Genomic DNA, 72,089 nt, shown 5'->3' on the forward strand with positions numbered 1-72,089 from the left:
TAGTTTTTAGCTAAATGGCTTCTTCTCTCTTTTTGCATATCAATAAAAAGTTCTCCCCCTCTCTTGTGGAGATCTATTCGATGTAATCTTTTTTTGTGGTGTGTTTGTTGAGATGATGAATTGTGGGTTTATGATCAAGTTTATCTATGAACAATATTTGAATCTTCTCTGAATTCTTTTATGTATGATTGGTTATCTTTGAAGTCTCTTCGAATTATCAGTTTGGTTTGGCCTACTAGATTGATCTTTCTTGCAATGGGAGAAGTGCTTAGCTTTGGGTTCAATCTTGCGGTGTCCTTTCCCAGTGATAGTAGCGGTAGCAAGGCACGTATTGTATTGTTGCCATCGAGGATAACAAGATGGGTTTTTCATCATATTGCATGAGTTTATCCCTCTACATCATGTCATCTTGCTTAAGGCGTTACTCTGTTCTTATGAACTTAATACTCTAGATGCATGCTGGATAGCGGTCGATGTGTGGAGTAATAGTAGTAGATGCAGACAGGAGTCGGTCTACTTGTCTTGGACGTGATGCCTATATATACATGATCATACCTAGATATTCTCATAACTATGCTCAATTCTATCAATTGCTCAACAGTAATTCGTTCACCCACCGTAGAATACTTCTGCTCTCGAGAGAAGCCACTAGTGAAACCTATGGCCCCTGGGTCTATCTTCATCATATTAATCTTCCAACACTTTGTTATTTTCATTGCTTTTTATTTTACTTTGCATCTTTATTATAAAAATACCAAAATCTTATCTTATCATATCTATCAGATCTCACTCTCGTAAGTGACCGTGTAGGGATTGACAACCCCTATTGCGTTGGTTGCGAGGATTTATTTGTTTTGTGCAGGTGCGAGGGACTAGCGCGTAGCCTCCTACTGGATTGATACATTGGTTCTCAAAACTGAGGGAAATACTTACGCTACTCTGCTGCATCACCATTTCCTCTTTAAGGGAAAACCAACGCAAGTGCTCAAGAGGTAGCAAGAACCATGGGTTCAGAAACCCATGCCTTTTCCTCCTAAACCATCCAAGAAGAAGGATGATGAGGATTTTGAGCGCTGTGCTGAAATGATTAGACCTATCTTTTTGCATATGCGTTTGACTGATATGCTTAAAATGAATCCTTATGCTAAGTACATGAAGCATATTGTTACTAATAAAAGAAAAATACCGGAAGCTGAAATTTCCACCATGCTTGCTAGTTACACTTTTAAGGGTGGAATACCAAAGAAACTTGGAGATCCAGGAGTACCAACTATACCATGCTCCATTAAAAGAAACTATGTTGAAACTGCTTTATGTGATTTTGGAGCCGGTGTTAGTGTTATGCCTCTCTCTTTATATCATAGACTTGATTTGAATCAGTTGACACCTACTGAAATATCTTTGCAAATGGCTGATAAATCAACTGCTATACCTGTCGGTATTTGTGAGTATGTGCCTATTGTGGTTGCAAACGTTACTATTTTAACGGACTTTTTTATTCTTGATATTCCCGAGCATGATAGTATGTCGATTATCCTTGGTAGACCATTTTTGAATACTACAGGGGCTGTTATTGATTGTAACAAAGGCAATGTCACTTTTCATGTTAATGGTAATGAGCATACGGTACACTTTATGAGGAAACAACCTCAAGTCCATAGTATCAATTCTATTGGAAAAATTTCAACGATAACTATTGGAGGTTTTGAATTTCCTCTTCCTACTACCAAGAAGAAATATGATATTATTATTGTTGGGGATGTGCATATCCCAGTTGAGGTGACCTAGTGTTATTTGAAATTTCTCCGGTTTCATGCGATTCAGAATGAGTTTGTTAACAAGACTTGATCAACCTTGTTAGTGGATTCCTTTCGATGAGCATGAGATGGATGAAGTAAGAAAGCACAACTTTCTGTACCCTCCTTTTACTTTCTGTTATTTAGTTTAAATAAAGCAAAAATAGTATTTTTTTTGTCTGTTTTCTAAATTATCCTTGCAATAAAAAATATCCGAAAAATAAAAGTTCTCCAAATGCCCTGAAATTTTAATATGATTTTTTCTTGAATATTTAAGAATTATTGGCACTGAGAACACAACAGGGGGCCTCACCATGTGCCCACGAGGGTGGAGGGCGCGCCCCCTGCCTCGTGGACCCCATGTGGGTCCCCTCCACTTATTCTTGCACCCACACACTTCGTCTTCCTCCAGAAAAAATCATCCACCAGCTCAAACCCGTGTTCTAGCTCATCTTGCTGCCATTTTCAATCTCCTTGCTCAAAGCTCCATTCACAAAACTGCTTTGGGGGATTGTTCTTTGGTGTGTGACTCCTCCAATGGTCCAACTAGTTTTTGTTCTAGTGCTTTATTTATTGCAAATCTTTGCTGCTTAGGTGACCCTGTTCTTGAGCTTGCATGTCAAATGTATGTGGTCAAAAGTAGTTTTAATGCATGATATAGCCTCTAGGCACTTGTAGGAGTAGTTGATATCAATCTTGTTGAGTTTGGTTCACTTTTATTTTAAGTTACTGAAAATTTCAGAAAAAAGATGAAGAGACTTTTGAGGGGCTCATCGAGCCGAAGCTTGAAGGATAAGCAAAGTGAAGAAAATAAGAAGCCCAAATATAATCTCCCTCGCACTGCGGAGGTTTGGCTCTGTGAACGGCCTTGTGATGAGTTCCTGAGAGAAGCTGGGATTTATGAGGATTTTTATTATTTGGCTGAGAATCCAGGCCTCACCGACTTCCTCCATGACCAGCATGAACAGAACGTACCTTGTTTTGCCGGAGGCCGTTCAGGCATACCAGAGCTTGACATCAGCTCCAGAGCCAGAGCCACTATCTGATCCTCACATTCAGTCTGTTTATCAGTGGGATCCCGTGGAGATCGCTAACCAGTGGCACCCTGAGGACCCTCCTTAGTACACTGGAGGGGATCATTTCGATCCATGGGCATAGACCAACTTAGGCCAAAAGCCTAAGCTTGGGGGAGTACATATTTCTCACCTACATTACATTCATCTTCACACACTCATGCCAGTTGTCGGTGCTCATACTTTTTCATTGTATCATCCATGCTAGTTTATTTTCTGTTTTAAGCTTTGTTCTTGTGTGTTTGAAAAACCTTAAGAAAAAACAAAAAAAATAGTTGTACCTTTTAGCTAGTTTACTTTCCATGCTTGTAGTAGTAATAATTAAAATAAAACCCAAAAAGATTTCTCGTTCTTCTTTTGCTTGTTGGGAGCTTTCCCGTGTAAATAGTTTTATTTCCTTTCTTTTCCTTGGGGTCGAGAGGAGAAGACTACGATGAAAATGTTAAGTGGCTCTCATATGCATTATTGTTGATCTAACAAAGCGCCTATATTACCTTGTCTTCTCACTTGAATTGAATGCTTGCAGATTCCAGCTTAGTCCAATGCAAGTGCACTATTATTATTATCCACACCGTTTGGTTGTGCAAGTGAAAGGCAATAATGAGGATATATGATGGACTGGTTGAGATGAGAAAAGCTGGTATGAACTCGACCTCTCTTGTTTTTGTAAATATGATTAGTTCATCGTTCCTGATTCAGCCTATTATGAACGAAACATGTTTGCAATGACAATTAGAGATTATAGTTGCTCATGCCATGCTTAATTTGCTAGGAGTTTATAATGGTTTACCTTGCGTACCAACATGCTATTAAAATGGTTGTGATGTGGTATGATAGGGTGGTATCCTCCTTTGAACGATTCGAGTGGTTTGACTTGGCACATGTTCACACATGTAGTTGAAACAAAATCAACATAGCCTTCACGATATTTATGTTCATGGTGAATTATATCCTACTCATGCTTGCATTCGGTGTTGATTAATTTTAATGCATGTTCATGACTGTTGTCACTCTCTAGATGGTCGCTTCCCAGTCTTTTGCTAGCCTGCACCTATACTAAGAGGGAATACTGCTTGTGCATCCAAATCCATAAACCCCAAAGTCATTCCGTATGAGTCCACCATACCTACCTATATGCGGTATCTACCTGCCGTTCCAAGTAAATTTGTATGTGCCAACCTCTAAACCTTCAAATAAATATCCTGTTTTGTATGCTCGAATAGCTCATGTATCAACTAGGGCTGTCTGTACCTTCATGGTGAATTATATCCTACTCATGCTTGCATTCAGTGTTGATTAATTTTAATGCATGTTCATGACTGTTATCGCTCTCTAGTTGGTCGCTTCCCAGTCTCTTTCTAGCCTTCACTTGTACTAAGCGGGAATACTGCTTGTGCATCCAATTCCATAAACCCCAAAGTTGTTCCATATAAGTCCACAATACCTTCCTATATGCGGTATCTACCTGCCGTTCCAAGTAAATTTGTATGTGCCAAACTCTAAACCTTCAAATAAAAATTCTTTTTTGTATGCTTGAATAGCTCATGTATCAACTAGGCATGTATGTATATTCCATGCTAGGCGGGTAATTCTCAAGAGGAGTGGACTCTGCTCCTCACTCACGAGAAAATGGCTGGTCATCGGGATGCCCGGTCCCATGCTCAAATCAAAACAAAATAATTGCAAACAAAACTCCCCCAGGATTTTTGTTAGTTGGAGGCACCCGTTGTTTCGGGCAAGCCATAGATTGATGCTTCTTAGTGGTGGGGGAGTATAAACTTTACCATTCTGCTTGGGAACCGCCTATAATGTGTGTAGCATGGAAGATATGGAGATCTCTCGGTTGTTATGTTGACAATGAAAGTATACCGCTCAAAATATTATTCATCTCTATTTCAAAACCGAGCTCTAGCACGTCTACAAATCCCTGTTTCCCTCTGCGAAGGGCCTATCTATTTACTTTTATGTTGAGTCATCATCCTCTTATTAAAAAGCACTAGTTGGAGAGCACCGCTGTCATTTGCATGTATTATTGTTAGTTTACATTGAGTATGACTTGACTGGATCTCTTTTACCAGGAATTACAATTTCCAGTCAGTCCTTGATCTTCAGGGGTGCTCTACATTTATGTTTTGCGGTCTTAGGAAGGGCTAGCGAGATACCATCTTATTATATCATATTATGATTGTTTTGAGGAAGTGTTGTCATCCGAGATTTATTATTATTGTTCGCTAGTTGATTATGCCATTGGTATGAGTAAACATGAGACCTAAGTGTTACTATGGATATGGTTAGTTCATAATGTTTGCTGAAAACTTGAATGTTGGCTTTACATATTTACAACAAGAGAAAACAGAGTTTGTAAAAGTTTTTATTTATCACTTTCAGTTGGTCAACTGAATTGCTTGAGGACAAGCAAATGTTTAATCTTGGGGGAGTTGATACGTCTCCAACGTATCTACTTTTCCAAACACTTTTGACCTTGTTTTGGACTCTGACTTGCATGATTTGAATGGAACTAACCCGGACTGACGCTGTTTTCAACAGAATTGCCATGGTGTTATTTTTATGCAGAAATAAAAGTTCTCGGAATGACTGGAAAATCGACGGAGAATATTTTTGCAATATATAAAAAGTACTGGCGAAAGAATCAAGGCCAAGGGGCCCACTGTTGGGGAACGCAGTAATTTCAAAAAAAATCCTATGCACACGCAAGATCATGGTGATGCATGGCAACGAGAGGGGAGCGTATTGTCTACGTACCCTCGTAGACCGTAAGCAAAAGCGTTATGACAATGCGGTTGATGTAGTCGTATGTCTTCAGATCGACCGATCCTAGTACCGAAAGTACGGCACCTCCGTGATCTGCAAACCTTCAGCTCGGCGACTGATACGTCTCCGACGTATCTACTTTTCCAAACACTTTTGCCCTTGTTTTGGACTCTAACTTGTATGATTTGAATGGAACTAACCCGGACTCACACTGTTTTCAACAGAATTGCCATGATGTTGTTTTATGTGCAGAAAACAAAAGTTCTCGGAATAACCTGAAACTCCAAGGAATATCTTACAATAAATAATAAAAAAAATCCTTGCCAAAGATAAAGACCAGGAGGCCCACACCCTGTCCACGAGGGTGGGGGGCGCCCCCCCTAGGGCGCGCCCCCTACCTCGTGGGCCCCCTGGAGACCTCCCGACTCCAACTCCAACTCTATATAACTGCTTTCCGGGAGAAAAAAAATAGGAGAGAAGATTTCATCGCGTTTTACGATACGGAGCCGCCGCCAAGCCCTAAAACCTCTCGGGAGGTCTGATCTGGAGTCCGTTCGGGGCTCCAGAGAGGGGGATTCGTCGCCGTCATCATCATCAACCATCCTCCATCACCAATTTCATGATGTTCACCGCCGTGCGTGAGTAATTCCATTGTAGGCTTGCTAGACGGTGATGGGTTGGATGACATTTACCATGTAATCGAGTTAGTTTTGTTAGGGTTTGATCCCTAGTATCTGATACGTCTCCAACGTATCTATAATTTTTGATTGCTCCATGCTATATTATTTACTGTTTTGAATGTTTATGGGCTTTATTATACACTTTTATATCATTTTTGGGACTAACCTATTAACCCAGAGCCCAGTGCCAGTTTCTGTTTTACCCTATTTTAGGGTTTCGAAGAAAGGAAAATCAAACGGGGTCCAATTGACCTGAAACTTCACGGAACTCATTTTTGGAAGCAAAGAAGCCCGGAAGACTTGGAGTGCATGTGGGGGGGTCTGCGAGGAGGTCACGAGGCAGGGGGGGCGCGCCCTCCACCCTCGTTAACCCCTCGTGCCCCCCCTGACGTACTTCTTTCGCCTATATATCTCCATATACCCTAAAAACATCCGTGAGCACAATAGATCAGGAGTTCCGCCGCCAGAAGCCTCCGTAGCCACCGAAAGCCAATCTAGACCCATTCCGGCACCCTGCCGGCGGGGGAATCCTTCTCCGGTGGCCATCTTCATCATCCTGGTGCTCTCCATGACGAGGAGGGAGTAGTTCTCTCTCGGGGCTGAGGGTATGTACCAGTAGCTATGTGTTTGATCTCTCTCTCTCTCATGTTCTTGAGGTGATACGATCTTGATGTATCGCGAGCTTTGCTATTATAGTTGGATCTTATGTTTCTCCTCCCCCTGTACTCTCTTGTAATGAATTGAGTTTCCCCTTTGGAGTTATCTTATCAGATTGAGTCTTTAAAGATTTGAGAACACATGATGTATGTCTTGCCGTGCGTATCTGTGGTGACAATGGGATGCCACGTGATTCACTTGATGTATGTTTTGGTGATCAACTTGCGGGTTCCGCCCATGAACCTATGCATAGGGGTTGGCACACGTTTTGGTCGTGATTCTCCGGTAGGAACTTTGGGGCACTCTTTGAGGTTCTATGTGTTGGTTGAATAGATGAATCTGAGATTGTGTGATGCATATCGTATAATCATACCCACGGATACTTGAGGTGACATTGGAGTATCTAGGTGACATTAGGGTTTTGGTTGATTTGTGTCTTAAGGTGTTATTCTAGTACGAACTCTAGGGCTGTTTCTGACACTTATAGGAATAGCCCAACGGATTGATTGGAAAGAATAACTTTGAGGTGGTTTCGTACCCTACCATAATCTCTTTGTTCGTTCTCCGCTATTAGTAACTTTCGAGTGACTCTTTGTTGCATGTTGAGGGATAGTTATGTGATCCAATTATGTTAGTATTGTTGAGAGGACTTGCACTAGTGAAAGTATGAACCCTAGGCCTTGTTTCCTAGCATTGCAATACCGTTTACGCTCACTTTTATCATTAGTTACCTTGCTGTTTTTATAATTTCAGATTACAAATACCTTTATCTACCATCCATATACCACTTGTATCACCCTCTCTTCGCCGAACTAGTGCACCTATACAATTTACCATTGTATTGGGTGTGTTGGGGACACAAGAGACTCTTTGTTATTTGGTTGCAGGGTTGCTTGAGAGAGACCATCTTCATCCTACGCCTCCTACGGATTGATAAACCTTAGGTCATTCACTTGAGGGAAATTTGCTACTGTCCTACAAACCTCTGCACTTGGAGGCCCAACAACCTCTACAAGAAGAAGGTTGTGTAGTACACATCAAGCTCTTTTCTGGCGCCTTTGCCGGGGAGGTGAGTGCTTGAAGGTATATCTTTAGATCTTGCAATCGAGTCTTTTAGTTTCTTGTTTTTATCACTAGTTGGCGTGCTATTGTAAAAAGTGGAATTAAGTTTGTCTCATACGCTTCACCTTTTTAATATCTTGCGTGAGTATGATGGAAAGGATAACTGTACTCAAGTGCTAGAAGAAGAAATCTATAAAATGTTTGGCACTAAATATTTGAATGATGGGCATGATTTCAATGTTGTTAGTATGAATTCCTTGAATATCCATGATGCTAATGATATGCAAAGCCACAAGCTTGGGGAAGCTATGTTTGATGAAGATGATATTTTTTGTTCCCCAAGCTTTGATGAGAAAATTTACTATGATGAAAGCATGCCTTCTATCTATGATGATTATTGTGATGACACGTATGCTTTAAAGAATAATGATAACCATGAAACTTTTCATCTTGATTTCAATTTTCAATCACATGATAGTTATTTTGTTGAGTTTTCTCCCACTATTATTAATGAGAAGAATTTTGCTTATGTGGAGAGTAGTAAAATTTCTATGATTGTAGATGATGAAAAGAATGCTTTAGGTGTTGGTTATATTGTTAAATTCATTCATGATGCTACTGAAAATTATTATGAGGGAGGAACATATGCTTGTAGGAATTGCAATAATATCAAGTTTCCTCTCTATGTGCTTAAAATTTTGAAGTTATGCTTGTTTTACCTTCCTATGCAAGTTGATTCTTGTTCCCACAAGTTGTTTGCTCACAAAATCCCTATGAATAGGAAGTATGTTAGACTTAAATATGCTAGTCATATTCTTCATGATGCTCTCTTTATGTTTCAATTCTTATATTTTATGTGAGCATCGTTGAAATCATCATGCCTAGCTAGGGGCGTCAAACGATAGTGCTTGTTGGGAGGCAACCCAACTTTATTTTTGTTCCTTACTTTTTGCTCCTGTTTAGTAATAAATAAATCATATAGCCTCTGTTTATATGTGGTTTTATGCTTTTAATTAGTGTCTGTGCCAAGTAGAACCTTTGGGAGGACTTGGGGAAATTCTTTGTGATCATGTTGTAAAAAACAGAAACTCTAGCGCTCACGAGAATTGATGCCATTTTTATTTGGAGAGTGCTATTGTAACGCCCTCGATGCGGCTATATCTCCCACGTGTCGAAGCATGACTTAGAGGCATAACCGCATTGAAAGCAATGTCGCAAGTGAGGTAATCTTCACACAACCCATGTAATACATAAGGGAAAGAGATACATAGTTGGCTTACAATCGCCACTTCACACAATACATGAATAAAGCATTGCATCATCCAGATACAATCAAGGTCCGACTATGGAACCAAAATAAAAGAAGACTACCCCAAATGCTACACAGATCCCCGATCGTCCCGACTGGGCTCCAGTACTGATCAACTGGAAATGGAACAACACAAAGAACGAGATCTTCATCGAGCTCCTCCTTGAGCTTGGTTGCGTCATCTGCACGGTTCAACGGCACCTGCAAACTGGTTTTGGAAGTATCTGTGAGTCACAGGGACTCAGCAATCTCGCACCCTCGCGATCAAGAATATTTAAGCTTATAGGAAGGGTAAAAGGTATGAGGTGGAGCTGCAGCAAGCGACTAGCATATAAGGTGGCTAACATACGCAAATGAGAGCGGGAAGAGAAGGCAAAAGCACGGTCGAACAACTATGATCAAGAAGTGATCCTATAACAACCTACATCAAACATTACTCCAACACCGTGTTCACTTCCCGGACTCCACCGGAAAGAGACCATCACGGTTACACACGCGGTTGATGTATTTTAATTAAGGTCAACTTCAGGTTTTATACAACTAGACATTAACAAATTCCCATCTGCCCATAACCGCGGGCACAGCTTTCGAAAGTTCAAATCCCTGCAGGGGTGTCCCAACTTAGCCCATCACAAGCTCTCACGGTCAACGAAGGATAATCCTTCTCCCAAGACAATCCGATCAGGCTCGGCATCTAGGTTACAAGACATCCTCGACAATGGTAAAATAAGTCCAGCAACACCACCCGAATGTGCTGACAAATCCTGATAGGAGCTGCACATATCTCGTTCTCAGGGCACACTCAAATGAGACATCCTACGAGTAAAATCAACCCCCAAGTTGCCCCGAGGTGGCCCCGCAGTCTAGTCGGTTGGACCAACACTCAGAGGAGCACTGGCCCGGGGGTTTAAATAAAGATGACCCTTGAGTCTGCAGAACCCAAGGGAAAGAAAAGTCTAGGTGGTGAATGGTAAAACCAATGTTGGGCATTGCTGGAGGAGTTTTATTCAAGGCGAACTGTCAAGGGGTTCCCATTATAACCCAACCGCGTAAGGAACGCAAAATCCGTGAACATAACACCGATATGACAGAAACTAAGGCGGCAAGAGTGGAACAAAACACCAGGCATAAGGCCGAGCCTTCCACCCTTTACCAAATATATAGATGCATTAATTAAATAAGAGATATTGTGATATCCCAACAAAATATCCATGTTCCAACATGGAACAAGCTCCAATCTTCACCTGCAACTAACAACGCTATAAGAGGGGCTGAGCAAAGCGGTAACATAGCCATACAATGGTTTGCTAGGACAAGGTGGGTTAGAGGCTTGGCTTAACAATATGGGAGGCATGATAAAGCATGTGGTAGGTATCGCATCATAGGCATAGTAAAAGAGCGAGCAAGTAGCAAGAAAAGATAGAAGTGATTTTGAGGGTATCGTCATCTTGCCTGAGATCCCGCAAGGAAGAAGAACGAGTCCATGAAGAAGACAAACGGACGAAGTCGAACGGATCCTCACAAACGCGACATTATCGGAACTAACCCGAAGAAGTAACACCTGAAAGAAGCAAACAACATAGTAATCAACCATCACATAATCATGGCATGATGCACAACCAAGTATGATACATGTCCGTTTTAATGAAGCATGGCATGGCAAAAGTGCACAAGCAATCCTACAAATTAAGTGGAGCTCAATATGCAACTCCGTTGCATATTGACGAAACACCACGTGACTTATTTAGTTCGAACTTGCTTATGTACCCAACAATATTAAATGTTGTTAACCATGGCAAGGGGTGAAGCATGACAAAACTACCTATCTAGGCAAGTTTAATTGAGGCCGGAACAATCAAACAACAAGTCCAGAAAATCCTCATGTGCAATTTATGGATTTGGTATTGTTCTGCCCTAAACCATATTTTATAGTTGTTAAACATGCAAAGCAATGTCACCATGTTAAACTAGGCATTTTTCCACCCCATTTGCATATAAAGTTTATTAAATTTGGAGCTACGGTTATTTAGTTATGAATTAAAGCATTTTAACATGGCATTTAAGCAAATTTAAACAAACAGTATTTAAAGCATTTTAAAAATGGATGAAAATGACATATTATGAAACTAGATGAAAAACTAAGCATATTTCATATATAAATTGTTTTAATCCAATGCACGGTTGTGAAGTTATTAAATGAATGATCATGAAGGGGTTTTCTGCAAAACTGTTGTCTCAGGAATAAATGATAAAATCGCCAAAACGGAAAAAAGGCACAGGCTGAATCTGGTGGGCACTGGGAGCTCACCATGGGCCTCGGCCCAGGTTAGTGAAGAGGCCAGGCAGCGCTGGGGTTGGCCTCACCGTGGGCGCGGCCCAGCTGGTGGAGAGGCCTCGTAGGCCGGCTGGATGGAAGCGACCCAGACAAAAGGTCAACAGGAGCGAGGCAGGGTCGAGGCGCTCGCTGGAGCTCGATGCAGAGCACGACGCGACAGCGGCTGCAGGTGTGCTGGGCAGGGATGGTTCAACGCGGGCAGCTCCGGTCGGGATCCTCTGGATCGAACGTAGCAGAGGACGGAGGGGCCCTAGGGCAGCTCGATTTGGTCAGCGGCGGGGATCGGTCAGGGGAGCTGGTGTCCCGTGGCAGCGATGAGCGGTGGAGGAAAATCCATGGTGCTCGACGCAGGAATCGGCTTCAGACGCGGAGCTCGCCGGATCCGATAGCGGTGAAGGTCGTCGAGGCAGGGAATGGAGCTTCGGCGGCTTGGCCGCTCCGAGCGAGGCTCAAGGAGCTCGGGCACGTGTCATCCATGGCGCTGCTCCTATGGCACAACGAGGGAGGGAGAGGTTAGAGAAGGGAGAGACGAGAAAAAGAGGAGGACATGAAGAAGGAGCGGGTGGTCTGGCCTGGTTCGGTCCCTGGCGGCGGCGGCGGACGACGAGGTGAGGAGGAGGAGCACGGGGAGGATCTGGAACAAAGAAGAGCATGGGGTTTCATTCCTGGCGTCTTGCAGGAGTTCCTACTTTAACGAAGCTCGTCAGCGGCACGGAGATGAGGAGAGCTCAGGCGCTGCTCGCTGCTGCACGGGTATGGGGCGTGGAAGCTACAGGCGGCGGCATGTCCATGGCGTCAGGAAGGAGAGGGATCGAGCAGAGGCCGGTGAGGTTGGTCGGGGATGGATTGGATCGGCTTGGTGGTTGGTTGGGCACTGAAAACAAGAAGAGTGGCGGCGGGGATGGATTGGATGGATGGAAGGATGGGACAGGATCCTTAATTCCTAGGGTTGCCCATTATATACGCTGGTGGGTTAGGTTAGAGGCTAATGGAACCCTCCGATCATAAATGGACGGTCGGGAAAAATAGGCTAGGGAGCCCAAATAAGAAAACGGAGATGTTTTGTAGATGTTTGGGGATGATCCGGACACAACGGTAACGACAGTCCGGGTCGGGTCCGGGACAGCTTTCGGACACGCGTGTGAGGAGGTCCGCGGACTGACGAGAGAGCCTAGGTTGGGCGTGACGGTAGGTAGTGGGCTGTGCGGAAGTCCTCGGGCTGAGAGAAGAGAAGAGAGAGGCCCAGCGACTGTTTCTGAAGATCAAAAACGTCCGACGATAGACCGATTATAATGTCGCTATAGTTATCCGTTAGGGCATCACAGGAACTCCGATTACGATGAAACTTGGCAGGCGGTCTACCTACACTATAACAAGACCGCACGCCAACTCTCATCCCATTCTGAGAACATTTTTCAGCCACTTATAAAATAATATTTCGGACATGCCGCGGGCGCGTGCAAGGGTGATTGGGCTCAGAACGGACAACGGAGAGAACTCGGAGAAGCCGGACGAATGCAAGTTGTAAAACATGATGATGCAATGCACATGATGACATGATAAGATGCAACACGCGAGCAAATGACATGACAACGTCAGCGAATAACTGGAAGACACCTGGCACATCGGTCTCGGGGCGTTACAACACTCCACTACTATGAGAGGATCTTGTCCCGAGATCTAGAATGGCACCGGAGGGAAAACGGAAGAGAAAGAGAAGAGGTAAAACTAAGTTGCTCCTTTGACAAACGAGTGAAACCAAAGAACCTTGCAAAGGTTAAGGCATTTCGAGAAAAGAATACAACGGAGATGACGAAGCTGAAAACACTCAGTTAGAAAAGAGGAACAAGGGAGAACAACTTCAGGCAGCACTCCGATTGAAAAGAAAAGGAATTGAATAAGAACTTGATAAGATGAGGGAACTGGAATGAAAACACGACACTCTGGTTGAATGAATAAGCAAAGGAAAGAACATGATCTTTGACAAAACGAGATGAAGGTTTGAAGAGAGCAACATCACAATGCCTCCGAAAGGAGTGAGAGAATGGAATGGAATGAACGGAGGGGGAAAACAAGGTCTTGAGAGAGCACGCTTACAACAAAAACTAGAACGGAGTTGTTGGTTATCAACAACTAAAAGAACAGGCTTGTTGAGGGCTTATGGAAAACATCTCAAAAACTTGAGGTGAAAACCTGCCACAAACGAAAACAATTGGTTGCTTGAGAGCGATGGAGAGATGAAAACATCTTTCATCGCGAGAATAGGAGGAAACTTGGATCATTGATAAACACCATAAACAACAACATTCCTTAGGGAAGGTTTTAGGTGAAATATAACCCAAGATAACTCCAATGAAGAGATTGATGGATTTAAGATATCTCATTCTTGACAACATGTGAATCATGAAACATGAACTCAAATTATGAAGAATGACATAATACCACCTCCAATGATAGGGAAGGAAGAATTGCACTCCGGAATGCAAGATGAAGAATGCTTGAGCTCCTCTAAAAAGAATCTCAAAGAACACTTCAAGAAGGAATTAAATCTTTCATGGGCCACCATGTAGCGCCTCCATGAAGAACTCCGGTAAACAAAAGGATAACGCAAAGAAAGATGAAAAGAATAAGGTTGAAGCCTTGCAATGATTGAATGAAGCTTTGCGACGAGATAAATGAGAGATCTTGAAACTCCGGGAAAAGAAAAGATGAAACAAATGAAACCGAGAATTGGTGAGCCTCCGGAATAAGGAATTAATGCCTTGGATGAAACAATAATAAGAATTACATTATGCGTATCCTTCATCAATTAAATTGATGACAAATAATGGATTTGGCACACTACTTATTCTCGTAGCAAGGATTAAGAGAGATATAGCGCAAACTTGAGAAGGTCTTCAACGAATCACCGGTCGGGTTGAAACAACAAAAAAATTGATATGATAAACGAAGGAAGAAAAATCTTTGAAGCACCACCGTAAGAATAGAAAATGAATGAAGTAAAAGGGATGAATCACCGGTAAGAATAAGAGAACAAAAGAAGATACTTGAGGGGATTCAGATACATGAGAATGAAGAGAGCACGAGTTGATTAGAGGATATTTGAACGATGCACCGGTAGGATTTGGGGAACGAGAGCTGAAAGCTGAGAATGAATAATTCTGAGATGATGGGCTCCGAAGAATCAAACTGAAAAAGACTCCTGAATTACTCCGGATGGGTGAAAAGGATTCTCACAATCGAATACAATTACGAGAGGATGGCAACAAGCTGGAATCACGAATCTTTGGAAGAATGAATATGATTGCAGAGAAGCTCTTTTCCGGCCTTCAGATATTGAGAAAAAATGACGAGAACCACCACTAAGAATTGTTGAGACACTCCGGAAGAATCAAAAGCGATGAGGTAGAGTGTAGCGACCTGACCCGAATGGATCAAGTCTCTGTGCTTAAATGTCATCCCTGGATCGGTATGCTGACACACACAGTACTCGAGGATTTATAACAGAGGTAAATCACATGTGTAAAGTAACGTAAATACTATTACCTCAATCCAAAATAGTGGACGTAACAAGGTTGTGGATTCCCATCAACAGCAACGGCAAAGTTGAGTGTAGAAATCGTAACCCTAACGTATCACTTACTCGTCGTAAGATAATTCCTGCAACATGAGACGTTGCAGCCACAAAGGGTCAGTACATTGAATGTACTGGCAAATTCACACCATAGAGAATGATTAATAAAGGCTATCACTACATGCATATTTGGCTGGTGGAAAAGCTCTATGGTTATAAGGTTTTTTGCGAAAAGCCAATTTTTCCCTACTGCAAAGGAATAAATTTTATTTAACTATCATGGCGGTTGTTAATCATTGAGAATGGTTGACAGCATTCTCAATTCCCAATTAAGTAACATCATTAAACCCAACAAAATTATTTAAAGTCACATGATGAGATTCAGATGATAATCCAAGTACTAGATACTCAAGATGTCCATAACCGGGGACACGACTAATCATGGTTAGTTTATACACTCTGCAGAGGTTTGCGCACTTTTCCCCACAAGACTCGATCTCCTCCATTGGATTTCTCGCACTACATGGTGTTTGAGAAACGGATGACCGAGACATAGTCTTTCAGAAGCATTTGCAACTTACGATGGGTAGACCGTACCACCTACTACCCCTACATCTGCTAGTCTACCACTATAAGAGACTTAATCAACTATGCTAGAGCCCATAATAGCTTGTGGCTGCACACAGAAGTTTCTAGTATGAATAATCTCATGATCCCTTTGAGCCTGGGTGGCGGTCCATAAAAAAACAGGCAAATCCTGGAATACCCAGGTGCCTCAATCCACCCAGATGTGTGTTAAATTTGCCACCTTAAGTAAACCATTAATTAACAAACTCACATTTGTCATGAAATACTCTCAAACCCAATCCATGTCTACAAGCATAGCATGGCAATATAAGCATAACGTAATAGTAACTCCCAAGGTTTGAATGTAGGGCAATAGGTTCCTACCTCATCAACTACTTCCCAATACCCACATGTTATCAATCCTACTCATGCAATGTTTGAGGTTTGAAACTAATGCATAAAAACTGGGTATGAATGGGATATGATCAAAGTGTGAACTTCCCTGCAATGTTGATGAAGATGATTCACACTCAAAACTCTTGATAGTTCTACTCGTCACACTCCGGTCAATCTATCGTACGCAAGCAATAGAACCACACATAAGCAATCACTCAACAGATCAGAAAGATCGAAGAAGACAATTCAGAAAACATCAAAACCAAGCAAATAACTCCTGCAACATAAAACAATTTCTAACAGTACCAAAATTATTTGAATTTGGCCTTATCAGAAAGTTTAGGTCAAGAGCTTCGATTTGCAAAAAGAATTAACTCAAACAGAGCTACGAAACTCAAGTTATGATCAAACAAAGTTTGAATTCAAATCTGATCTAATTCAAATTTTAAAATTTTCAAAAAGAGGTTTAAGTTCTTTTACTGGATAGAGGGGATCATAACGAAGAAGTGGGCATTGGTTTCGTTGAATTGGACTAACGAGTAAAAAGTTGTAGCCGTTTGAAGTACACGGACTAATCTGTGAAGAAAATTTATCACGAATAGGTCCCTGGCCGAAAACTAAAATAAAAGAAAAAGAGAAACGCTACCGAACGAACGTTCGCTGCCGAACGTCAACTAATGAATATGTTCACTAGAACTACCTAAACAGAAAACGTTCGTGGTGGCGTTCTCCGGCGATGGCAACGGCGAGGCAGGACGGCGCTGCAGCGGCTCCGGCGGGGTGCAGCAACGACGGTGGCGGCGTGGGGCGGATGCGGCAGAGGGCCACGGCAGCGGCGGAGCGGCGCAAGGCGGCGGAGACGGCGGTACGAGGGTGCGGCGGCGGATCTCGCCGGGGCGGCGGCGGTTGCTGCGAGGAGCAGCGCGGGGCGAGGGGACGGGGTATTTAAGAGGAGGGGGAGGCGAGAGGCGTGGCCGAGGGGTAAAGAGAGGCGACGCGAGTAGTCCGAGGCGGGGTCGGCGGCCATGGCGGCACGGCGGCGTGCTGCGGGTAGAGTCCCGCCCGGGAGGTCAGGGCGCACGGTGTCGGGCTGGGCCATGGCCTGGCTTTGGCTGGGCCGGCCTAGTCGGGGAAGATTTTTTTAAAGCATTTCCAGAAAATTAAAATAATAAAAAGAGATAATTAAAAATATTATATAGGCATATAATATATCAACATTTTCAGAAAAATATTTTCTATAACATGAACATTTTTCTTGCATTAAATAAAATACAGATAAATTCTAATAATTCAAACAGTGCTCCTGCTCTAATAAAATCCAATAAAAATCATTTTAAAAATACCAAAATGATTTCAAATTAATTTTTCTCCAATTTTCTATTGTAGGGAATCATGTTACCCTATTTTCCATGTATTTTGTTTTTGGAGAAATATAATTTGAATAAAACTCAAATAACTCTAAATTGAAAAAATCCAAAAGGACTTTGAATTTGATCCTTTTAACTTCCAACTCATATTTCATATATTTTGAAGAAGTCATTTTATCTTTTCTCATGAAAATCATTGAGTTGCTTGAAGTTTATGAATTTCAAATACTTCCAAATGAAATTCAAATATTTTCAACAACCCTTTTCATTTAATTTATATGGAAGAAGTCATGTCATCTTCTCTCTAGGGTTTTGTGTTGAAAAGAATTTGAATTCATGGAGATCACGAATGAAAAATGAAAGTTTATGAAAGTCCTTTTATTCCCTCTCATTTAACGTTCAAAATGTTTCAAATTTCACTCAATCAATCACACAACAATCAATCAATCAATCAATCTATTTATTATAACATTCCAAAATTTAGAATTTTGGGATGTTACAAACCTACCACCCTTAAAATGAATCTCGTCCTCGAGATTCGGAGAGGCTAGAAAGAAAGAGGTTAGGGTCGGGTGAGGGAGTCCTGGATTAGGGGGTGTTCGGGTAGCCGGACTATACCTTCAGCCGGACTCTGGGACTATGAAGATACAAGATTGAAGACTTCGTCCCGTGTCCAGATGGGACTTACCTTGGCGTGAAAGGCAAGCTTGGCGATGCGGATATTCAAGATCTCCTACCATTGTAACCGACTCCATGTAACCCTAACCCTATCCGGTGTCTATATAAACCGGAGGGTTGTAGTCCATAGGCAATCAACTCCATACACAACAATCATACCATAGGCTAGCTTCTAGGGTTTAGCCTCCTTGATCTCGGGGTAGATCTACTCTTGTACTACCCATGTCATCAATATTAATCAAGCAGGACGTAGGGTTTTACCTCCATCAAGAGGGCCCGAACCTAGGTAAAACATCCTGTTCCCTGCCTCCTGTTACCATCCGGCCTAGACGCACAGTTCGGGACCCCCTACCCGAGATCCACCGGTTTTGACACCGACATTGGTGCTTTCATTGAGAGTTCCTCTGTGTCGTCGCCTTTAGGCCCGATGGCTCCTTTGATCATCAACAACGATGCGGTCCAGGGTGAGACTTTTCTCCCCGGACAGATCTTCGTCTTCGGCGGCTTCGCTCTGCGGGCAAATTCGCTCAGCCACCTGGAGCAGATCGAAAGCTACGCCCCTGGCCATCAAGTCAGGTTTGGAAGCTTAAACTACACGGCTGACATCCGCGGAGACTTGATCTTCGACGGGCCCGAGCCACGGCCAAGCGCCCCACACTATCTCGAGGGGCATGATCTAGCTCTGCCCCCGGACAGTGTCCTGGAGGCCGCACACGCCTCGGTTCCGACCTCTAACTCGGAGCCTATTGCGCCGATCGAGGATGAGCGGTTGGACGTCAGCTCGGGGGCTACGATCCTGAAAGCGATCGAGCTGAACGCTAGCCCCGCACTCTGCACGACCCGTGACTCCGAGGATCCGGAGTCCTTCCCGGACTCCGAACCCCCGCGCCCCTTCCAATCGAATCCGATTGGGCGCTGATAATGGAGTTCACCGCCGCAGACATCTTTCAGCATTCGCCTTTTATCAGGAGAGCCCTGGTCGGACTACGGTCAGCGAGGGTGGGATACGAACGATGAGGAAATTCAAAGCCCACCCACCACCCACTTTGTAGCCACTGTCGACGATCTAACCGACATGCTTGACTTCGGCTCCGAAGACATCGACGGCATGGACGACGATGTAGGAGACGAACAGGAACCAGCACCTGTAGGGCGCTGGAAGGCCACCTCGTCATATGTCATATATATGGTGGATACTCCAAAAGATGGAGATGGCGATGGAACAGTGGGGGATGACGCCCCCAAGAAATAGCCAAAGCGCCGGCGGCGCCGCTCTAAATCCCGCCAAAGCAAAAACGGTGATTCCGGCACAGGAGATAATACTACCCCGGATAACGTCGAAGAACACCCACCTCAGCAAGATTCGACACAGGAAGATGGAAAAGCCAGCCCTCATGAGAGAGCGGCAGACCGAGAGGTCGAGGATGATAACTATACGCCTCCCTCTGAAGACGAGGCAAGCCTCGATGACGACGAATTCGTCATACCATGAGACCTCGCCGAACAAGATCGTTTTAAACGCAGGCTTTTAGCCACGGCAAGCAGCCTCAAGAAAAAGCAGCAATAGCTTAGAGCCGCCCAAGATTTGCTAGCTGACAGATGGACTGAAGTCCTTGCGGCCGAAGAGTATGAACTCGAACGCCCCTCCAAGAGTTACCCGAAGCGCAGGCCGCTACCCCAATCAGAGGAGGAAGCACCTACATCACCAGCGCATGACATGGCAGACCGGCCACCTCGCCGCCGCGACAGAGAGGCCTCTCGGCCCTCCACCCAAGCCATCCCTCGACGCTGCTCAAATAAGGCACGGGAAAATGCGCCCGACCTGCGAGACATACTGGAGGATAAGGCAAGACAAACAAGATCGATCTATGGATCGCGCAGGAGCCCTACGGCATGTGACAATGATTTTCACTCCGGATACAACAAATCCGGCCGGGCCGAACACAACAGACATAGCTCTTCCGAGCTGCGTCGTGATATAGCCCAGTACAGAGGCGCCGCACACCCGCTATGCTTCACGAATGAAGTAATGGATCATAAAATCCCAGAGGGTTTCAAACCCGTAAACATTGAATCATACGATGGCACAACAGATCCGGCGGTATGGATCGAGGATTATCTCCTTCACATCCACATGGCACGCGGCGATGATCTATACGCCATCAAATACCTCCCGCTCAAACTTAAAGGACCGGCCCGGCATTGGCTTAACAGCTTGCCAGCAGACTCAATCGGTTCTTGGGAGGACCTGGAAGCCGCATTCCTCGACAACTTCCAGGGCACTTACGTGCGACCACCGGATGCCGACGACTTAAGCCACATAATTCAGCAGCCAGAGGAATCGGCCAGACAATTCTGGACACGGTTCCTAACAATAAAAAACCAGATAGTCGACTGTTCGGACGCAGAGGCCCTAGCAGCCTTCAAGCATAACATCCGCGACGAGTGGCTTGCCCGGCACCTGGGACAGGAAAAACCGAAATCCATGGCAGCCCTCACAACACTCATGACCCGCTTTTGCGCGGGAGAAGACAGCTGGCTAGCTCGCAGTAACAACTTATCCAAGAACCCTGGTTATTCGGATACCAAGGACAAAAGTGGTAGGACACGTCGGAATAAGCAAAAATGCCACGTTAGCAGCGACAGCAATGAAGACACGGCAGTCCATGCCGGATTCAAAGGCTATAAATCCGGTCAGCAGAAAAAGCCATTCAAAAAGAATACTCAGGGCCCGTCCAGTTTGGACCGAATACTCGATCGCTTGTGCCAGATACATGGCACCCCCGAAAGGCCAGCCAATTACACTAACAGGGATGGTTGGGTGTTCAAGCAGGCAGGCAAGTTAAGGGCCGAAAACAGAGACAAGGGGCTGCACAGCGACGACGAGGAGCCCAAGCCGCCGAACAACAATGGACAGAAGGGCTTTCCCCCACAAGTGCGGACGGTGAACATGATATACGCAACCCACATTCCCAACCGGGAGCGGAAGCGTGCGCTACGGGACGTATACGCGATGGAGCCAGTCGCCCCAAAGTTCAACCCATGGTCCTCCTGCCCGATCACTTTTGATTGAAGGGACCATCCCACTAGCATCCGTCATGGCGGCTTCGCCGCATTGGTTCTCGACCCAATCATCGACAGATTTCATCTCACAAGAGTCCTCATGGACGGCGGCAGTAGCCTGAACCTGCTTTATCAGGATACAGTGCGGAAAATGGGCATAGATCCCACAAGGATTAAGCCCACAAGAACGACCTTTAAAGGCATTATACCAGGTGTAGAAGCCAACTGTACAGGCTCAGTAACACTTGACGTGGTCTTCGGATCCCCGAACAATTTCCGAAGCGAAGAGTTAATCTTCGATATAGTCCCGTTTCGCAGTGGTTATCACGCCCTGCTCGGACGAACCGCATTCGCAAAGTTCAATGCGGTGCCGCACTACGCATATCTCAAGCTCAAGATGCCAGTCCCTCGAGGAGTAAGTACGGTCAACGGAAACACCGAACGCTCCCTCCGCACGGAGGAGCATACTGCAGCTCTCGCAGCGGAGGTACAAAGTAGCCTTCTCAGGCAATTCTCCAGTCCGGCCATTAAAAAGCCAGACACTGCCAAGAGCGCCTGGAGTAACCCACAGCAGGACCGCCTGGCACACTCTGAGCAAGCGTAGCAATGCGGCCCCAACCCCAGCTTTCGCGACATAGCGAAACCAGTACCTCGCGTACATAACTACGCCCTTGAAATACCATGGGCATAGGGGAAGGGGCACAATAATGGCACACCCAAAATACGGCTTAAAACGTACTAGGGGCTGCCGGATTCTTTTTTTAATTTTTTTCTTACTTTCAGGACTCCATACTTCGGACGACCTATTCGGCAATTCGACTGCCACACAAACGATGCAAGATCCAGGGAGGCAGACAAGCCATGCCGCATTATGGAACTCCCAGGTGGTCTCTGTTACGAGCGGTATACCTATTTTAAACACAATTCCGTGGCCTGCCCCTGGTCAGGACATACTAAATAGTCCAATATTTTTTGCTTACCGCACTATTTGTATCGTTCGGCTTTGATAAATAGCCTCTCTATAAGCAATGCATAGCTTTCTATCTATTTTTCGCATTATCACCTTTTCATATATATGTTTATGACATGTTACACCCGTACACTGTGGTACGGAAAAATACGTCAGGGGCTTTAGTACCCATAAATATGGCGTGAGAAGTCCGTACACTTTCACAAGTGCGGCACCCCGAACTTATAGCACTATATGCATCGGCTCCGAATCATGATTTGGGTCAATAGTTGGGTTTGCCCGGCTCCTATGTTTTGGTGCCTTACGTTACGCTATATCAGCTAAGGTAGCACTAGGAGAACCACTGCGATTGTGCCCCGGTTGAGCTGGGTTAAGCACCTCAGTGGAGAAAGCTAAAACTGACTGTCATGATATGGCGAGAGACCGGTCGCTGTTCGAGAGGTTTTTCGAGTCCCTAAAGACTTATGCCGCTTCGAGCGAGGAGCCGGCTTTGTCCGCCCAAGGCGTGGATAGCGCCCCGAACTCGGTCTTCCGAACTAGGGGCTTCGCCGAAATTTAAAATTATAGAGTTCTATGGCTAAGTGAGAGTGTTCAAGCATTATAGTCCGATTGCCTGGTTCGTTGTGCTGAGCGCCTCCCTCGAAGGACCCAACTATGGGAAAAAGAGCGCTCAGGTTTATCCCGAACACCCCAGCACTAGTGGCATTTGGGAAGAAGCCGACAACTGGCCATCTCTCAATTTTTGATAAACGACCGCATAGAAAGTAATATTTTAAATTCAACAAGCATTGCTTAGCGCATATGAACAAGTTTTCAGCGCACAGGATAAACACGAGCGAGTTCATTCAAAAATTACATCCTTGGTACATTCATCCGCCACAAGGCGGGCACCCGCTAGAACATCCTTATAGTAGTTCTCGGGCTTGCGATGCTCCTTCCCCGGCGGCGGCCCGTCCCTCACAAGCTTCTCACCGTCCAGCTTGCCCCAGTGCACCTTTGCACGGGCAAGGGCCCTACGAGCACCTTCGATGCAGACGGAGCGCTTGATGACCTCGAGCCTTGGACAGGCCTCCACCAGTCGCCACACCAGCCCGAAGTAGCTCCCAGGCAGGGCCTCTCCGGGCCACAGCCGAACTATGAAGCCCTTCATGGCCTGTTCGGCTGCCTTGTGGAGCTCGACCAGCTGTTTCAGCTGGTCGCTCAAGGGCACAGGGTGTCCGGCCTCAGCATACTGAGACCAGAACACCTTCTCCGTCGAGCTGCCCTCTTTGGCTCGGTAGAATGCGGCGGCATTGGATACGCTGCGGGGAAGATCTGCGAATGCCCCTGGAGAGCTCCGGATTCGGGTAAGTAACAAGTACTTCACTTTTATACTTCTGCTTTGCATAAAGAATGCCTTACCCGCCGCTATCTTTTTCATCTCCTCCAACTCTTGGAGGGCCTTTTGGGCTTCGGCCTTGGCAGACTTGGCAGTCTCAAGGGCCGCCGCGAGCTCGAAACTCCTGCTGCACCTGCTGCACCTCGCCGACCTGGGCCTGAAGCTCCAAACTCTCATGTTTTTTCATGAGAGCTTGAAGCTCCTGCTGCACCTCGCCGACCTGGGCCTCAAGTTTCTCTCGCTCGGTGCACTCCACGGCCGTTTTCTTTTCGGCCTCAGACAGCGCCTGCTTGAGGGTCGCCACCTCAGTCGTGGCCCCTACAATAAGCAGTACAATCCTGTTATTTTTTGCAATCATGTCTTTTTATAGGCACTTTTTTGTAAGGTATTTCTTACCATCTTTCTCCTCGAGCTGCCGTTTGGCAAGGTTGAGCTCTTGCTCGGTCCGCTCGAGGCCCTATTTCAGGGCACCCACCTCTGTAGTCAGTGCGGCGGTGGCCAGTAGCGAAGCCTGCATACGTATATTGACTCCTTTTTAGTTAGACTCCTGCGATATTTAATAGATCCTCTATTCGGCTTTTCTTTCCGAACGCCAAACAGAGCATCAGGGGTTACTGTCTATACGGTAATATTTTTACATATTTTTACTTATCTCGAAGCCTGTTAGAAGGCTAGCACAAGCTTCAGTCAGTCCGCTTTTGGCGGACCGAACCTTCTGGACCACCGTACTCATGATGGCACGGTGCTCCTCGTCGATGGAGGCGCCCTTAAGCTCCTCCAGTAGATTGTCCGGCGCCTCCGGCTGGACGGAGGACGCCGGCTCAGAAGGCTTACTCCTCTTGGAAGGAGTTCGCCTACCGCGGTCCGGAACTGTTGTAGATTCCGATGCGGTGTCCGGCTCAAAGCCGGACTTGGAGCCTTGGGGGGTCTTGTCCCCATCACTCCTGGAGTCCGGGAGGTTGCCTTGTGGCTCCTCCGGAACCACCTCCTCCTGCCCCGGGGCCTGTCGCGGTGCCACTTCGGTGTCGTCCGCAGTGCGGGGGGAGACAGCGGGCGGAACTGAGTTCACGTCCGATGAGTCCAGGGAGCCGCGCGACGATTCGTCGACTTCTGCCCGGGGCGGACTGCATAATTACATTCGACATTAGGGAAATCTATGCAACAAAGGAACATCATGAGTTACTCTGATATCCGAACTTACGATTTCACCGGACGCTTGGCCCTGTTCGGCCACTCCTCTTTGCCCTCTTCAGCGTCGGGAGCGTAGTTCGGCGGAGGGGTCTTCCTTTTCCTAGACCCCTCGGCCTCCCCCGTTGGGGCGGCCTTCCTCTTCTCTCCTCCCTCTGCTGGGGGGAGAGTTTTCTTCTTCCTCCTCCTCATTTTCATGGGAGGAGGGCATCTCGGACTCGTCAGATGACGAGTCCGACACCACCACATTGCGGGCACTCTTTCGAGTCCCTGTGGTCTTCTTCTTCTTGGCCTTCTTCTCCGGCACCACATAAGGCGTCGGAACCAGTAGCTTCACTAGTAGAGCTGGGGCTGGGTCTTCGGGCAGCGGAGCCGGACAGTTAATTGGTCCGGATATTGCCCGCCAAGCCTGTCAAAGGTAAGGGAGTTTAGATCCCGCATAGTGTCAAAATATGAAAAAAGCTTAAACATCCCGTAAAAGGTGTAGATGGCTTACCTCGCTAGCGTGACGCTTCGAGCTGTATCCGCGGTCCTCGGAAGCGGACGTGGGAGCCTCGGCGCCCTTGAATAGCATCTTCCAGGCGTCTTCGTACGTCGTGTCGAAGAGCCTGCTAAGGGTTTGATGTTGCGCCGGGTCAAACTCCCACAGATTAAAATCCCGTTGTTGGCACGGGAGGATCCGGCGGACGAGCATAACCTGGATTACATTAACAAGCCGGACTGGCTTGTTCACCAGGGACTGGATGCATGTTTGCAATCCGGTCACCTCTTTTTCGTCACCCCACGACAGGCTCATCTCTTTCCAGGACACAAGCCGCGTGGGGGGTCCGGATCGGAACTCGGGGGCTACGGTCCATTTCGGATCACGTGGCTCGGTGATGTAAAACCACCCGGATTGCCATCCCTTTAGGGTCTCCACGAAAGAGCCCTCAAACCATAGGACGTTGGCCATCTTGCCCGCCATGGTGCCTCCGCACTCTGCCTGGCTGCCACGCACCACCTTGCGCTTGACGTTGAAGGTCTTGAGCCAGAGGCTGAAATGAGGGCGGACGCAGAGAAAAGCCTCGCACACGACGATAAACACCGAGATGTTGAGGATGAAGTTCGGGGCCAGATCGTGGAAATCCAGGCTGTAGTAGAACATGAGCCCCCGGACAAATGGGTGGAGTGGAAAACCCAGTCCGTGGAGGAAGTGGGGGAGAAATACTACCCTCTCATGGGCCCTTGGGGTGGGGAGAAGCTGCCCCTCTTCAGGAAGCCAGTGTGCGATGTCCTTGGATAGGTATTCGGCCTTCCTTAGCTTCTTGATTTTGCCCTATGTGGAGTTAGAGACCATCCACTTGCCTCCCGCTCCGGACATTGCCGGAGAAGATTGAGGTGGGAAGTGCGGGCTTGGGCGCTGGAGCTCGGGTGCGCAGGAGATGGATAGGCAAAGGAGGAAGAAGGCGTAGGTAAAAAGGTGGATCCTTATCCCCTTATATGGGTGGATGCGGTTGTGCGTCCCCACCTGCCTAGTAAAACTCGCTTGCCTCCCAAGCGCCGTGATAAGTGGCGCGGTTGGGTTACCCACGTCCGTATTGATGAGAATCCCGTAAAGGGGGGGTACACGATCTCTGCTTTGACAAGACGTGCCAAGGAAACCGCCTCGCAAAACACGCTGAGGTGGAAAAGTGAAAACGATTCGAGTGAAGGACTTGGCCGTAGTGTGATGACGCACTGTGGAATACGTCAGCAGATTTGATTTGTGTTAATATTATTCTCTCTATGGCAATATGTGGAAGCTTATTTTGCAGAGCCGGACACTACTCTTGGTGTTTACAATCTTCTATGAAGGACTTGGAGGAGGAACCCGCCTTACAATGCCGAAGACAATTTGCGCGCCGGACTCGTCGTCATTGAAGCCTGGTTCAGGGGCTACTGAGGGAGTCCTGGATTAGGGGGTGTTCAGGTAGCCGGACTCCTAGACTATGAAGATACAAGATTGAAGACTTCATCCCATGTCCGGATGGGACTTACCTTGGCGTGAAAGGCAAGCTTGGCGATGCAGATATTCAAGATCTCCTACCATTGTAACCGACTCTGTGTAACCCTAACCCAATCCGGTGTCTATATAAACCGGAGGGTTGTAGTCCGTAGGCAATCAACTCCATACACAACAATCATACCATAGGCTAGCTTCTAGGGTTTAGCCTCCTTGATCTCGTGGTAGATCTACTCTTGTACTACCCATATCATCAATATTAATCAAGCAGGACGTAGGGTTTTACCTCCATCAAGAGGGCCCGAACCTGGGTAAAACATCGTGTTCCATGCCTCCTATTACCATCCGGCCTAGACGCACAGTTCGGGACCCCCTACCCGAGATCCGCCGGTTTTGACACCGACATCGGGGTCTTCTCAAAATCCATCGATCATCACAAGGGTCTGGGGTGCTACCACCCTTAGAAGCATGGTTACGGTTCCATCAAAACTCATACACTCCATCCTTATTGTTGACAGTGTCAGTCTTCTCAGATTCTCAAGATAATTCCTTCTGTGGCTCTTCCGGTAGTGGCATAACCTTTACCTCAATTCTTCTGTCCTTTCTTCTTGGTAAGGTTATTCTGAGATTGGGTCTTCTTAGCTGACAGGTCTGGCGCCAATACTAAATAACTATTGATATCTCATGGTGGTTAACAATTTAGGGTTTCTCCTGCACGAAATGGGTCTGGTTGATCCTCACCGTATAACCTACGGTTGGCAAAAGCTGCCTTGTACAAGGGGAAAAAATTCTTATACCATCCTAAGGTTTAAACAAGGTTTTGATCATCGTCTCTCTACTATAGGTAAGTCACTCAGATTTACCATCCCATATAGCAAGGCGAATAATAAGAGTAAGTCGGTATGGTGATCAATCCATCCCGCACCCAAATCATTACCTTGTACATGGTTTAGCGTATCTCGCATTCTAACACTCGGTCATCCTGACAAGCATTGCAGAATTTCTCTTGTCGACGAACTAGGTTCGGATAAACCCATTGATTCTGCAAGCCAAACAAACATCTATCGTTCCTTCACAACTCTTAGGTTTTGCGTTACTCCTATAAAATCGTTTGCCGATAAACGTCGTATCTTCCTCCGGGGTTTTTCCTTCAGCAAGAATGTGCTTGCTTCTTGGCAGGTCCAGGGGCCTGTGGGTTATGGCCCATCTCATCACTTGTAGTCCTTGAACTTATCATCGGGCAACTGATCATTATTTCAACTTCCAACTTCCTAGTATTCTTAAATCCATCCAATTGTACTGTCTTCCTTCCTTCTATTGGCACCAAACTAGGACATGATTACTAAGACTCATCATGGAGTTTCCGTTGATCCATATTTCCGACATCATACCTCTTTTATATCCAATAGTAATTTATCTCTTCATCCTCGTGGGATATCCCTCATACCGAGATAAAAACTTATACTTATGAAGTCCATATTCCACTTCATGGAACATCATTATCCTTTCCAGGGTCAAGCGTCCTTACAGGGGAATATTGGCCATCTCTGCATGGCACTTCTTCAACTGGGAAACGTGAAACACATCTTGAACTCCTGACAGTCCTTCGGGTGACTCCAACTTGTTGGCCACTTCTCCCATACGCTCCAAAACTCGGTATGGTCCTACAAATCTCAGGGCTAACCTTCCCTTAACTCCAATTCGTTCAACTCCTCGCAGAGGGGGCACACAAAGACATGCTCTATCTCCAATTTCATAGACTACCTCCTTGAGTTTTTGAGTCTACATAACTCTTCTGCCTGGACTGAGCTACCTTCAGTCTATCTCGAATCAACTTAACATTCTCTTCTGACTCCTTGATCACATTTGGTCCAACAACTGACGTTCTCCAACTTCATCCCACATACTCTTGGGGCATCACACATATCGAGACAAAACTCGTATTCATTTTGTCCGAAATCCACTCAGTGGAGTATCCTTATCTTTTCCAGGAGTCAAGGGTTCTTACAAGGTACTACCACCCTTAAAATGCACAAATCTTCCATAGACCATATTTCTCATATCCTCAAAAATGGTCAAAATTCTTATTCATAGGGTAACAACTCATAAAATCCATATCAGTACCAACGATGCTACTTTATTCATTCTCAAATGATTACTATCTCTTGCTCCTCCATTACATGTCTCAACTCAACACCTCAATATAAAAGAAAATGTTCTCACTTCTACTACTCCATTTCTTTTGTTGCAAACTCAACTATCTAGCAAAATTTTCCTTCTCCTTGGGGCATTCTCTGGCAAAGTGCCCTGCTCCATTACCACTAAAACATATTACTCCTAACAAGTATCGAGGTTTCCTTTTTGGGCAACTGTTGAGGTAGTGCCCTGACTCCTTGCACCTATAACATGTGATATGACTCAGATCCTTCTTGGAATCCACTCTGCTTCTTTTTCTGGACTTTTCCATTCCAATTAGGGCTTCTATTTCCTATGGGTCATACTCTACTTCCTCTGTCGGGAATTCTACTAGATCCCCATTCAAACAATTTTGGGAGATGTGTCCTTCTTCTCCACATGAATAGCAAGACTTAGTGCAGGGTTTACTCAGGTCTTCTTTAGGTGTGTCCTCCATCTCTTCCTTCATCACAGCTTCTTCTAAAATTTCCGTGAGGGCTCCTTTCATTACTTCTTTCTTCTGTTGGATGGTTCGTTGTACCATGGGGTAAATGTGACACTGAGCAGGATAATGGGTAGTCCCTTCACACAAGAAACAAGTAATCTGCCTAGTTGGGCATTCTTCAATTGGGTGACTTCCTTCACAATTAGGGCATTCATCCTTGTGTTCTTTATGGGTGTGTCCGATTTCTCCATGAATCTTGCATGCACAAGGTTTCTTCATATCCTTTCCATAAGGCTTCAACTTCTGGGACACAAGCCGAGACTTTGGCAAAGTCAACTTAAATTCTTTCCAAGTGGTTACTCCTTGCCATCCATTGATGGTTTGGTACATCCTCCACCAAGTAGCAGCACCTCTTTCAAAGCACTAAAGAGCATGTTGGGTCATATCCTTTCCGACTACAGAGCTATTCTTCATGTGATCCTCCATGTTCTAAATCCATCGGTCCGTCTCCAATTGACTTATCGGTCCAGAAAATATAAGCTCATCTTCATTCATCCTCTATTGGGTCCATGGGTTTGGGTGAGATAAGAGAGATAGAGAGGGATACACACAATACAAACAAAAGTTTTGAAAAGACAGATTTTATTTGTGGCTATCGGGAAAAACATCAAACAAATGACAGCTCACAAACGTCGCATCTAACATAGGTATATAACAGGGGTTTGGTCTTCTAAAGGTCAATAAATCTTCAATGTCTCCAAACTCTTCAAGCCTTGTTCATGCCTCCAATGGCTTCTTCTGATCATGCTTGTCTTCTCAAGTTCTTTTGCCAGATCAACTCTATTGACGCGAAGTCTCTCATGACGTCCTTTAATATTCTGGAGTTGCGTTCCAAACTTCCGGTTTCAACATCCTTCACATGAACCATGGTCATACTGTCCTTTAGTTCCTGACAAATCTCCGGTATCTCGAGGTTGAAGCTCCTCCAGCTTGGCTACTTACAGCTTTTGGTTCCTGAGTTCTTCATGAAATGCTTCCTTGTCTAATAGGGCTTCATGGAGCTCCACCTTAAACTTCTTGATGTACTACTCCAGATTCTGGCGTTACACCAGCTAAGGTTAAAACTTCATCTTACTGTTAGGTGCTCCATCAGCCTTCTACCATCCAATCCTTCCGAAGAATGCATGCTTAGCTGAGCTCGGTGACCATAGTATTAGTGGCGATGACATCATGGATAACCGTGTTTCTGCCCTTGTCATTGCCATGAGCTATCTTCCATAGTTGATATCTCCCGCCTTAGGGTTTTCTTGACAAAACTTTGAGTTCTCATGCTCCTTGTTTCAGTCTTTCTCCGATACACCTTGATCTCGGGTATTGACAACTTCCATAATCTGTCAAGTTCCATAAGGATAGCCTTCCTAGGTCATAAAAATCTAGGGATTCTTCAGAGCCTTCAAATTCTCCTAGTCTTCGGAGTCTTCAACCATTGTAGTTTCCATTATTCAGATGCACATTAAATTCCTCTTCATTCCGAAGCGGTCTTAGTTGTACAATATCTTGTACTTCTTGGAGTGGTCTTATCCGTCGAATCTTTGAGTGATCCAAAGGGAAAAGGGATATGGTCTCACTAAAAGGGAATTTTTGAATAAGCTCAGAAGAGAAGAGAGGTAAAAGATCTTTTTGAAAGGGAAAGTTGTAGAGAAAAAGCTTTGCTATGGGCTTGCCAGTTTCTAGGGTCACGTCCTATAGTCAACATGTGCTCTGATACCATCTTGTAGCAACCTGACCCGAATGGATCAAGTCTCTGTGCTTAAGTGTCGTCCCTGGATCGGTATGCCGACACACACAGTACTCGAGGATTTATAACAGAGGTAAATCACATGTGTAAAGTAACGTAAATACTATTACCTCAATCCAAAATAGCAGAAGTAACAAGGTTGTGGATTCCCATCAACACCAACGGCAAAGTTGAGTGTACAAATTGTAACCCTAACGTATCACTTACTCGTCGTAAGATAATTCCTGCAACATGAGACGTTGCAGCCACAAAGGGTTAGTACATTGAATGTACTGGCAAATTCACACCATAGAGAATGAGGAATAAAGGCTATCACTACATGCATATTTGGCTGGTGGAAAAGCTCTATGGTTATAAGGTTTTTTGCGAAAAGCCAATTTTTCCCTACTGCAAAGGAATAAATTTTATTTAACTATCATGGCGGTTGTTAATCATTGAGAATGGTTGACAGCATTCTCAATCCCAATTAAGTAACATCATTAAACCCAACAAAATTATTTAAAGTCACATGATGAGATTCAGATGATAATCCAGGCACTAGATACTTAAGATGTCCATAATCGGGGACACGTCTAATCATGATTAGTTTATAAACTCTGCAGAGGTTTGCACACTTTTCCCCACAAGACTCGATCTCCTCCGTTGGATTTCTCGCACTACATGGTGTTGAGAAACAGATGACCGAGACATAGTCTTTCAGAAGCGTTTGCACCTCACGATGGGTAGACCGTACCACCTACTACCCCTACATCTGCTGGTCTACCACTGTAAGAGTTCACACGACTTAATCAACTATGCTAGAGCCCATAATAGCTTGTGGATGCACATGGAAGTTTCTAGTATGAATAATCTGATGATCCCTTTGAGCCTCGGTGGCGGTCCATAAAAACACAGGCAAATCCTGGAATACCCAAGTGCCTCAATCCACCCAGATGTGTGTTAAAGTTGCCACCTTAAGTAAACCATTAATTAACAAACTCACATTTGTCATGAAATACTCTCAAACCCAATCCACGTCTACGAGCATAGCATGGCAATATAAGCATAACATAATAGTAACTCCCAAGGTTTGAATGCAGGGCAGTAGGTTCCTACCTCATCAACTACTTCCCAATACCCACATGTTATCAATCCTACTCATGCAATGTTTGAGGTTTGAAACTAATGCATAAAAACTGGGTATGAAAGGGATATGATCAAAGTGTGAACTTGCATGCGATGTTGATGAAGATGATTCGCACTCAAAACTCTTGATAGTTCTACTCATCACACTCCGGTCAATCTATCGTACGCAAGCAATAGAACCACACATAAGCAATCACTCAACAGATCAGAAAGATCGAAGAAGACAATTCAGAAAACATCAAAACCAAGCAAATAACTCTTGCAACATAAAACAATTTCTAACAGTACCAAAATTATTTGAACTTGGACTAATCAAAAAGTTTAGGTCAAGAGCTTCGATTTGCAAAAAGAATTAACTCAAACGGAGCTACGAAACTCAAGTTATGATCAAACAAAGTTTGAATTCAAATCTGATCTAATTCAAATTTTAAAATTTTCAAAAACAGGTTTAAGTTGTTTACTGGATAGAGGGATCATAACTAAGAAGTGGGCGTTGGTTTCGTTGAATTTGGACTAACGAGTAAAAAGTTGTAGCCGTTTGAAGTATACGGACTAATTTGTGAAGAAAATTTATCACGAATAGGTCCCTGGCCGAAAACTAAAATAAAAGAAAAAGAGAAACGCTACCGTACGAACATTCGCTGCCGAACATCAACTAATGAATATGTTCACTAGAACTACCTAAACAGAAAACGTTTGTTAAATAAACTAACAAAATAATAAACCGCTCTAATCTAAAACCCAAAAAAAACCGTAGGAAACCGAGGGCTTTTGTACCGGTTCTCGCGGATTCAACCGTGGCGAGAAAAACCAACGGTGGCGGTGGTGGCGTTCTCCAGCGATGGCAACAGCGAGGCGGGATGGCGCTGCAGCGGCTCCGGCGGGGTGCAGCAACGGCGGTGGCGGCGCGGGGCGGATGCGGCAGAGGGCGACGGCAGCAGCGGAGGGGCGCAAGGCAGCGGAGACGGCGGTGCGAGGGTGCGGCGGCGGATCTCGCCGGGGCGGCGGTGGTTGCTGCGAGGAGCGGCGCGGGGTGAGGGGACGGGGTATTTAAGAGGAGGGGGAGGCGATAGGCGTGGGCGAGGGGTAAAGCGAGGCGGCGTGAGGAGTCCGAGGCGGGGACGGCGGCCATGGCGGCGTGCTGCGGGCGGAGTCCCGCCCGGGAGGTCGGGGCGCGCGGCGTCGGGCTGGGCCGTGGCCTGGCTTCGGCTGGGCCGACCTAGTCGGTGAAGATTTTTTTTAAAAAAGCATTTCCAGAAAATTAAAATAATAAAACGAGATAATTAAAAATATTATATAGGCATATAATATATCAAAATTTTCAGAAAAAGATTTTCTATAACTTGAACATTTTTCTTGCATTAAATAAAACACACATAAATTCTTATAATTCAAACAGTGCTCCTGCTCTAATAAAATCCAATAAAATCATTTTAAAAATACCAAAATGATTTCAAATTAATTTTTCTCCAATTTTCTATTGTAGGGAATCATGTTACCCTATTTTCAATGTATTTTCTTTTTGGAGAAAAATAATGTGAATAAAACTCAAATAACTCTAAATTGAAAAAAAATTCCAAAAGGACTTTGAATTTGATCCTTTTAACTTCCAACTCATATTTCATATATTTTGAAGAAGTCATTTTATCTTCTCTTATGAAAAACATTGAGTTGCTTGAAGTTGATGAATTTGAAATATTTTCAAATGAAATTCAAATATTTTCAACAACCCTTTTCATTTAATTTAAATGGAAGAAGTCATGTCATCTTCTCTCTAGGGTTTTGTGTTGAAAAGAATTTGAATTCATGGATATCACGAATGAAAAATGAAAGTTTGGGAAAGTCCTTTTATTCCCTCTCATTTAACTTTCAAAACGTTTCGAATTTCACTCAATCAATCACACAACAATCAAACAATCAATCAATCTATCTATTTATTATAAAATTCCAAAATTTAGAATTTTGGGATGTTACATAGAGCCACGATGGAAAGAATTAGAAATGTCTTGAAGAAACCAACCGACTGATGGTAACTCATTCTTACGTCAAACTTCAAAAAGAAATTCGAGGATAGCTCCTGGAAAATAAGAAGAGTCAGGTAAGATCCTGGAAAAAGACCTGTGGGTTAGGGCCCACTCAAAAGAAAAAACACCATTGACAAGATTTAAAAGAGAGATTGCGTCGGTTGAATTAAATGGCTTGAATGAGATAACATCCTCGAAAGAGCTTGAATGAAAACAGAGTAGAAACACGAATCTTCGAGATATCTTGAGCACTCCGGATCAATTGAATAGCGAGAAATGAATGAATATGAGGTGCACCGGCATTAGAAGGTATTTGAAACGAGGAAAAAGATATGATGAACAAATCTTGAATTAAATCCACCGGAGAAAAAAGGCAAATAATGATGAACTTGAGGCTCCGTTAGAAATCTTCATGAGAATCACGAGATAAGAATATTGATTGAAAAGAATGGAGAGACTTCACATCAGTAAAATGGATACTTGATTAAGAAATTCGAGTCCTCGAAGAAAAAAGGGAGGGTGGGCGGGAAAACAAAGGCAACTTGGAGACGAATGAAACAAACACCGTTGAGAAGACTTGAGTTGATCTTGCGGATGTTGAAATGCTTGGATCCACTTGAAGAGAAACACGCCGGTTGAAACGGATTGACATGACAATCTCGATGATCATGAAGGATTGGTATTCACATAGGAACATGAGAACACCGCTTAGGAAAGGTATGGAATCAACATTTGACTTCGAAGCAACTCGAATACCACAAATCAAAACAAAACGAAGGATTGGCTTGCAGAATAAGCCGAAACAAACATATGATAGAGATTTCGTCCGAAGTTTTCGTGGTGGGGCCTACACGGGCTCGATCGTACAGCACCATCATGTACAAGGCAGTGCACATGACATATGAAGCATCCCCGAGTCGGCATAGCCAAGGACTCTTTAAGACACAACAAGACCACTATAAAACCAACCGTGGATAGGCGGACCACTAGACGTTGAACCCCAATTTCGTATCATACATCTGTCGGAAAGATATCCTAAGAGCTACTTGAATTACCACTTATAAGCTCCCGAAACTTTCCGGTTATGCAATCAGGTGTTGGGGATACAGGGGAAGCATAATATCTCACACAAAACTAGCAAATCCTACATCCAGCTGTATCCATCCTTCAACACATAACCAAGAAACCTTCGGAAATCGTTTACCTCAACCTTCGAAAAGCATCCGTTGTACGAGTTATGGCAATACTCCCGAACTCCCGCTCCAGTACTGGGTGGCGTCGAGGTTATCTCACCAACAACTGCATAAAAGAGATTTTCGATGTCGGCAAAACTAAACTCAGGTATTCCATAATTGCAACGATAAAATTGTGACGACAACACCTCAGAGCTCAACTCCCCGGGACACTGCCACAACCCCTAAATGACAGGAGGCACCAAGAACAATGTTCTCGTCACAAAACCATCGGAACGATTCCAAGATACCCGCGTGATCCTGAAAAAATTTAGTGAAGTTTGAGAAGAGAAGAGTCAAAACTCTACGTCAGGATGCCTCACCATAGCGATGAATGGACTGAGGAGTAAAAAGAATCCTACTCTCCGATATATATAATCCTAAAAGACTCAAAACATTTTTCTAGACTCAACAACGCCAGCGATTCGATCAAGCAGGGGGCTCCTTAGTCGGGGAAAGCTCTAATTACCAACTTGTAACGCCCTCGATGCGGCTATATCTCCCCCGTGTCGACGCACGACTTAGAGGCATAACCGCATTGAAAGCAATGTCGCAAGTGAGGTAATCTTCACACAACCCATGTAATACATAAGGGAAAGAGATACATAGTTGGCTTACAACCGCCACTTCACACAATACATGAATAAAGCATTACATCATCCAGATACAATCAAGGTCCGACTACGGAACCAAAATAAAAGAAGACTACCCCAAATGCTACACAGATCCCCAATCGTCCCGATTGGGCTCCACTACTGATCAACTGGAAACGGAACAACACAAAGAACAGGATCTTCATCGAGCTCCTCATTAAGCTTGGTTGCGTCATCTGCACGGTTCAACGGCACCTGCAAACTGGTTTTGGAAGTATCTGTGAGTCACGGGGACTCAGCAATCTCGCACCCTCGCGATCAAGACTATTTAAGCTTATAGGAAGGGTAAAAGGTATGAGGTGGAGCTGCAGCAAGCGACTAGCATATATGGTGGCTAACATACGCAAATGAGAGCGAGAAGAGAAGGCAAAAACACGATCAAATAACTATGATCAAGAAGTGATCCTATAACAACCTACGTCAAACATTACTCCAACATCGTGTTCACTTCCCGGACTCCGCCGGAAAGAGACCACCATGGTTACACACGCGGTTGATGTATTTTAATTAAGGTCAACTTCAGGTTTTCTACAACTGGACATTAACAAATTCCCATATGCCCATAACCATGGGCACGACTTTCGAAAGTTCAAATCCCTGCAGGGGTGTCCCAACTTAGCCCATCACAAGCTCTCACGGTCAACGAAGGATATTCCTTCTCCCAAGACAATCCGATCAGGCTCGGCATCCAGGTTACAAGACATCCTCGACAATGGTAAAACAAGTCCAGCAACACCGCCCGAATGTGCTGACAAATCCCGATAGGAGCTGCACATATCTCGTTCTTAGGGCACACTGAAATGAGACATCCTAAGAGTAAAACCAACCCTCAAGTTGCCCCGAGGTGGCCCCGCAGTCTACTCGGTCAGACCAACACCCAGAGGAGCACTGGCCTGGGGGTTTAAATAAAGATGACCCTTGAGTCTACAGAACCCAAGGGAAATAAAAGGCTAGGTGGCGAATGGTAAAACCAATGTTGGGCATTGCTGGAGGAGTTTTATTCAAGGCGAACTGTCAAGGGGTTCCCATTATAACCCAATCGTGTAAGGAACGCAAAATTCAGGAACATAACACCGATATGACGGAAACTAGGGCGGCAAGAGTGGAACAATACACCAGGCATAAGGCCGAGCCTTCCACCTTTTACCAAATATATAGATGCATTAATTAAATAAGAGATATTGTGATATCCCAACAAAATATCCATGTGGTAGGTATCACAGCATAGGCATAGCAAAAGAGCGAGCAACGAGCAAGCAAAGATAGAAGAGATTTCGAGGGTATGGTCATCTTGCGTGAGATCCCGCAAGGAAGAAGAGCGAGTCCATGAAGAAGACAAACGGACGAAGTCGAATGGATCCTCACAAACGCGACGTTATCGGAACTAACCTGAAGAAGCAACACCAGAAAGAAGCAAACAACATAGTAATCAACCATCACATAATCATGGCATGATGCACAACCAAGTATGATGCATGTTCTGTTTAATGAAGCATGGCATGGCAAAAGTGCACAAGCAATCCTACAAATTAAGTGGAGCTCAATATGCAACTCCGTTGCGTATTGACGAAACACCACGTGACTTATTTAGTTCGAACTTGCTTATGTACCCAACAATATTAAATGTTGTTAACCATGGCAAGGGGTGAAGCATGACAAAATTACCTATCTAGGAAATTTTAAATGAGGCCGGAACAATCAAACAACAAGTCCGGAAAATCCTCATGTGCAATTTATGGACTTGGTACTGTTCTGCCCTAAACCATATTTTATAGTTGTTAAACATGCAAAGCAATGTCACCATGTTAAAATAGGCATTTTCCACCCCATTTGCATATAAAGTTTATTAAATTTGGAGCTACGGTTATTTAGTTATGAATTAAAGCATTTTCACATGGCATTTAAGCAAATTTAAACAAACAGCATTTAAAGCATTTTAAACATGGATGAAAATGACATATTATGAAACTAGATGAAAAACTAAGCATATTTTATATATAAATTGTTTTAATCCGATGCACGGTTGTGAAGTTATTAAATGAATGATCATGAAGGGGTTTTCTGCAAAACTGTTGTCTCAGGAATAAATGATAAAATCGCCAAAATGGAAAAAAAGCCACAGGCTGAATCTGGTGGGCACTGGGAGCTCACCATGCGCCTCGGCCCAGATTAGTGAAGAGGCCAGGCAGTGCTGGGGTTGGCCTCACCGTGGGCGCGGCCCAGCTGGTGGAGAGGCCTCGCAGGCCGGCTGGATGGAAGCGACCCAGATGAAAGGTCAACGGGAACGAGGCAGGGTCGCAGCACTCGCTGGAGCTTGATGCAGAGCACGATGCGGCAGCGGCTGCAGGCGTGCTGGGCAGGGACGGTTCAACGTGGGCAGCTCTGGTCGGGATCCTCCGGATTGAACGTAGCAGAGGACGGAGGGACCCTGGGGCAGCTCGATTTGGTCAGTGGCGGGGATCGGTCAGGGGAGCTGGTGTCCCATGGCAGCAATGACCGGCGGAGGAAAATCCATGGTGCTCGACGCAGGAAGCGGCTTCAGACGCGGAGCTCGCCGGATCTGATAGCAGTGAAGGTCGTCGAGGCAGGGAATGGAGCTCCGGCGACTTGGCCGCTCCGTGCGAGGCTCAAGGAGCTCGGGCGCGTGTCATCCATGGCGCTGCTCCTATGGCACAAGAGAGGGAGGGAGAGGTTAGAGAAGGGAGAGATGAGAAAAAGAGGAGGACATGAAAAAGGAGCGGGTGGTCTGGCCTGGTTCGGTCCATGGCGGCGGTGCCGGACGACGAGGCGAGGAGGAGGAGCACGGGGAGGATCTGGAACAAAGAAGAGCATGGGGTTTCTTTCCTGGCGTCTTGCGGGAGCTCCTACTTGAATGAAGCTCGTCAGCAGCGTGGAGATGAGGCGAGCTCAGGCGCTGCTCGCTGCTGCACGGGTATGGGGGCGTGGAAGCTACAGGCGGCGGCGGCGGCATGTCCATGGCGTCAGGAAGGAGAGGGATCGAACAGAGGCTGGTGAGGTTGGTCGGGGATGGATTGGATTGGCTTGGTGGTTGGTTGGGCGCTGAAAACAAGAAGAGTGGAGGCGGGGATGGATTGGATGGGTGGAAGGATGGGACAGGATCCCTAATTCCTAGGGTTGCCCATTATATACGCTGGTGGGTTAGGTTAGAGGCTAACGGAACCCACCGATCGTAAACGGACGGTCGGAAAAAATAGGCTAGGGAGCCCAAATAAGAAAGCGGAGGCATTTTGTAGATGTTTGGGGATGATCCGGACACAATGGTTACGACAGTCCGGGTCGGGTCCGGGACAGCTTTCGGACGCGCGCGTGAGGAGGTCTGCGGACTGACGAGAGAGCCTAGGTTGGGCCTGACGGTAGGTAGTGGGTTGTGCGGAAGTCCTCAGGCTGAGAGAAGAGAAGAGAGAGGCCCAACGACTATTTCCGGAGACCGAAAACGTCCGACGATAGACCGACTATAATGTCGCTATAGTTATCCGTTGGGGCATCAAACGAACTCCGATTACAATGAAACTTGGCAGGCGGTCTACCTACACTATAACAAGACCGCACGCCAACTCTCATCCCATTCCGAGAACATTTTTCAGCCACTTATAAAATAATATTTCGGACATGCCACGGGCGCGTGCAAGGGTGATTGGGCTCAGAACGGATAACAGAGAGAACTCGGAGAACCCGGACGAATGCCCGTTTTAAAACATGATGATGCCATGCACATGATGACATGATAAGATGCAACACGCAACCAAATGACATGACAACGTCAGCGAATAACTGGAAGACACCTGGCACATCGGTCTCGGGGCGTTACAGCTATTTAGTTAATTCTTTTTGCAGATGATTAATAGATAAATTCTTCAGGTCCAGCAATTTATTTGATAATTTTATGAGTTCCAGAAGTATACGTTTGAGACAGATTACTACAGACTGTTCTGTTTTTGACAGATTCTATTTTTCATGTGTTGTTTACTTATTTTGATGAATCTATGGCTAGTAAAAGAGTTTATAAACCATAGAGAAGTTGGAATACAGTAAGTTTAACACCAATATAAATAAAGAATGAGTTCATTACAGTACCTTGAAGTGGTGATTTATTTTCTTATACTAACGGAGCTTACGAGTTTTCTGTTAAGTTTTGTGTTGTGAAGTTTTCAAGTTTTGGGTAAGGATTCGATGGACTATGGAATAAGGAGTGGCAAGAGCCTAAGCTTGGGGATTCCCAAGTCACCCCAAGGTAATATTCAAGGATAGCCAAGATCCTAAGCTTGGGGATGCCCCGGAAGGCATCCCCTCTTTCGTCCGCTTCCATCGGTAACTTTACTTGGAGCTATATTTTTATTCACCACATGATATGTGTTTTTCTTGGAGCATCAATTTATTTTGTTTGAATTTGCTTGATGTTATTTAGAACAATGTTTTGCATCTTTTATTTCAATAAAAGTGGCATTGATAGCCTTTACTATGCCTATGTTACAAGTATACATGTTGCTGTTTGAAAACAGAAAGTTTACCGCTGTTGCAATAATTTCCTAGAAAAGTCAGAATGTGATAAAATGTCGAAACCTTTTGCATATTAAGATCTGATAAATTTACTACAGTGGGAATTTTCTTTCATGATTTTTGGAGCTAGGGATGTATGGATGTTGCTGCATTCTTTACAGACTATCCTGTTTAGGCAGATTGCTGTTATGTTTGCATTGTTTGCATATGTTTGCTTCTTTAATGATTCTATTTGAGGATAGGAGTATTAAATATACAAAGACATTAGGATGCAATGTAGAATAATAATTTTAGTGATTTGCTACAGTATAGTATGATAAGGTTTTGGCAATGGTTTATACTAACTTATCTCACGAGTCCTTGTTGAGTTTTGTGTGGATGAAGCTTTTGAGATTTAGGGAGACCGTGATATGAGAGGAATTAAGGAGACACAAAAGCTCAAGCTTGGGGATGCCCAAGGCACCCCAAGATAATATTTCAAGAAGTCTCAAGCGTCTAAGCTTGGGGATGCCCCGGTTGGCATCCAACCTTTCTTCTTCAACAACTATCGATTAGTATCAGTTGATCCCAAGTTTTTGCTTCTTCACATGATGTTTGCTATTCTTAGAATGTCATTTTCTTTTGCTTTGCTTTCTGTTTGAATAAAATACCAAGATCTGAAATTATTAAATGTTAGAGAGTCTTCACATAGTTGCATAATTATTCAACTACTCATTGATCTTCACTTATATCCTTCGGAGTAGTTTGGCATTTGCTCTAGTGCTTCACTTATATCTTTTAGAGCATGGTGGTAGTTTTATTTTGAATAAATATATGAACTCTCATGCTTCACTTAGATTATTTTGAGAGTCTTAATAGCATGGTAATTTGCTTAAAATCCTAATATGCTAGGTATTCAAGACTAATAAAATTCTCTTATGAGTGTGTTGAATACTAAGAGAAGTTTGATACTTGATGATTGTTTTGAGATATGAGGATGGTAATATTAGAGTCATGCTAGTTGAGTAGTTGTGAATTTGAGAAATACTTGTGTTGAAGTTTGTGATTCCTGTAGCATGCACGTATGGTGAACCATTATGTGATGAAGTCGGAGCATGATTTATTTATTGATTGCCTTCCTTATGAGTGGCGGTCGGGGACGAGCGATGGTCTTTTCCTACCAATCTATCCCCCTAGGAGCATGCACGTAGTACTTTGCTTCGATAACTAATAGATTTTTGCAATAAGTATGTAAGTTCTTTATGACTAATGTTATCATACGCACTCTCACCCTTCCACCTTTGCTAGCCTCTCTAGTACCGCGCAACTTTCGCCGGTACCATAAACCTACCATATACCTTCCTCAAAACAGCCACCATACCTACCTATTATGGCATTTCCATAGCCATTCCGAGATATATTGCCATGTAACTTTCCACCATTCCGTTTATTATGACACACTTCATCATTGTCATATTGCTTTGCATGATCATGTAGTTGACATCGTATTTGTGGCAAAGCCACCGTTCATAATTCTTTCATACATGTCACTCATGCATCATTGCACATCCCGGTACACCGCCGGAGGCATTCATATAGAGTCATATCTTTTTCTAAGTATCGAGTTGTAATTCTTGAGTTGTAAGTAAATAAAAGTGTGATGATCATCATTATTAGAGCATTGTCCCAGTGAGGAAAGGATTAGGGAGACTATGATTCCCCCACAAGTCGGGATGAGACTCCGAACGAAAAATTAAAAAAAGAGGCCAAAGAAGCCCAAAAAAAAAGAGGCCATAAAAAAAGAGAAGGCCCAAATAAAAAAAGATAAAAATGGGAGAAAAAGAGAGAAGGGGCAATGCTACTATCCTTTTACCACACTTGTGCTTCAAAGTAGCACCATGATCTTCATGATAGAGAGTCTCCTATGTTGTCACTTTCATATACTAGTGGAAATCTTTCATTATAGAACTTGGCTTGTATATTCCAATGATGGGCTTCCTCAAAATGCCCTAGGTATTCATGAGCAAGCAAGTTGGATGCACACCCACTTAGTTTCTTTTGAGCTTTCATAAATTTATAGCTCTAGTGCATCTGTTGCATGGCAATCCCTACTCACTCACATTGATATCTATTGATGGGCATCTACATAGCCCATTGATATGCCTAGTTGATGTGAGAATATCTTCTCCTTTTTGTCTTCTCCACAACCACCATTCTATTCCACCTATAGTGCTATGTCCATGGCTCACGCTCATGTATTGCGTGAAGATTGAAAAAGTTTGAGAACATCAAAAAGGATGAAACAATTGCTTGGCTTGTCATCGGGGTTGTGCATGATTTAAATATGTTGTGTGGTGAAGATGGAGCATAGCCAGACTATATGATTTTGTATAGATAACTTTCTTTGGCCATGTTATTTTGAAGAGACATAATTGCTTAGTTAGTATGCTTGAAGTATTATTATTTTTATGTCAATATTAAACTTTTGTCTTGAATCTTATGGATCTGAATATTCATACCACAATTAGGAAGAATTACATTGAAATTATGCCAAGTATCACCTCGCATCAAAAATTCTGTTTTTATCATTTACCTACTCGAGGACGAGCAGGAATTAAGCTTGGGGATGATGATACGTCTCCAATGTATCTATAATTTTTGATTGCTCCATGCTATATTATTTACTGTTTTGAATGTTTATGGGCTTTATTATACACTTTTATATCATTTTTGGGACTAACCTATTAACCCAGAGCCCAGTGCCAGTTTTTGTTTTTACCCTATTTTAGGGTTTCGAAGAAAAGGAAAATCAAACGGAGTCCAATTGACATGAAACTTCACGGAACTCATTTTTGGAAGGAAAGAAGCCCAGAAGACTTGGAGTGCATGTCGGGGGATCTGCGAGGAGGTCACGAGGCAGGGGGGCGCGACCCCCCCTGGGCGCGCCCTCCACCCTCGTGAGCCCCTCATGGCCCCACTGACGTACTTCTTCCATCTATATATCTCCATGTACCCTAAAAACATCCGTGAGCATAATAGATCGGGAGTTCCGCTCCAGGAGACTCCGTAGCCACCGAAAGCCAATCTAGACCCGTTCCGGCACCCTGCCGGAGGGGGAATCCTTCTCCGGTGGCCATCTTCATCATCCCGGTGCTCTCCATGACGAGGAGGGAGTAGCTCTCCCTCGGGGCTGAGGGTATGTACCAGTAGCTATGTGTTTGATCTATCTCTCTCTCGTGTTCTTGAGGTGATACGATCTTGATGTATCGCGAGCTTTGCTATTATAGTTGGATCTTATGTTTCTCCTCCCCCTCTACTCTCTTGTAATGAATTGAGTTTCCCCTTTGGAGTTATCTTATTGGATTGAGTCTTTAAAGATTTGAGAACACTTGATGTATGTCTTGCCGTGCGTATCTGTGGTGACAATGGGATGCCACGTGATTCATTTGATGTATGTTTTGGTGATCAACTTGCGGGTTCCGCCCATGAACCTATGCATAGGGGTTGGCACACGTTTTCATCGTGATTCTCTGGTAGGAACTTTGGGGCACTCTTTGAGGTTCCATGTGTTGGTTGAATAGATGAATCTGAGATTGTGTGATGCATATCGTATAATCATACCCATGGATACTTGAGGTGACATTGGAGTATCTAGGTGACATTAGGGTTTTGGTTGATTTGTGTCTTAAGGTGTTATTCTAGTATGAACTCTAGGGCTGTTTGTGACACTTATAGGAATAGCCCAATGGATTGATTGGAAAGAATAACTTTGAGGTGGTTTCGTACCCTACCATAATCTCTCCGTTCGTTCTGCGCTATTAGTGACTTTCGAGTGACTCTTTGTTGCATGTTGAGGGATAGTTATGTGATCCAATTATGTTAGTATTGTTGAGAGGACTTGCACTAGTGAAAGTATGAACCCTAGGCCTTGTTTCCTAGCATTGCAATACCGTTTACGCTCACTTTTATCATTAGTTACCTTGCTGTTTTTATAATTTCAGATTACAAATACCTTTATCTACTATCCATATACCACTTGTATCACCCTCTCTTCGCCGAACTAGTGCACCTATACAATTTACCATTGTATTGGGTGTGTTGGGGACACAAGAGACTCTTTGTTATTTGGTTGCAGGGTTGCTTGAGAGAGACCATCTTCATCCTACGCCTCCTACGGATTGATAAACCTTAGGTCATCCACTTGAGGGAAATTTGCTACTGTCCTACAAACCTTTGCACTTGGAGGCCCAACAACGTCTACAAGAAGAAGGTTGTGTAGTAGACATCAGTATCCACTATGTTCTGAGATTGATGTTGCTATGACTTTGCTATGCTTAATGCTTGTCACTAGGGCCCGAGTGCCATGATTTCAGATCTGAACCTATTATGTTTTCATCAATATATGAGAGTTCTTGATCATATCTTGCAAGTCTATAGTCACCTATTATGTGTTATGATCTGTTAACCCCGAAGTGACAATAATCGGGATACTTACCGGCGATGACCGTAGTTTGAGGAGTTCATGTATTCACTATGTGCTAATGCTTTGTTCCGGTTCTCTATTAAAAGGAGGCCTTAATATCCCTTAGTTTCCATTAGGACCCTGCTGCCACGGGAGGGTAGGACAAAAGATGTCATGCAAGTTCTTTTCCATAAGCACGTATGACTATATTCAGAATACATGCCTACATTACATTGATGAATTGGAGCTAGTTATGTGTCACCCTATGTTATGACTGTTACATGATGAACCACATCTGGCATAATTATCCATCACAGATCTGATTCCTACGAGCTTTCCATATACTGGTTTATGCTTATTTACTTTCACGTTGCTATTGTTACAATCACTACATAATACCAAAAATATTACTTTGCTTTCATTACTCTTTTGTTACCATTACCATCACTATCATATTACTTTGCTACTAAACACTTTGCTGCAGATACTAAGTTTCCAGGTGTGGTTGAATTGACAACTTAGCTGTTAATACTTGAGAATATTCTTTGGCTCCCCTTGTGTCGAATCAATAAATTTGGGTTGAATACTCTACCCTCGAAAGCTGTTGCGATCCCATATACTTGTGGGTTATCAAGACTAATTTCTGGCGCCGTTGCCGGGGAGCATAGCTCTATTCTTTGAGTCACTTGGGATTTATATCTGCTAGACACTATGAAGAATTTGAAAGAAGCTAAGACAACAATTTATCCCTCAACTACGAGGGGAGGTAAGGAACTGCCATCTAGCTCCGCACTTGATTCACCTTCTTTTATGAGTAAGCTTGCGACACCTAAACCTACTTCTGCTATTCGTTCTGATATGTCGCATGTTATTGATGATGCTACTTTTGCTATACATGATACTTATGATGAAACTACTTCTATGCTTGATACTACTGTGCCACTTGGTGATTTTCTCGAGGAATGACTTGCTAGGGCTAGAGAGATTGAAAATATTGAATCTGATTATGATGATGAAAGTGATGATGAAGAATCACTTGTTATTCCTGAGGGCTATTTATTTGATCAAGAAGCTTCTTTAGCTATTTTTGCTTGCAAAGATAGATATGAACTCAAAAGGTTATTAGCTAAATGGAATAAGCAATCTCTAAATGCTAGGATGAAACCTGACCCTGCTTTTGCTACTTCACCTATCTGTGTTACTGATAAGGATTATGAATTCTCTGTTGATCCTGATATAATTACTTTGGTTGAATCTGATCCTTTTCATGGCTATGAATCTGAAACTATTGTGGCACATCTTACTAAATTAAATGATATAGCCACCCTGTTCACTAATGATGAGAGATCTCGCTACTTTTATATCCTTCAAATATTTTCGTTCTCACTAAAGGGTGATGCTAAGATATGGTTTAATTCTCTTGATCCTGGTTGTGTGCGTACTCCCCAGGATATGATTTACTACTTCTCTGCTAAATATTTCCCTGCTCATAAGAAACAAGCTGCTTTAAAGGAAATATACAACTTTGTGCAAATTAAAGAAGAGAGTCTCCCACAAGCTTGGGGGAGGCTTCTCAAGTTACTTAATGCTTTGCCTGATCATCCTCTTAAGAAAAATGAAATACTTGATATCTTTTACAATGGACTAACCGATGCTTCCAGAGATTACCTGGATAGTTGTGTTGGTTCTCTTTTCAGGGAAAGAACACCGGATGAAGCTGAAATCTTATTGAATAATATGTTGACAAATGAAAATAATCGGGCACCTCCTGAGCCAGCTCCTGCTCCAGTTAATGATCCTATTCCTAAACCAACTCCGAAGAAGAGAGGTGTTCTATTTCTCAGTCCCGAAGATATGCAAGAGGCAAATAAATCTATGAAAGAAAAAGGTATTAATGCTGAAGATGTTAAGAATTTACCTCCTATTGAAGAAATACATGGTCTTAATTTACCGCCTATTGAAGAAACATATGATCTTAATCCTTTATTTATTGAAGAACCTCCAGACCTCGATAAACCGACATAGGTAGTAAAGGTAAATTCTCTCTATAGATATGATAGAGCTGAAATCCATCCTACTAAAATTGCTAGTCAGTGCTTGGATGAGTTTGATAATTTTATGTTTAAGCAATAAGACTTCAATGCTTATTTTGGTAGACAATTAAAACAAGATGCTGATATGATTAAATACTTGGGTGATTATATGGCTAATATTAGAGGTGAACTTAAACTTGTTAGCAAACATGCTTCTATGGTTACCACTCAAGTAGAACAAGTACTTAAAGCTCAAAAGGAATTTCTCAATGAGATGAATAGTAAGAAAAATAATTATGCTGTTAAAGTGGCTACTAGAACTGGTAGAATGACTCGGGAACCTTTGTATCCTGAAGGCCACCCTAAGAGAATTGAGCAAGATTCTCAGAGAAATAATATTGATGCACCTAGTTCTTCTAAAAAGAAGAAAAAGAAAAATGATATAACTATGCAAACTTCTAGTGAACCTACTGCTGAACCACCTCATAATCCAAATGATATCTCTATGTCTGATGCTGAAACACAATCTGGCAATGAACATGAACCTAATGAAAATGTTACTGATGATGTTCAAATGATGCTCAACCTAGTAATGATAATGATGTAGAAATTGAACCTGCTGTTGATCTTGATAACCCACAATCAAAGAATCAACATAATGATAAGAAATATTTTGTTGCTAGGAAACATGGTAAAGAAAGAGAGCCATGGGTTCAGAAACCCATGCCTTTTCCTCCCAAAAATTCCAAGAAAAAGGATGATGAGCATTTTGAGCGCTTTGCTGAAATGATTAGACCTATCTTTTTACGTATGCGATTAACAGATATGCTCAAAACAAATCCTTATGCTAAGTACATGAAAGATATTATTACAAATAAGAGAAGGATACCGGAAGCTTAAATTTCCACCATGCTTGCTAATTATACTTTTAACGGTGGAATACCTAAGAAACTTGGAGATCCAGCAGTACCCACTATACCATGCTCCATTAAAAGAAACTACGTTAAAACTGCTTTATGTGATCTTGGAGCCGGTGTTAGTGTTATGCCTCTCCCTTTATATCGTAGACTAGACTTGAATAAGTTGACACCTACTGAAATATCTTTGCAAATGGCTGATAAATCAACTGCTATACCTGTCGGTATTTGTGAGGATGTGCCTGTTGTGGTTGCAAACGTTACTATTTTAACAGACTTTGTTATTCTTGATATTCCCGAGGACGATAGTATGTCTATTATTCTTGGAAGACCTTTTCTTAATACCGCAGGGGCTGTTCTTGATTGCAACAAAGGCAATGTCACTTTTTCATGTTAATGGTAATGAGCATACGGTACACTTTTCGAGGAAACAACCTCAAGTTCATAGTATCAATTCTATCGGAAAAATTCCATCGATTATATTTGGAGGTTTTGAATTTCCTCTTCCTACTGTCAAGAAGAAATAAGATATACTTATTATTGGGGATGTGCATATCCCCGTTGAGGTAACCTAGTGTTATTCGAAATTTCTCCGGTTTCATGTTAATCGGAATGAGTTTTTTAACAAGACTTGATCAACCTTGTTAGTGGATTCCTTTTGATGAGCATGAGATGGATGAAACTAGAAGCACAACCTTCTGTACCCTCTCTATACTTTCTATTATTTAGTTTAAATAAAGTAAAAATAAATAATTTTCTGTCTGTTATCTGATTATCCGTGCAATATAAAAATACCTCGAAAATAAAAGTTCTCCAAATGCCCAGAAAATTAAATATGATTTTTTCTAGAATATCTGAGGATTTATGGAACAAGGAACACACCAGGGGGGCCAACCACCTTGCTACGAGGGTGGAGGGCGCGCCCCCTGCCTCGTGGGCCCACGGTGGCCCTCCTCCACTTATTCCTGCACCCATCCTCTTATTCTTCCTCCCACAAACACGAAAAACCAACTCAAGCATGAGTTCCAGCCCTCTTTGCTGTAATTTTCGATCTACTTGCTCAAAGCACCTCTCACAAAATTGCTTGGGGAGATTGTTCCTTGGTATGTGACTCCTCCATTGGTCCAATTAGTTTTTGTTCTAGTGCTTTATTCATTGCAAATTTTTGTTTCTTAGGTGACCCTGTTCTTGAGCTTGCATGTCAAATTTATATGGTCAAAAGTAGTTTTGATGCATGCTATAGGCTCTAGGCACTTGTAGGAGTGGTTGCTATCAATATTATTGAGTTTGGTTTACTTTTATTTTGAAGTTACTAAAAGTTTTAGAATTTTTCAGAAAATGATGAGGAGATTATTGAGGGGCTCATCGAGCCAAAGCTCGAAGGAAAAGGCACCAAAGCCTAAGTATAATTTGCCGCGCACCGCGGAGGTTCGGGCGTGTGAATGGCCTTCCGAGGATTTCTTGAGAGCAGCCGGGATTTATGAAGATTTTCATGAATTGGCTCATAATGCAGGCCTCACCGCTTTCCTCCACGACCAATGCGATCAGTATCTCTTACTCAAAAATACCTTTGTGAAAAACTTTCATTTTCATTCTAGGAACTCACCACCTACTTTTTCATTGTATCATCCATGCTAGTTTATTTCCTTTTATGCTTTCTTCTTGTGTGTTTAATAAACCTTAAGAAAAACCAAAAAAATTAGTTGTAACTTTTAATTTGTTTAATTTCCATGCTTGTAGTAGTAATTAAAAAGAAAACCCAAAAATATTTCCTGTTCTTCTTTTGCTTGTTGGGAGCTTTCCCGTGTAAATAGTTTTATTTCTTTTCTTTGGTGGTCAGTAGGAGAAGACCATGATTAAATTGTTGAAGTGGCTCTTATTTGCTTTATTGTTGATTTAACCAAGAGCCCATATTGCTTTGTCTTCTCCTGTTTATTGAATGCTCATAGATTCCAGCTTAGTCCAATGCACGTGCACTCCTATTATTATTCACATCGTTCGGTCGTGCAAGTGAAAGGCAATTATGATGATATTTGATGGACTGACTGAGATGAGAAAAGATGGTATGAACTCGACCTCTTTTGTTTTTGTAAATATGATGAGTTCATCGTTCTTGATTCAGCTTGTTATGAATAAACATGTTTGCAATGACAATTAGAGATCATAGTTGCTTGTGCCATGCTTGATTAGCTATGAGTTATAATGGTTTACCTTGCATGCCAACATGCTATTGAGATGGTTATGATGTGGTATGATAGGGTGGTATCCTCCTTTGAATGATTTACGTGACTTGACTTGGCACATGTTCACGCATGTAGTTGAAACAAATCAACATAGCCTTCACGATATTTATGTTCATGGTGGATTATATCCTACTCATGCTTGCATCCAATGTTTATTAATTTTAATGCATGTACTTGGCTGTTGTCGCTCTCTAGTTGGTCGCTTCCTAGTCTTTTGCTAGCCTTCACCTGTACTAAGCGGGAATACTACTTGTGCATCCAATCCCTTAAACCCCAAAGTTATTCCAGATGAGTCCACTATACCTTCCTATATGCGGTATCTACCTACCGTTCCAAGTAAATTTGTATGTGCCACACTCTAAACCTTCAAATAATCTTCCTGTTTTGTATTCTCGAATAGCTCATGTATCAACTAGGGTTGTCTGTATCTTCCATGCTAGGCGAGTTATTCTCAAGAGGAGTGGACTCCGCTCCTCACTCACGAGAAAATGGCTGGTCACCGGGATGCTCAGTCCCATGCTGTATGCAAACTAAATCAAAATAATTGCAAAACAAAACTCCCCCTGGGACTATTGTTAGTTGGAGGCACTCGTTGTTTCGAGCAAGCCATGTATTGATGTTTGTTGGTGGAGGGGGAGTATAAACTTTACCATTCTATTTGGGAACCGCCTATAATGTGTGTAGCATGGAAGATATCGCCATCTCTTGGTTGTTATGTTGACAATGAAAGTATACCGCTCAAAATATTATTCACCTCTATTTCAAAACCGAGCTCTGGCACCTCTACAAATCCCTGCTTCCCTCTGCGAAGGGCCTATCTATTTACTTTTATGTTGAGTCATCACCCTCTTATTAAAAGGACTAGCTGGAGAGCGCAGCTATCATTTGCATTCATCACTGTTAATTTATATTGGGTGTGAGTATGATTGGATCTCTTTTACCATGAATTACAATGTCTAGTCAGTCCTTGATCTTTAAAGGTGCTCTGCATTTATGTTTTGCGGTCTTAGAAAGGGCTAGCGAGATACCATCTTGTTATATCATATTATGATTGTTTTGAGAAAGTGTTGTCATCCGAGATTTATTATTATGGCTTGCTAGTTGATTATGCTATTGACATGGGTAATCATGAGACCTGAGAATTATTGCAAATGTGGTTAGTTATGATCTTTGCAGAAAACTTGAATGCTAGCTTGACATATTTATAACAACAAGAGCAAACAGAGTTTGTAAAAGTTTTTCTTTATTTCTTCCAGTTTGTCAACTGAATTGCTTGAGGACAAGCAATGGTTTAAGCTTGGGGGAGTTGATACGTCTCCGACGTATCTACTTTTCCAAACACTTTTTCCCTTGTTTTGGACGCTAACTTGTATGATTTGAATGGAACTAACCCGGACTGACGCTGTTTTCAGCAGAATTGCCATGATGTTGTTTTATGTGCAGAAAACAAAAGTTCTCGGAATGACCTGAAACTCCACGGAATATCTTACAATAAAAAATAAAAAATCCTCGCCAAAGATGAAGACCAGGGGGCCCACACCCTGTCCACGAGGGTGGGCCCCCCCCTAGGGCGCGCCGCCCCTACCTCATGGGCCCCCTGGAGACCTCCCGACTCCAACTCCAACTCTATATAACTCCTTTCAGGAGAAAAATAGGAGAGAAGATTTCATCGCGTTTTATGATACGGAGCCGCCGCCAAGCCCTAAAACCTCTCGGGAGGGCTGATTTGGAGTCCGTTCGGGGTTCCGGAGAGGGGGATTCGTCGCCGTCGTCATCATCAACCATCCCCCATCACCAATTTCCTGATGCTCACCGCCATGCATGAGTAATTCCATCATAGGCTTGCTAGACGGTGATGGGTTGGATGAGATTTACCATGTAATCGAGTTAGTTTTGTTAGGGTTTGATCCCTAGTATCCACTATGTTTTGAGATTGATGTTGCTATGACTTTGCTATGCTTAATGCTTGTCACTTGGGCCCGAGTGCCATGATTTAAGATCTGAACCTATTATGTTTTCATCAATATATGAGAGTTCTTGATCCTATCTTGCAAGTCTATAGTCACCTATTATGTGTTATGATGTGTTAACCCCGAAGTGACAATAATCGGGATACTTACCGGTGATGACCATAGTTTGAGGAGTTCATGTATTCACTATGTGCTAATGCTTTGTTCCGGTTCTCTATTAAAAGGAGGCCTTAATATCCCTTAGTTTCCATTAGGACCCCGCTGCCACGGGAGGGTAGGACAAAAGATGTCATGCAAGGTCTTTTGCATAAGCACGTATGACTATATTCGGAATACATGCCTACATTACATTGATGAATTGGAGCTAGTTCTGTGTCACCCTATGTTATGACTGTTACATGATGAACCACATCCGGCATAATTACCCATCACTAATCCCATGCCTACGAGCTTTCCACATACTGGTTTACGCTTATTTACTTTCCCATTGCTATTGTTACAATCACTACACGAAAAATATTACTTTGCTTTCATTACTCTTTTGTTACCGTTACCATCACTATCATATTACTTTGCTACTAAACACTTTGCTGTAGATAGTAAGTTTCCAGGTGTGGTTGAATTGACAACTCAATTGCTAATACTTGAGAATATTCTTTGGCTCCCCTTCTGTCGAATCAATAAATTTGGGTTGAATACTCTACCCTCGAAAGCTGTTGCGATCCCCTATACTTGTGGGTTATCAGCGACGTCCCATGAACTCACGATCCAGCAGAGTGTCGAGGAAGAGCTTCGTCAGCACGACGGCGTGATGATGGTGATGATGATGCTACCGGAACAGGGCTTCGCCTAAGCACCTCTATGATATGACCAAGGTGGATTATGGTGGAGGGGGCACCGCACACGGCTGGAAACAATCAACTTGTGTGTTCATGGGGTGCCCCTCCCCCGTATATAAAGGAGTGGAGGAGGGGGAGGGCCAGCCCTCTACTATGGCGCGCCCTGGGGAGTCCTACTCCCACCGGGAGTAGGATTCCCCCCTTCCATGTAGTAGGAGTAGGAGAGAAGGAAAGGGAAAAGAGAAGAGAAGAAAGGAGGGGCTGCCGCCCCTCCCCCTAGTCCAATTCGGACTAGGCCTTGGGGGTGTATGCAACCTCCACTCTCTCTTTCCCCTAAAGCCCAATAAGGCTCGTATACTCCCCAGCGAATTCCCGTAACTCTCCGGTACTCCGATAAATACCCGAACCACTCAGAAATTTTCCAATGCCCGAATATAGCCTTCCAATATATCGATATTTATGTCTCGAACATTTCGAGACTCCTCGTCATGTCCCTGATCTCATCCGGGACTCCGAACAACCTTCGGTACATCAAAACACATAAACTCATAATAACGATTGTGGGAGTCCTAGATAAGGGGGTCTCCGGACAGCCGGACTATATCCATTTGGCAGGACTGTTAGACTATGAAGATACAGGATTGAAGACTTCGTCTCATGTCCGGATGGGACTCTACTTGGCGTGGAAAGCAAGCTAGGCAATACGGATATGTATATCTCCTCCTTTGTAACCGACCTTGTGTAACCCAAACCTCTCCGGTGTCTATATAAACCGGAGGGTTTTAGTCCATAGGACAACATACAATCATACCATAGGCTAGCTTCTAGGGTTTAGCCTCTCCAATCTCGTGGTAGATCTACTCTTGTACTACCCATATCATCAATATTAATAGAGCAGGACGTAGGGTTTTCCCTCCATCAAGAGGGCCCGAACCTGGGTAAAACATTGTGTCCCCTGCCTCCTGTTACCATCCGCCTTAGACGCACAGTTCGGGACCCCCTACCCGAGATCCGCCGGTTTTGACACCGACATTGGTGCTTTCATTGAGAGTTCCTCTGTGCCGTCACCGTTAGGCTTGATGGCTCCTACTATCATCGATAGCGATGTAGTCCAGGGTGAGACTTTTCTCCTCGGATAGATCTTCGTGTTCAGCGGCTTTGCACTGCGGGCCAATTCGCTTGGCCATCTGGAGCAGATTGAAAGTTACGCCCCTAGCCACCAGGTCAGGTTTGGAAGGTTAAACTACACGGCCGATATCCATGGAGACTTGATCTTCGACGGATTCGAGCCTCTGCCTTGTGCACCACGATGAGTACGACTTAGCTCTACCATCGGACAGTGTTAAGAAGATCGCAACGGCGGCCGCTCCGACCCTCAATTCAGAGTCAGTTGCGCCTTACGCGGACGGGTGGATGGACCCCGCCATGGAGGCCTTACCCTCAGCAGCGATCTAGCCGAACATTGACTTTACCTTGCACGAGAGCCGTGTTGTTGAACTGCCGGATACTTCTCCGGCCACGGACTCCGAACCGCCTGCGCCCGTTCCGATCGAATCTGGTTGGGCACCAATCATGGAGTTTACCTTCGTGGATGTCTTTCAACACTCTCCCTTCGGTGATATACTGCGGTCATTAAAGTCTCTCTCCTTGTCAGGAGAATCCTGGCCGAACTATGCCCGGCAAGATTGGGATGCGGATGACGAAGAAATTCACCGCCCACCCACCACCCACTTAATAGCCACTATCGATGACTTAACCGACATGCTCGACTCCGACTCCGAATACATCGACGGTATGGACGACGATGCAGGAGACGAACAGGAACCACTGCCCCCAGGGCACTGGACGCCCACTTCACCACAGGACGTATACATGGTGGACACACCAAAGGAAAACGACGACAAGGAACGGAAGGACGCAACGAAGGGTTGTTCCCTCGAGAAGCAGTCAAAACGGCAGCGTAAGCGCCGCCCCAAATCCCGCCTCGGCAGAAACAACGATCATACAGACCCAGCGTTCGAGCAGGGGGAACCATTGCCGGACCACGGCAACACGGAGAATCAAGCCGAACAACCCGACTCTATCAAAGATCATAGTCCAGATGACGTCACACCGGACGGACACCCGGAGCAACAGAATGCCCATCAAAGGCTCGTTGCCACCGCGAGGAGTCTAAAAAAAGCAGAAGCAAAGGCTCAAGGCTGCGCAAGACACTCCAAATCAGATGGAGCAAAGTACTCAACACAGCAGCAAAGTACGGCGGTAATCGCCCCACCAAGAGCTACCTGAAGCGGAAGTTGCTACCTGAATTCGATGAGGAGGCCTCAGATCCCCCACAACCAAAAATCAAAACAGCCATCTGGCCGGATAGGCGACCTCACGGACAACATAGAGTGGCAAACAACGCCGCACATAAGCCAATACGCGATCCACGCGAGGACTCGCATCAAAAGGACGGCACAACCAGATCAATCTATAGACCACGTAAGCGCGCTCCAGCATACAACGCAACACAACAAACATCCGAAGAACACGGTACACCCGGATACAGGGGTGCCGCACACCCCCTATGTTTCACCGATGAGGTGCTGGATCATGAATTTCCAGAGGGATTCAAACCCATAAATATAGAGGCATACGACGGAACAACAGACCCTGGTGTCTAGATTGAGGATTATATCCTCCATATCCATATGGCTCGATGAGATGACCTCCACGCCATTAAGTATTTACCCCTCAAACTCAAAGGGCCAGCTCGGCACTGGCTTAAGAGCCTCCCCAAAAGTTCCATTGGAATCTGGGAAGAGCTCGAAGATGCTTTTCGGGCAAATTTTCAGGGGACTTACGTCCGACCTCCGGACGCGGACGATTTGAGTCATATAACTCAACAGCCCGGAGAGTCAGCCCGAAAACTTTGGAACAGGTTTCTTACTAAAAAGAACCAAATAGTCGACTGTTCGGACGCCGAAGCCTTGGCAGCTTTTAAGCATAGCGTCTGTGACGAATGGCTTGCCAGACACCTCGGCCAAGAAAAGCCGAGAACAATGGCAGCATTAACAAGCCTCATGACCCGCTTTTGCGCGGGAGAGGATAGCTGGCTAGCCAGATGCAGCATCAGCGACCCAAGTACATCCGAAGTTAGAGATGGAAACGGGAAATCACGGCGCAACAACAATAACAAACGCTGGAATAAAGAAGACAGCACGAAGAGCACGGCAGTAAACGTCGGATTTAGAAGCTCTCGACAAAGTCAGCAAAAGCAGCCCTCTAAAGGCGCCAGAGACGAACTGTCCAGCGTAAACAAAATTCTGGACCAAGTATGTCAGATCCATAACACCCCTGGTAAACCTGCTAATCATACCCACAGATAATGTTGGGTCTTCAAGCAGCCCGGCAAGCTCAACTCCGTACACAAGGGGGAGGATACACCAAGCGAAGACGAGGATGAGCCTCCCAAGCAAGACACTGGGGAACAAAAGAAGTTTCCACCAGAAGTCAAAACAGTCAGCGTGTTACACGTGATCAAGGGGAGAAACAAAGCGGCACTCCCAGAAAAATATGCCCAAGGGCCTATCACCGCAGAGTCCTGCCATTGGTCATCTCAACTGATCACCTTCGACCATCGTGATTACTCAGCAAGTATCTGGCGTGCAGGATGGGCTGCCCTGGTATTAGACCCAATAATTGACCAATACCACTTTACACAAGTCCTGATGGACGGTGGCAGCGGTTTAAACCTGATATACTAGGATACAATCCGCGGAATGGGGATAGATCCAACAAATATTTTCCATAGCAACACTACCCTTAAAGGAGTAACGCCAGGCCCAGGGGCTCACTGCACGGGCTCCCTGCTACTAGAGGTTGTATTCGGCTTCCCCGATAACTTCCGTATCGAACATTTGACCTTCCACATTGCTCCATTCCAAAGTGGATATCAAGCACTACTTGGACGCAAAGCTTTCGCTCGCTTTAATGCAATACCGCATTACGCTTCCCTCACGCTCAAGATGCCCGATCCACGTGGCATCATTATAGTGCATGGAAATATTGAGCGATATTTGCATGCCGAAGAGAGTGCGACTGCCTTGGCAGCCGCACACTAAAAACGGCCTCACCAACTAAAGCATTTGATAGGTCCTCAAGACCACGGACACGGTTAGGACGAGTCCGGCGCAGCTATATGTAATTCATACCGGATTGATGGCCACACCCCTATTACAAATACAAGGGGTTCAACGCGCGCAGACAAGTGGCAATTTTTACTTATCTTTAATTATACATGGTTTCTTTAAAAACCACCTTTTTGCACGACAACTTTTCACCTAAGTTCCTCCCTTTTACAGATGACCATCGTGCTACACCCGTCCAGGATACGGCACAACGGAGACACAGGCGCAGACGTGCAGCAGGGACCCGCTCCAAGGATTCTTTTTAGATTAAGACCCTGCGTAAACCTTTTTTATTGTCTCTTGTTGATATACATCCCTCGGATTCTCAGTACAAATTGAGAAGTATGCTGACGTCTTGGCATGTGGCCATGTCATAATAACGCACGTACCCGGACACAAGGGGCTTCTTACAAAGGGCACTATTTAGGCCCGGTTTATACCATAAAGACCGAATACCTTAGGGAGTGTTCGGCGTCGCGAGTTTGGTCTTATATGCATCAGCTCTGAATCATGTCTTTGGTCAAATGTTGGGTTTTCCCAGCTCCTGTGTTTTGGTGCCTTACGTTCCATTCTATCGGCTAAGGCAGCACCAGGAGAACTACTGCGATTGTGCCCTGGTTCGTCCAGATGAGCACCTCAGTAGAGAAAGCCGAAAACTGACTGTCATGATATAGCGTGAGACTGGTCAACCACTCGATGACCTATCGGAATGTTAGAATTCCTCCGCTTTAATGAAGGGCCGTTTCCTGGCCAGGCATATACGCACCCCGAGTTCGGGAGAGTTCGGAGCCACCAGGGGCTATATAGTAGCCCCACCGTCAAACTCCTATGGCTAAGTGAAAGTGTTAAAACATCATAGTCCGGTTGCCTCGTTCGCTGCGCTATCACCTCCTTGATAGGACCAAGACATTGGGTTAAGTGTGAACATGCGTTTTCTGCGAGCACCTCCGCATTATATGCCTGGGGGCTGAAGCCGACGACTGCAATCTTTCAGGTTATATACATATATACATAAACGGCCGCACAGGAGGCACCATATTACTTTCCGGCAAAAGTATAAATACAGCCTTACTACATTTCATAAAAACATTGTGTTTACAATGGGGATACATGTGACTCAAACATAATATTCTTCAAGCATTGGGCCTCTATCAAACGAGCACCCTCAAGAACCTCTTCAAAATAGTGCTCGACAGCTACTCGGCCTATGGCCGAACCTTGCGCCGCAACAGTGGCAGCATCCATCTCCACCCAGTATGCCTTGACACGGGCAAAGGCCATCCGCGAGCCTTCTATGCACGCCGACCTCTTCATCGCATTCATGCGCAGCACCGCACCAAGGAACTGCTGCACTAAGCTGAAATAGCTGTTCGTCTTCGGCTTATCCAGCCAAAATGATCTACGATGGACCTCATGGCAAGTCCGGACAACCTATTAAGTTCGGCCCATTCGGCTAGCTGATCAGTCAAGGGAAGCAGACGCTCTGGAACGTTAAATTGCGACCAGAACAGCTTGTCCACTTCACGATCCGTCTGATCTCGGAAGTATTCGACCGCATCGATAGCGCTTGCCGCCAAGTCCATATATGTGTCTGCCGAACTCCACAGCCGATCCAGAGGGGCATACCGCGGATCTCTGAACTTCCTCTGCAGCAGAAAGGGCTTCCTAGCCGCAATATCCCCGGCTTCGCACAACTCCTCGTTCTTCGCCCTCATAGCAGAGCGAGTGTCTTTGGTCGCCATCGTGGCCTTTTCAAGGTCCGCTGCCTTCACTTGGTTCTCTTCTTCAAGGAACTGGCAACGGTCGGCAGTGTATTTTAATTCTACGACCATCTTCGCCATCTTCTCTTTGCTTTCGCAATGCGCGGCCTCCTCGGCTCTTAACTCTTCGGCCGCCTTCAAAGCAGCCACATTACTAACTCTTGCTTGTTCCTTGGCTCGGGCAAGTTCCGACTGAAGGGTCTCCACGGTGGCAGCTCCGTCTACAGTCACAAGATATTAAAGATACTGGCATCATGCTGCTCTTATTATGTGACATTCACCAGAAAACATTACTTACCCTGTGACTCATCAAGCCGCTTGTTAACAAGCTCGATGTCGGTGTATGCCGCATCCAGTTGCCGCTTTAGTTCGGCAAACTCATTAGTCCGGCTAGCCACCGGAGCTTCCACCACCTGCACATAAAGGCAGTACTGGTTATTACCTGGGACTATGATCCTCTGTTCGCTGCCGTTCTCGACGACAACTAGAGTCTCAGGGGCTACTATCTACACAGGGCACACCTAACATGTGCGGTACTATCAAAAAGTATATCATTTCACGTACCTCAAAGCCCATCAGTAGACTCATAAAGGCTTCATGTAATCCGCTTTCGGCGGACGAAATTCTTTCCATCACCTTACCCATTAACGTACGGTGTTCTTCTGAGATGGCCGCTCGCTCCAACAGCTCCCTCTGAACGTCCGACCACATACCAGATGGTGCCGGACTCTTTTGTTTGCTCTCTTCGAGAGCCGGACGCTGGGGACTTCGGGTGACTATGGGATTATCTTCTGGCCTCACCGGATCCGGAGAGGCCCTCCGTGACGACACTTCGAGGTCGCCCGCTTCTTGAGCGGGGGAGTCCGGGGGAGGCTTTTCGCTCTCCATCATCTCCGGAAGAAGATCCCCCAAAGACGAGCTCAGCTGAGAAGGGCTCAGGTCCGAACTGCAAGATATATGCTTCGGTTATTTCCCTCAGAGGAAAGGTAGTATACCTTCACTATTAAAGTATTTTTTGGTCACTTACGACTCGTTGGAGGGCCGATCCCGCGCGGACTTTGTGTGGCAAAAGCACCCCCCGAGGCAGGACCCTCTGTTGGAGACTTCTTCTCCCGTTTGGAGGCCTCGGTTTCCGGATCCTCAGAGGCAGTACTCTTCCTCCCCCGTAGCGAGAAAAGGTTAGAAACTTCTCCCTGGTTATCCTCCCTTATGGAGGCGCTCATTCCCTCGGTTGGAATTGGCAGCGATGGGGGCCCGCTTTCGCCCATATTATTCCCCCTGTATCTTCCTTCAAGGGCTCCGGGCAAGGTGCGAGCTCGAGCATCTTTTCCAGTCCTGGTCAAAGGGCGATTTCTCGGGAATGACATCATGGTAAATAAAAGATGGTGTGTCCGGCTAATGGATTACTTACTTGTTCGGTGGCGCGGTTGCTACTCAGGCCCACGTCCTCGGTAGTATCTGGACACTCTGTTTGATGTCCGAAGAATGACTTGTACATCTCGTCGTGCATCAGGCCGAGGAAGCTTTGAATAGCACGTGGTCCTTCTAGGTTGAACTCCCACAAGCGAAGGGGCCGGCGTTTGCAGGGCTGGACTCGACGAACCAGCATGACTTGCATTTCCATGACCAAATTAAAATCTCCCTCAAAGAGATCTTGGATGCGGCTTTGCAGTACAGGCACGTCCTTGGCTGGACCCCAGCTCAGCCCTCTGCTAATCCATGACATCAGTTGTGGTGGGGGGCCCGAGCAGAAAGCGGGGAGAGCCGCCCACTTGGCACTTCTAGGAGCTGTGATGTAAAACCACTCCCGTTGCCATAATCCGGACACCTCTGGAAGGGAACCTTTTGACCACGGAGCTCCCGCAATCTTGCTTATTAATGCTCCTCCGCACGCTGCGTGCTATCCCTCGATTGTCTTCGGCTTCACATCAAAAGTCTTGAGCCACAGGCCGAAGTGAGGGGTAACGCGGAGGAAGGCCTCACACACGACAATAAATGCCGAGATGTGAAGAAAGGAGTCTGGGGCTAGATCTTGGAAGTCTAGCCTGTAGTAAAACATCAAACCCCTTACGAAGGGATCCAGAGTGAGGCCTAGACCTCGGAGGAAGTGGGAGATGAACACGACGTCTTCGTTGAGTTCAGGAGTAAGACGACCTGCCCTCGGGCAGGCAGCCGAGGCGAAACTTCGGTGGTCAGATATCTGGCCTCCCTCAATTTCTTGATATCTTCTTCCGTAATGGAGGAGGGCATCCATCGGCCTTGAAGGCTGGATCCGGACATGGTTGAAGATCCGGAGCACCTAACCTGGGCTTTGGGTGTTAGAACTGGAGGCAGGGGAAGGATTCGATTGAGCACGGGAGGGAAAAAAGTGAAAGCCTTGGCCCTTTATAAAGAGGGTGAATACCAAGCGTCCTCTCCGTGGCCGTTTGGGGCTTGCCTATAATCTAGGAGTCCTAGACGCGGCTGGGTTACCCACGCCCGTATTGATGAGAATCCCATGATAAGGGGACACGATCTTTGCTTTGATGAGATGTGTCAAAAAACTGCCTTGCGTTATGTGCAGGGCTAGTTAAAAGAAATGGTTCGACTAATCACCGGGCCATGAGATAATGTTGTGTTGCCAAAACAAGTCAGCAAATTGGATTTGTGGAAATATTATTCTCTCTACGGTGGTATGTGGAACTTATTTTGCAGGGTCGGACACTATCCTTGTATTCAAATTCTTCCGTGGTGTATTCGGAGGAGGAACCCGCCTTGCAATGCCGAAGACACTACTGCACGCCGGACTCATCGTCATTGAAAGCCTGGTTCAGGGGCTACTATGGGAGTCGTGGATAAGGGGGTCTTCGGACAGCCGGACTATATCCATTTGGTCGGACTGTTAGACTATGAAGATACAGGATTGAAGACTTCGTCTCGTGTCCGGATGGGACTCTACTTGGCGTGGAAGGCAAGCTAGGCAATACGGATATGTATATCTCCTCCTTTGTAACCGACCTTGTGTAACCCTAACCTCTCCGGTGTCTATATAAACCGGAGGGTTTTAGTCCATAGGACAACATACAATCATACCATAGGCTAGCTTCTAGGGTTTAGCCTCTCCGATCTTGTGGTAGATCTACTCTTGTACTACCCATATCATCAATATTAATCAAGCGGGACGTAGGGTTTTGCCTCCATCAAGAGGGCCTGAAGCTGGGTAAAACATTGTGTCCCCTGCCTCTTGTTACCATCCGCCTTAGACGCACAGTTCGGGACCCCTTACCCGACATCCGCCGGTTTTGACACCGACACCGATCGTCACAGAACGTTAAGCGTGCGGACCCTACGGGTTCGAGAACTATGTAGACATGACCGAGACTCATCTCCGGTCAATAACCAATAGCGGAACCTGGATGCTCATATTGTCTCCTACATATTCTATGAAGATCTTTATCGATCAAACCGCATAACGGTATACGTTGTTCCCTTTGTCATCGGTATGTTACTTGCCCGAGATTCGGTCATCGATATCTCAATACCTAGTTCAATATCATTACCAGCAAGTCTCTTTAGTCGTTTCATAATGCATCATCCCGCAACTAACTCATTAGTCACACTGCTTGCAAGGCTTATAGTGATGTGCATTACCGAGAGGGCGCAGAGATACCTCTCCGACAATCGGAGTGACAAATCCTAATCTTGATCCATGCCAACTCAACAAATACCATCGGAGACACCTGTAGAGCACCTTTATAATCACCCAGTTACGTTGTGACGTTTGGTAGCACAGAAAGTGTTCCTCCGGTATTCGAGAGTTGCATGATCTCATAGTCATAGGAACATGTATAGTTATGGAGAAAGCAATAGCAACAAACTAAACGATCATCATGCTAAGCTAACGGATGGGTCAAGTCAATCACATCATTCTCTAATGACGTGATCCTATTAATCAAATGACAACTCATATCTATGGTTAGGAAACATAACCATCATTGATTCAACGAGCTAGTCAAGTAGAGGCAAACTAGTGACACTTTGTTTGTCTATGTATTCACACATGTACTAAGTTTCCGGTAAATACAATTCTAGCATGAATAACAAACATTTATCATGATATAAGGAAATATAAATAACAACTTTATTATTGCCTCTAGGGCATATTTCCTTCAGTCTCCCACTTGCACTATAGTCAATAATCTAGTTCATATCGTCATGTGATTTAACACAAATAATTCACATCTTTATGTGATTAGTTCACATCTCTATGTGACTAACACCCAAAGGGTTTACTAGAGTCGATAATCTAGTTCACATCGCTATGTGATTAACACCCAAAGAGTGATCATGTTTTGCTTGTGAGAGAAATTTAGTCAACGGGTCTGCCACATTCAGAGCCGTATGTATTTGATGTCTACTACACAACCTTCTTCTTGTAGACATTGTTGGGCCTCCAAGTGCAGAGGTTTGTAGGACAGTAGCAAATTTCCCTCAAGTGGATGACCTAAGGTTTATCAATCTGTAGGAGGCGTAGGATGAAGATGGTCTCTCTCAAGCAACCCTGCAACCAAATAACAAAGAGTCTCTTGTGTCCCCAACACACCGAATACAATGGTAAATTGTATAGGTGCACTAGTTCGGCGAAGAGATGGTGATACAGGTGCAATATGGATGGTAGATAAAGGTATTTGTAATCTGAAATTATAAAAACAGCAAGGTAACTAATGATAAAAGTGAGCGTAAACGGTATTGCAATGCGTTGAAACAAGGCCTAGGGTTCATACTTCCGCAAGTGCAAGTTCCCTCAACAATACTAACATAATTGGATCACATAACTATCCCTCAACATGCAACAAAGAGTCACTCCAAAGTCACTAATAGTGGAGAACAAAAGAAGAGATTATGGTAGGGTACGAAACCACCTCAAAGTTATTCTTTCCAATCAATCCGTTGGGCTATTCCTATAAGTGTCACAAACAGCCCTAGAGTTCGTACTAGAATAACACCTTAAGACACAAATCAACCAAAACCCTAATGTCACCTAGATACTCCAATGTCACCTCAAGTATCCATGGGTATGATTATACGATATGCATCACACAATCTCAGATTCATCTATTCAACCAACACATAGAACCTCAAAGAGTGCCCCAAAGTTTCTACCGGAGAATCACGACGAAAACGTGTGCCAACCCCTATGCATAGGTTCATGGGCGGAACCCGCAAGTTGATCACCAAAACATACATCAAGTGAATCACATGGTATCCCATTGTCACCACAGATACTCACGGCAAGACATACATCAAGTGTTCTCAAATCTTTAAAGACTCAATCTGACAAGATTACTTCAAAGGGGGAACTCAATTCATTACAAGAGATAAGAGGGGGAGGAGAAACATAAGAACCAACTATAATAGCAAAGCTCGCGATACATCAAGATCGTGCCAAATCAAGAACACAAGAGAGAGAGAGAGAGATGAAGATGAAGATGGCCACCGAAGAAGGATTGCCCCCTCCGGCAGGGTGCCGGAACGGGTCTAGATTGGTTTTCGGTGGCTACGGAGGCTTCTGGCGTCGGAACTCCCGATCTATTCTCTGTTCTGGAAGTTTCAGGGTACATGAGTATATATGGGTGCAGGAAGTACGTCGTGGAGCTTCGGGGGCCCCATGAGGCAGGGGCGCGCCCTAGGGGGGCGCGCCCCCACCCTCGTGAGCACCTCCCTTGGCTCCTGACGTGGGGTCCAAGTCCATCCGGTAGCTTTCCTTTCAAAAATAACTTCTCCAGTTGATTTCGTTCCATTTCGACTCCGTTTGATATTCCTTTTCTTCGAAACACTGAAATAGGCAAAAAAATAGCAATTCTGGGCTGGGCCTCCGGTTAATAGGTTAGTCCCAAAAATAATATAAAAGTGGATAATAAAGCCCAATATTGCCCAAAACAGTAGAGAACATAGCATGGAGCAATCAAAAATTATAGATACGTTGGAGACGTATCAAGCATCCCCAAGCTTAATTCCTGCTCGTCCTCGAGTAGGTAAATGATAAAAACAGAATTTTTGATGCGGAGTGCTACTTGGCATAATTTCAATGTAATTCTTCTTAATTGTGGTATGAATATTCAGATCCATAAGATTCAAGACAAAAGTTCAAATTGTCATAAAAATGATAATACTTCAAGCATACTCACTAAGCAATTATGTCTTCTCAAAATAACATGGCCAAAGAAAGTTCATCCCTACAAAATCATATAGTTTAGTCATGCTCCATTTTCGTCACACAAGAATGCTCTCATCATGCACAACCCCAATGAAAAGCCAAGCAATTGTTTCATACTTTAGTAATCTCAAACCTATAAACTTTCACGCAATACATGAGCGCGAGCTGTGGATATAGCACTATGGGTGGAATAGAATATAATGAGCGGGTTATGTGGAGAAGATAGAAAAGGAGAAAGTCTCACATCAACGAGGCTAATCAATTGGCTATGGAGATGCCCACTGATTGATGTTAATGCGAGGAGTAGGGATTGCCATGCAACAGATGCACTAGAGCTATAAATGTATGAAAGCTCAACAAAAGAAACTAAGTGGGTGTGCATCCAACTTGCTTGCTCACGAAGACCTAGGGCACTTGAGGAGGCCCATTGTTGGAATATACAAGCCAAGTTCTATAATGAAAAATTCCCACTAGGATATGAAAGTGACAACATAGGAGACTCTCTATCATGAAGATCATGGTGCTACTTTGGAGCACAAGTGTGGTAAAAGGATAGTAACATTGTCCCTTATCTCTTTTTCTCTCATTTTTTGGGCCTTCTCTTTTTATGGCCTTTCTCTCTCTTTTTTGGGCCTTATCTTTTTATGGCCTTTCTCTTTTTTTATTCCTCACTTGGGACAATTCTGTAATAATGGTGATCATCACACTTCTTTTTATTTACAACTCAATGAATACAACTCGATACTAGAACAAAGATGACTCTATATGAATGCCTTCGGCGGTGTACCGGGATATGCAATGAATCAAGAGTGACATGTATGAATTATGAACGGTGGCTTTGCCACAAATACGATGTCAACTACATGATCATGTAAAGCAATATGACAATGATGAATGTGTCGTGATAAACGGAACGGTGGAAAGTTGCAGGGTAATATATCTTGGAATGGCTATGGAAATGCCATAATAGGTAGGTATGATGGCTGTTTTGAGGAAGATATAAGGAGGTTTATGTGTGATAGAGCGTATGTTATCACGGGGTTTGGATGCACCGGCGAAGTTTGCACCAACTCTCAATGTGAGAAAGGGCAATGCACGGTACCGAAGAGGCTAGCAAGGATGGAAGGGTGAGAGTGCGTATAATCCATGGACTCAACATTAGTCATAAAGAACTCACATACTTATTGCAAAAATCTACAAGTCATAAAAAACCTCGGTACAACGTGCATGCTCCTAGGGGGATAGATTGGTAGGAAAAGACCATCGCTCGTCCCCGACCGCCACTCATAAGGAGGACAATCAAATAACACCTCATGTTTCAAATTTGTTACATAACGTTTACCATACGTGCATGCTACGGGACTTGAAAACTTCAACACAAGCATTTCTCAATTTCAAAACTAATCAACTAGCACGACTTTGATATTATTACCTCCATATCTCAAAACAATCATCAAGCATCAAACTTCTCTTAATATTCAACTCACTTATATGAAAGTTTTTACTATTCTTGGATGCCTAGCATATTAGGATTATTTAAGCAAATTACCATGCTATTGTAAAGACTCTCAAAATAATATAAGTGAAGCATGAGAGTTTATATATTTCTTCAAAATAAAACTACCACCATGCTCTAAAAGATATAAGTGAAGCACTAGAGCAAATGACAAACTACTCTGAAAGATATAAGTAAAGCTCAATGAGTAGTCGAATAATTATGCAACTATGTGAAGACTCTCTAACATTTAATAATTTCAGATCTTGGTATTTTATTCAAACACCATGCAAATCAAAATAAAATGACATTCTAAGAATGCCAAACATCATGTGAAGAAGCAAAAACTTAGGATCAACCAATACTAACCGATAGTTGTTGAAGAAGAAAGGTGGGATGCCAACCGGGGCATCCCCAAGCTTAGACGCTTGAGACTTCTTGAGATATTATCTTAGGGTGCCTTGGGCATCCCCAAGCTTGAGCTTTTGTGTCTCCTTAATTCCTCTCATATCACGGTCTCCGTAAATCTCAAAAGCTTCATCCACACAAAACTCAACAATGACCCGTGAGATAAGTTAGTATAAACCATTGCCAAAACCTTATCATACTCTACTGTAGCAAACCACTAAAATTATTATTTAACATTGCATACTAAATTCCTCTGCATATTTAATAGTCCTATCCACAAATACAATCATTAAAGAAGTAAACATATGCAAACAATGCAAACATAACAGCAATCTGCCTAAACAGGACAGTCTGTTAAGAATGCAGCAACATCCATACTTCCCTAGCTCCAAAAATTATGAAAGAAAATTCCAACTGTAGTAAATTTATAAGACCTTAAAATGCAAAAGGTTTCAACATTTTATCACATTATGAATTTTCTAGGGAGTTATTGCAACAGCGGTAAACTTTCTGTTTTCAAACAGCAACATGTGGACTTCTAAAATAGGCATAGTAAAGGCTATAGATGCCACTTTTATTGAAATAAAAGATGCAAAACATTGTTCTAAATAACAGCAAGCAAATCCTAACAAAATAAATTGACGCTCCAAGCAATACACATATCATGTGGTGAATAAAAATATAGCACCAAGTAAAGTTACCGATGAACGAAGACGAAAGAGGGGATGCCTTCCGGGGCATCCCCAAACTTAGGCTCTTGGCTATCCTTGATTATTACCTTGGGGTGCCTTGGGCATCCCCAAGATTAGGATCTTGCCACTCCTTATTCCATAGTCCATCGAATCCTTACCCAAAACTTGAAAACTTCACAACACAAAACTTAAAGTAGAAAACTCGTGAGCTCCGTTAGCGAAAGAAAGCAAAACACCACTTCAAGGTACTGTAATGAACTCATTATTTATTTATATTGGTGTTAAATCTACAGTATTCCAACTTCTCTATGGTTTATAAACTCTTTTACTAGCCATAGATTCATCAAAATAAGTAAACAACACACGAAAAACAGAATCTGTCAAAAACAGAACAGTCTGTAGTAATCTGGATCAAACGTATACTTCTGGAACTCATAAAATTATCAAATAAATTGCTGGACCTGAGGAATTTATATATTAATCATCTGCAAAAAAGAATTAACTAAATAGCACTCTCCAAATAAAAATGGCAGCAATTCTCGTGAGCGCTAAAGTTTGTGTTTTTTACAGCATGATCAACAAGACTTTTCCCAAGTCTTCCCAAAGGTTCTACTTGGCACAAACACTAATTAAAAGCATAAAACCACATCTAAACAGAGGCTATATGAATTATTTATTACTAAACAGGAACAAAAAGCAAGTAACTAAAATAAAATTGGGTTGCCTCCCAACAAGCGCTATCGTTTAATGCCCCTAGCTAGGCATGATGATTTCCACGATGCTCACATAAAAGATAAGAATTGAAACATAAAGAGAGCATCTTGAAGAATATGACTAGCACATTTAATTCTAACCCACTTCCTATGCATAGGGATTTTGTGAGCAAACAACTTGTGGGAACAAGAATCAACTTGCATAGGAAGGTAAAACAAGCATAACTTTAAAACTTTAAGCACATAGAGAGGAAACTTGATATTATTGCAATTCCTACAAGCATATATTCCTCCCTCATAATAATTTTCAGTAGCATCATGAAGGAATTCAACAATATAACCAGCACCTAAAGCATTCGTTTCATGATCTACAAGCATAGAATTTTTATTACTCTCCACATAAGCAAATTTCTTCTCTTGAATAGTAGTGGGAGCAAATCAACAAAGTAACTATCGTGGGATTGAAAATTGAAATCAAGATGAAAATTTCATTGTTATCATTATTCTTTAAAGCATATGTGTCATCACAGTAATCATCATGGATAGGAGGCATGCCTTCATCATAATAAATTTGCTCATCAAAACTCGGGGGACAAAAAATATCATCTTCATCAAACATAGCTTCCCCAAGCTTGTGGCTTTGCATATCATTAGCATCATGGATATTCAAGGAATTCATACTAACAACATAGCAATCATGCTCATCATTCAAAGATTTAGTGCCAATCATTTTATAAATTTCTTCTTCTAGCACTTGAGCACAATTATCCTTTCCATCATACTCACGAAAGATATTAAAAAGGTGAAGCGTATGAGACAAACTCAATTCCAATTTTTGTAATTTTCTTTTTTAAACTAAAATAGTGATAAAACAAGAAACTAAAAGACTCGATTGCAAGATCTAAAGATATACCTTCAAGCACTCACCTCCCCGGCAACGGCGCCAGAAAAGAGCTTGATGTCTACTACACAACCTTCTTCTTGTAGACGTTGTTGGGCCTCCAAGTGCAGAGGTTTGTAGGACAGTAGCAAATTTCCCTCAAGTTGACCTAAGGTTTATTAATCTGTAGGAGGCGGAGGATGAAGATGGTCTCTCTCAAGAAACCCTGCAACCAAATAACAAAGAGTCTCTTGTGTCCCCAACACACCTGAGGGAGTCCTGGATTAGGGGGTGTCCGGATGGCCGGACTATACCTTCAGCCGGACCCCTCGACTATGAAGATACAAGATTGAAGACATCATCCCATGTCCGGGAGGGACTTTCCTTGGCGTGGAAGGCAGGCTTGGCGATACGGATATGCAGATCTCCTACCATTGTAACCGACTCTATGTAACCCTAACCCTATCTGGTGTCTATATAAACCGGAGGGTTTTTAGTCCGTAGGACGACTTACACAACGACAATCATACCATAGGCTAGCTTCTAGGGTTTAGCCTCTCTGATCTCGTGGTAGATCTACTCTTGTACTACCCATATCATCAATATTAATCAAGCAGGACGTAGGGTTTTACCTCCATCGAGAGGGCCCGAACCTGGGTAAAACTTCGTGTCCCTTGCCTCCTGTTACCATCCGGCCTAGACGCACAATTCGGGACCCCCTATCCGAGATCCGCCAGTTTTGACACCGACATTGGTGCTTTCATTGAGAGTTCCTATGTGTCGTCGCCGTCAGGCTTCATGGCTCCTATGATCATCAATGGCGATGCAGAACAAGGTGAGACCTTCCTCCCCGAACAGATCTTCGTCTTCGGCGGCTTCGCACTGCGGGCCAATTCACTTGGCCATCTGGAGTAGATCAAAAGCTATGCCCCTGGCCATCAGGTCAAATTTGGAAGCTTAAACTACACGGCTGACATCCGCGGGGACTTGATCTTTGACGGATTCGAGCCACTACCGAGCGCGCCGCACTGTCACGACGAGCATGATCTAGCTCTGCCGCCGAACAGTGCCCTGGAGGCCGCACCCGCATCGGCTTTGACCCTTAATTCAGAGCCAACTGCGCCGATCGAGGATGGGTGGTTGGACGCCGCCTCGGGTGTTGTGATCCCAACGGTGATCAAGCCGAACACCAGCCCCGCACGCTGCGAGAATCGTGACTCCAAGGAGCTGGACTCCTCTCTGGACTCCAAACCCTCCGCGCCCCTGCCGATCGAATCCGATTGGGCGACGATCATGGAGTTTACTGCCACGGACATCTTTCAGCACTCGCCTTTCGGTGATATTCTGAAGACACTGAAGTCCCTCTATTTATCAGGAGAGCCCTGGCCGGACTACGGTCAGCAAGGTTGGGATTCGGACAATGAAGAAATTCAAAGCCCACCCACCACCCACTTTGTAGCCACTGTCGACGACTTAACCAACATGCTCGACTTCGACTCCGAAGACATCGACGGTATGGACGCCGATGAAGGAGACGATGAAGAACCAGCGCCTATCAGGCCCTGGAAAGCCACCTCGTCATATGACATATACATGGTGGACACCCCAAAAGAAGGAGATGGCGATGGAACAGCGGAGGATGACCCCTCCAAGAAACAGCCTAAGCGCCGGCGTCAGCGGCGCCGCTCAAAATCCCGCCAAAACAAATACGGCAATTCCAGCACGGGAGATAATAATACTCCGGAAAGTGCCGAAGAAAACCCCGTCCAGCAAGAATTAGCACAGGAGGATGGAGAAACCAACCCTCATGAGAGAGCGGCAGACAGAGAGGTCGAGGACGATAATTATATGCCTCCCTCCGAAGATGAGGTAAGCCTCGACGACGACGAATTCGTCGTGCCAGATGATCCCGTCGAGCAAGAGCGTTTTCAATGCAGGCTTATGGCCACGACAAGAAGCCTCAAGAAAAAACAGCAACAGCTCAGAGCTGATCAAGATTTGCTAGTCGATAGATGGACTGAAGTCCTTGCGGCCGAAGATCATAAACTTGAACGCCCCTCCAAGAGCTACCCAAAGCGCAGGTTCCTACCCCGATTAGAGGAGGAAGCACTTGATGCGGCCGACCGGCCACCTCGTGGCCGCGACAGAGAGGCCTCTTGGCCCTCCACTCAAGCCGCACCCCGTACCAAGGCACGGGAATATGCGCCGGACTTACGAGATATGTTGGAGGACAAGGCAAGGCAAACAAGATCGATCTACGGATCACGCGGGCACCCCACGGCTCGAGACGGTAACCGTCACGCCGATCGCAAATTCGGCAGGGCCAAACACAGTAGACAAAGCTCATTGGAGCTACGTCGTGATATAGCCCAGTACAGAGGGGCCGCACACCCACTATGCTTCATAGATGAAATAATGGATCATCAAATCCCCGAGGGTTTCAAACCCGTAAATATTGAATCATATGATGGCACAACAGATCCTGCGGTATGGATCGAGGATTATCTCCTTCAT

The sequence above is a fragment of the Triticum dicoccoides genome, chromosome 4A (genome assembly GCF_002162155.2).
Source record: "Triticum dicoccoides isolate Atlit2015 ecotype Zavitan chromosome 4A, WEW_v2.0, whole genome shotgun sequence".
Classification (NCBI taxonomy): domain Eukaryota; kingdom Viridiplantae; phylum Streptophyta; class Magnoliopsida; order Poales; family Poaceae; genus Triticum; species Triticum dicoccoides.